Source organism: Candoia aspera, chromosome 3, assembly GCF_035149785.1.
Source record: "Candoia aspera isolate rCanAsp1 chromosome 3, rCanAsp1.hap2, whole genome shotgun sequence".
Lineage (NCBI taxonomy): Eukaryota > Metazoa > Chordata > Lepidosauria > Squamata > Boidae > Candoia > Candoia aspera.
The window spans coordinates 541,764-609,510 of NC_086155.1; the positions used below are offsets into that span (position 1 = coordinate 541,764).

General features: G+C 57.1%; 3 protein-coding genes across 4 annotated transcripts in view; 1 reads left to right on the plus strand and 2 right to left on the minus strand.

Annotated features, from left to right (window-relative positions):
* Positions 1-13,384: 13,384 nt before the first annotated feature.
* Positions 13,385-19,359, minus strand: CD40 (CD40 molecule). Its single transcript, XM_063296788.1, has 9 exons — positions 19,272-19,359; positions 18,323-18,404; positions 17,781-17,906; positions 17,553-17,699; positions 17,342-17,435; positions 16,605-16,666; positions 16,337-16,447; positions 14,940-14,965; positions 13,385-14,766 (listed from the first exon to the last, which is right to left on the minus strand). Exons 1-9 carry the CDS (start codon positions 19,320-19,322, stop codon positions 14,629-14,631), a joined length of 837 nt encoding a protein of 278 aa, XP_063152858.1. The 5' UTR covers positions 19,323-19,359; the 3' UTR covers positions 13,385-14,628.
* Positions 19,360-23,375: 4,016 nt separating this feature from the next.
* NCOA5 (nuclear receptor coactivator 5) lies at positions 23,376-35,549 on the plus strand. Of its 2 annotated transcripts, XM_063296780.1 has the most exons (8): positions 23,376-23,481; positions 29,971-30,037; positions 31,836-32,075; positions 32,146-32,261; positions 32,344-32,470; positions 32,633-32,832; positions 33,887-34,210; positions 34,307-35,549. In XM_063296780.1, the coding sequence occupies exons 2-8, from the start codon at positions 30,000-30,002 to the stop codon at positions 34,921-34,923; spliced, it is 1,662 nt and encodes a 553-aa protein (XP_063152850.1). In that variant the 5' UTR covers positions 23,376-23,481; positions 29,971-29,999; the 3' UTR covers positions 34,924-35,549. The 2 variants fall into 2 exon arrangements, with proteins under 2 accessions (XP_063152850.1, XP_063152851.1); XM_063296781.1 differs by lacking the exon at positions 29,971-30,037 and having other exon boundaries at positions 23,409-23,481.
* Positions 35,550-42,437: 6,888 nt separating this feature from the next.
* SLC12A5 (solute carrier family 12 member 5) overlaps positions 42,438-67,747 on the minus strand; it is a 27,510-nt gene continuing 2,200 nt past the window's right edge. The window contains exons 4-25 of the mRNA XM_063296782.1: positions 67,680-67,734; positions 66,786-66,916; positions 64,420-64,661; positions 60,169-60,380; positions 59,703-59,870; positions 59,144-59,242; positions 58,488-58,545; positions 57,904-58,078; positions 50,813-50,931; positions 50,522-50,620; positions 50,263-50,382; positions 49,923-50,027; positions 48,930-49,098; positions 48,570-48,765; positions 47,974-48,143; positions 47,642-47,773; positions 47,109-47,216; positions 46,535-46,657; positions 45,017-45,207; positions 44,821-44,835; positions 44,533-44,666; positions 42,438-43,027 (exon numbers count right to left, since the gene is read on the minus strand). Coding sequence (XP_063152852.1) covers positions 42,936-43,027; positions 44,533-44,666; positions 44,821-44,835; positions 45,017-45,207; positions 46,535-46,657; positions 47,109-47,216; positions 47,642-47,773; positions 47,974-48,143; positions 48,570-48,765; positions 48,930-49,098; positions 49,923-50,027; positions 50,263-50,382; positions 50,522-50,620; positions 50,813-50,931; positions 57,904-58,078; positions 58,488-58,545; positions 59,144-59,242; positions 59,703-59,870; positions 60,169-60,380; positions 64,420-64,661; positions 66,786-66,916; positions 67,680-67,734 — 2,913 coding nt within the window. The 3' untranslated portion in view covers positions 42,438-42,935. The remainder of the gene's footprint in view (positions 43,028-44,532; positions 44,667-44,820; positions 44,836-45,016; positions 45,208-46,534; positions 46,658-47,108; positions 47,217-47,641; positions 47,774-47,973; positions 48,144-48,569; positions 48,766-48,929; positions 49,099-49,922; positions 50,028-50,262; positions 50,383-50,521; positions 50,621-50,812; positions 50,932-57,903; positions 58,079-58,487; positions 58,546-59,143; positions 59,243-59,702; positions 59,871-60,168; positions 60,381-64,419; positions 64,662-66,785; positions 66,917-67,679; positions 67,735-67,747) is intronic.

The following is a 67,747-nucleotide window of genomic DNA, read 5'->3' on the forward strand; positions in this document are numbered from 1 at the left end:
AGGAAGATCACAAAGCAGCCGCATGCCCCAAAACGACACCCAGAGAGAGCCCGAGGAGGGCACAAACAGCACCAACCCCAGCTCCAAGAAAGCGACCAGTGGCGAAGGGGGAGTACCGACGCAGACACGTCCCCTACAGTTCAGAGGAGGAGGAAAGCAACCCCGATGAGCCGACGGGAAATGACAACCACCTGGCCTAAGGGGCGCCGAAGGACAGGTGGAGGACACTGACAGGCGCTACGACAAAGGGGTGAGTGAGGAATGCCCCACCCTCTACGTCCGTGTCACCCTCACCCATCGAAATAAAACTGAAAAGGTCTGGGCACTCATTGATTCGGGTTGCTCCAAAAGCCTGATGCACCCTGACCTGGCAGCCGCACTCGACCTCCGCTGCTATCCACTTCAGCACCAACTGGTGTTCTCGCAGCTCGATGGATCTGCAGCGGGAGGGGGCCCGGTCACCCAATACACCGGAGAAACCGCGCTACGGCTCGGCAGCCACGAGGAAAAATTGGCTTTCATCGTGGCACCGGTGGGGCAACCCCGACTCATACTGGGGATCCCATGGCTCGTGCAGCAAAACCCGGTCATCAACTGGAGAACCAGAGAGATTAAGTTTGCTGATGGGCGTTATCAAGCACCTTCAGGGAACAGGGTTCCCCGAGCAGCCATGGGGGGGGGCGACGACGACTGCGGAACACAGAGAGACAGCACTACCAGAGGGACTGCCAACCAAATACGGGGATTTCGCCGACGTTTTCGGCGAGAAAGAGGCGGACAAACTCCCCCCCCACAGAAAGACGGACTGCACCATTGAACTGGTCCCGGGGGTACCCCTACCCAAACCAAAAATATATGCTATGACCCAGCAAGAGCTAGCAGCATTAAGGGACTTCATAGACAAAAACTTGGCGAGAGGTTTTATCGAGCCAGCAAACTCTCCAGTGGGAGCACCAGTCCTCTTTCGCGAGAAAAAGGACGGGTCATTGTGGCTCTGTACAGACTACCGCGGATTAAACGCAGCAAGCATTTCAAATAAATACCCCTTACCCCTAATAAAGGACATTTTGTCCCACCTGGTAAAGGGTAAGGTATTCTCCAAACTGGATATAAGGGAAGCCTACTACCGCATACGGATACGGGAGGGGGATGAGTGGAAGACTGCTTTCAACTGCCCATTGGGGGCGTTTCAATATAAAGTACTCCCATTCGGACTGGCAGGAGCACCGGGGGTATTCATGCAGTTAATTAATGAGGTCCTGCGTGACCACCTTTTTAAGGGGGGTTTGGTTTACCTCGACGATGTATTGATCTACACAGAAACAGAATGTGAGCATGAACGCTTGGTAAAAGAAGTGCTCAAGAAACTTCGCAAGGCAGAGCTGTTCGTTAAGCTCTCCAAGTGCGAGTTTCATAAAAAACAAATTGACTAGGGTATAGGATTTCAGCTAAAGGGATAGAAATGGACCCCAGCAAGGTCCAAGCCATCCTGGCGTGGGAGCGCCCACGCACGAGGAGACAACTGCAAAGCCTCCTTGGATTCACTAATTTCTACAGGGGGTTCACGCCCAGGCTGGCAGAGACTATTTTGCCCCTAACTAACCTGCTAAAGACTAAGGGCTTGGGGGACACGTGCAAATCGAGAAACCCGGGGGCGCTACTGAATTGGACAGCTGACTGTCAAACGGCATTCGAGAGACTGAAAACCCTCTTCACAGCTGAGCCAGTGCTACAACACCCCGACCCCACCAAGCCTTTTGTAGTGCAGGCAGATGCCTCCGACTTTTCCATCGGAGCCATCCTGCTTCAAAAGGACTCCGACAACCACCTAAAGCCCTGCGCCTACCTTTCCCGCAAATTCTCCGAAACAGAGCGGAGATGGCACGTATGGGAAAAGGAGGCGTTTGCAGTAAAGACAGCCTTGGAAACATGGCGGCACCTGCTGGAGGGGGCCACCTGCCCCTTCGAGGTCTGGACGGACCACAAGAACCTGGAGGCACTCAGCACGCCAAAACGGCTCAGCCCGAAGCAGGTGCAATGGGCTCAGTTTTTCAGCCGGTTCAATTTCACGCTGAAATTCATACCGGGCAAGAAAAACTTCTTGGCAGACGCCCTTTCCCGACAGCCACAGGACGACACGCAAGCCTCCGACATCGTGGGGACAGTATGGACCAAGAAACAGCTCGGCTGCCCAGCTGTCACGCGTAGCCAGACAAGGAATCAGCGCACGCCAGCACAAACGGCGGGGAGCGATCGGAGCCGGCGCTCAATTTCACCGAACTGGCAACAAAGACTCACACAAGCACTACAGCAAGATACATGGTTGCAAAACAACTGACAACATGTATCTTTTAAAGACAACATCGCCTGGAAAGAGAAAGCCTTGTACATGCCCGAATCACTGCGGGGGGAGATCTTACAGAGATCGCACGATGACAAATCTGCAGGGCATTTTGGGTTTGTAAAAACCCTCCACCTAACGAGGAGGCAATTTTGGTGGCCAAACCTCAGAAAGGATGTAAAAGATTACGTGGCCAACTGCCCCATATGTGCCACCACCAAACAGAAAGGAGGGAAACCCCACAGGCTGCTACAGCCGGTAGCCAGCCCCTCCCACCCATGGGAAGAAATTTCCATGGATTTCATTGTGGACCTCCCACCCAGCCAAAGAAAAACTGTGATATGGGTGGTAAAAGACTATTTCTCGAAACAGGCACACTTCATCCCGTGCGCAACTATCCCCTCCGCACAACAGCTGGCACATTTGTTCCTAACACACATATACAGGATCCACGGCGCCCCCTACAGGTTGGTGACCGACAGAGGCACACAATTCACGTCAAAGTTTTGGCGGGAATTTTTAAAACTAATCGGAACCAAGCAAGCACTGTCCACTGCATGGCATCCACACACGGACGGATCCACAGAGATCCTAAACTCAACACTTGAACAGTTCCTGAGGGCATTCATAAATTATCAACAGGACAACTGGGTAGACCTACTACCTTTTGCAGAGGTGGCCTATAATAACGCGGTACACCAGAGCACTGGCCACACCCCATTTAAGGTGATCTACGGAAGGGACTTTGTACCGATACCAGAATTGCTGCAACCTGAAACCCGGCCCTGCTCACCAGACGATTGGGCGGCACAGCTGGCAACACCTGGCCAATCATCCAAACGGCCCTAGCAGACGCACAAACCACGTACAGGAAATATGCGGACAACCACAGGGCGGAGGCACCGAACTACAAAGTGGGAGATAGGGTCTACCTCTCCACTAAGTTCATAAAGACCTCACAACCCTCGAAGAAATTGGCACCGAAATTCATCGGACCTTTCAAAATCACACAGGTAATCAACCCAGTTACTTTCAAACTGGAACTGCCCTACAACTTGAGACGGGTCCACCCAGTGTTTCACTGTGCACTACTGAAGCCAACAAGCACATCCAAATGGCATACGGAAGAACCTCTGCCCCCACCCATAATGATAGACGACCAACAACATTTTGAAGTAAAAGAAATACTGGACTCAAGAAAGTAAAGAGGTACGCTACAATACCTCGTGAAATGGAAACATTTCTCACACCCAGAGTGGGTCCAGGCATGACACGTCATGGCAAGACAACTAGCAAGACAGTTCCATGAGGCATACCCAGAAACCAGCACCATAAGAACATCTTTGGGGGGCAGCATGTCATGACCTCGTTGCAAGGCACAAAGAGCCTCACAACGTAGATCATGATCATTAGGAAATAGAGGAAGGAGATAATCAAACTAGGGATTAACACAAGCACCCAAAGGCACCCACACCCATGGACCCATAAGCAGCTGAAAAGAAAGACGTCAGAGGAACGGAGATAAGCCGCACCTGGTGCCCCGGAGGACACAACCGACGCTGGGAGACAAAGGAAGACACCGGGAAAACGCCCAGGCAGCCATCAAGGGTCCCATCAAGAGGGATCGGGACAATGCAGGGTGGGGAAGCCCGGGGCAATACAAGAGGGTATAAAAGGGGCACCTCCGCACCACCAACCCCGTTCCCGTTTTTCGTTCTGTCAGCTATCATTCCAATAAACCAGAAATCCTTAATACCCATTAAGTGAGTCTGTGTCTTATTGCGAAGCGAGGCTGGCCCTGACAGGGGTGGCAGGCTGGCAGTGCAGCCTTTTGGCAGCACATGACTCTCCTCCCTGGTGCAAGGGTGCCCTCCGCTGTCCAAAACACCTGCTTTGCAGGTAGGGCTGGCAACAGCTGGAGCTGGCCTCCTCCTCCAAGCAGGGAACCTCAGCTCCGGCCTTGTTGGGGGGGGCGGCCAGCCGTAGGGGTCCTGTGGGCATAAAGCACCACGCGGTACCCTCAGCTGAGCTCTCTGGTCCTGGGGCTTGGAGGGATGGCTTCGTTATTTATTTAGGCATTCTGTTTGTATTGTCCCCTTTCTCCAGGAATGAACCACCTCCTTCCTCCCCTTTTTTTCAAAAACAACAACTCTGTGAGGTAGGCAAGGCTGAGAGAGGAAACTTCCAGGGCTGAGGGTGTCTCAAAATGGGGTCTCCCTGGTTCTATTCCGCTGCCACCCCATCGTGGCTGAAGTGGCAACGCTTTGCCCACCTGGGCTGATCTGGAACAGCCAAGCAAGGCCGGCCTTGGGGTGGGAGGCACCAGGCTGCAGGACAGAGGGAGAGCTTTGGGGGGGGGGGCGGCACGGCAGCCACTTGAATGTTGCCCCGAGGGAAGTCCAGGGGCATGGAGCTTGGTGCCCGAGGGGCCCAGCACTTGGGGGCCTGGCATCAAGGCTCGTCACTGCTCAACAGGCAGCTGACCTTCCACGCCCATCTGGACTTCAACCGGTGCCAGCTTGGGGAGCAGCAGCACAGCCCAGCCCCTGCTGGAAGGCCAATGTTTGCCCAGCACCCGGACTGGCGGAGGAGCAGCAGGAGGGTGACCTCTTGCTCCTTGGGTCTTGGGGAAGTCACCCCAAGCCAGCAGTTGTCCTGGCCCTTTTCCTCCTGCAACGTGGCCCTTCTGACAAAGTCCATCTCCCCCCTCACTTGTCCCTTGCCCATGGGGGACCAGTCTTCTCTGCAGGCAAAGGGCACCTGGGGGAGGCAACGTCAGGGCAAGGCCTAGGTGGGATTCTGCAAGCACAGGAGCCGTGAAGTCAGAGCAGGATGCCACCCACACGGCCTGAGGAGAGCCCGGCTGCGGATTCCAGACCCGCTGCTTCTGGACATTCTGCTGCTTTGGCCACCCCCTCGCTGCCCAGGGAGGAACCTGCCTGCCTCCCCGTCCCCGGAAGAGCCCGGGAGGGCCAGGCCTGCAACAGGGGTCATCCCAGCCCCCTCTTCTCCATCCAGATCTGCTCTCCCTCCCTCTCTCGTAAAGGAAAGCTCGGACTCCGGGCTGCTGTAGTTGGCTGATGGCATGTGTGCCCAGCAGTAAATATTGCCGCCCCCCCACCTTCCCCCAGGCAGATAAGGGGGCAGCAGTTGGTAACTCCCAGCAATCCTAGAAGCCTCTTTGTCCCAGCGGTTATTTCCAGGTAAACAGAAGAAAGCCCGTAAGCCAAGAGCGAGGTGGCCCGGCTGGCAGTGCAACCGATGAGGGGGCTATGCCATTGCAGTTTGAGCGTCTGGAGTGGCCGCAACAATGGAGCCCTTGCGCTGCAACTGGGCTGCAAGGCCAGCAGCCTGGCCGCTGTACCACCACGCCCAGCAGGGCTGCGGGAAGGGGCGGGGCCTTGGGAGGACGCCCAGGGTCAGGTCCTCTTGCGGAACCCTAACTGGATGCAGAGGGGGTTGCCAGGCTGGTCTCTCTGGTCCGGCCAGCTCACCAAGGCCCCTTGCAACAGGATCTCCTTGCCGCCCGAGAGCCACAGGCCTGCCAGTGACCCGAGGAGGAGCCCTGCCTGGCGGCCAGCAATTCCTCCCCCCCCCCAAGTGGCCAGCCCCAAATCCCCAGGAGGCCCTGAGAGGCCCCAGGCTGATTTAGTTCCCTCCCCACCTCCCCAGACCCAGCTGCCACTCTGCAGGGTGTACCCGCCATGGGGCCCAGGGCAGCCCCAGAGGGCTTCCGCCCAGTCTGGCCAATTCAGGAGCTTCTGGGGATAAAGGAAGAGCCCCCCAGCTGTGCTCTGGTCCTCAGGCGCTCCTTTCAGGATGCCTGGAGCGGCTGGGAGGTCGTGGGCCTTCCTGCAATGCCCTGACAGCCCTCCTGTTTCCCCATGATGGTGGGCTCAGACTTGGCAAACCCCTGCCCTCCTCCTGGGTTGGAGAGCACCTGGAGACCATCAAACAACCCTGCTGGGCTCTCCTGGATGAGCTGCAGTCCCATTTTCCCAAAGCAAAGGATCCTCTTTCCACCATGGGCTGTGGTGTCCTTGTTGATCAGAACTCACCTTGAGCCAACAGTGCTGTGCAGCTGCTAGGAAGGCCAATATGATCTCGGGGTGCATTAATGAGCAAAGAGAATCCCTCTTGTTCCTTCTTTGAAGGGAGGGGCACCATTTGCCCTCCCCCAGTCTTCCAGGGCCGCTCCAATCTCCCAGGATGAGCACGTGATCAACTCCCCCAGTTCCTTCAGCGCCTGGGGGGCAAAGCATCTGGGCCTACAGATGTGACTTCCTTCCTGAGGTCAGGCTATCTCTGGCTGCTGATTCAACGGTTATCCCTTTCCTGAGTCCACATGACCCCCAGCATTGGGGGGGGATGTTCCTGTGTCCAATGTCGCCCTCCTTACGTCTGCTCATTCCTGGGCAAGCCAGCCAATTTTTCCCTGCTGGGAAGGCCTCTGGCTTTGGAGACCAAGCACTACTGCAGGCCCTTTCCCAGGCAGGCCAGGGCTGGGGCCCTTCTGGGTATGCCAGTGGTGACTTTACCTGGCAGGTGTGGAGATGCTCCTGCCAGAATGCCCGTCTCAAAAGGGTTCCTGGGCAGCCTTGTCCTCACTGCCCTTGATTGGGAGGAGGAGGAGGGTCGCTGCAGAACAGCAGGAGCAGCAGCAGCTGTACAAGGCATCTGAAGGCCCCCCCGGGTCAGGAACCTTCCTGGGGCTCTCCCATAATGGCAAGCCCATCCCTCTCTCCGGCCCTGGAGGAGCAGCAAGCGCTGGAGTTTCAGAAGGCGGAGGGCTGCATCGGGGCAGAGGTGGAAGTTGGGCTGGGTGTCCCCACCTGGCCTGTGCTGCAGGAGCAGGCATATGCTTGGGGGGGGGGGGATTTCCGAGGGAAGCAGCAGCGTAATTTGCTTTGTTAGCCCTTGAGTGGAGCAGGAGGGCACCATACCTGTCCTAAAGCTATAAGCATCTACTTTAGGAAAGCGAAGTTCTCCCAGGGGCTCTTGTGATCAACTCCAGATGTGAGGCCAGGTGCAAACCATGATCTGCTTGGGACAGTGTTGCTACAAAGCCAAGCAGCAGGTCCATGCCAAGGGTGCCATGTTTTTTGCAAGGAAATCCACTGTTGCCTGTCAGCCCAGAAGCAGACCCCTGTTTGACACTGCAGTCTCCCTGCCCCCACCCCATCCCTCTCGAGCCATTCCCTGAAACCTGCATGGAGCAGTTTTGCGCACCTCTCTTTTATTTACATCAGAGTCCAGAAACTACAAAACGCGCCAAGGTCGTGGCACTGCTGAGCTCGCTTCCAGAACATTTTCATTCTCATGCTTGTGATAATGAAAGAAGCTGTTATTTACAGCCAAACATTTAATAATGCAGCACTTGCGAGGTCAGCGAAGGCTGATCAGGGCATAGAGAGCCTGCCCTGTGGGAGCCACAGGTCAGACCAAGGCTGGCAACTGTTGGCAGATGCTGGGAAAGCCTTTAGCCCAGGAGAGGTCAAAAAAGTCACACACCAAGCATTTCTATAAAAATAATTTATTTACAGAAAGCAAAAACAAAAGCAAAACATATTTTAAAGGACTTAGCTCCCTTTGGAGCAAGCCTTGCTTGGCTACATTGCCGGCAGAGAAAAAAGAGGAAGTAAGAACAAGTCCGGGCAGATTTCCTCCCCCCAGGCTATTTTGCATGAAGCACGTGAGAGGAGACAATCAATTGCAACCTTTTCACCCGGCCAAAATGACTAGGTACAACAGCAGCGTAATCTATTAGTAGGGAAACCTCAACAGCAACTGCTTCATCCTTCTGCCCCTTTTCCTCAAAATCACTGCACAACAGAGGTATTCAGGGACACTCATCTGCAGGGAGACCCACCGCTCTTTCCCTGCACAGGAAAAAACAGGCAGAGGGGACCCTGTGGAAAACTGTGCACCGGTGAGCCAATGCCAAAGATGCACACCACGCACTGGAAAGAGCAAAACGAAATGAGAAGCAAGAACCCAATACAGAGATGTGGCCATTCTTTGTTGGGGCCTTTCTTCCTAAACGGATTGCCACCACTGGGAGAAAGAACAAATAATAGGGAGGCCAAGCACGGGGCCGATGATTGAAGGGCTGTGATATTTGCTGAATGCTTGAGAGAACATGTACAGGTAGTCCTCGCTTAACGACCATTAATTTAGCAATGGTTCAGACTTATGATGGTGCTAAAACCCAACTTACAACCAGTCCTCACACTAAGAACTGTCACAGCATGCCCGCAGTCATGTGATCACAATTTGGGCACTTGGCAACCGGTTCGCATTTATGACTGTTGCAACATCCCACAGTCATGTGAATGTCATTTTCAACCTTCCCAGCTGTCTTCCGGCAAGCAAAATCAATGGGGAACTGTGTGATTCACTTAATGACCACAGTAATTTGCTTAATGATCGCCATAAAAATGGTCATAAAATCAGGTCAGATTTGCTTAACAACTGCTTTGCTGTTAAGGGAGGACTACCTGTACAGGAAAACATGCACATCAGAGCAGCCTAGGTCACCAGAAAACAGGGCTGCAACTAGGGTCTGTGTCCCCTGGGGCAAACATGGATTCCACACCCATTTTGGTGCCCCTCCCAGTGCAGTGCCCAGGGCACATGCCCTGCTTGCCCCCCTGCCCCCGGTTGCAGCCTTGCCAGAAAAGACCACTATCCTTTCTGAAGAAAGTGAAAGGTCCCCTGTGCAAGCACTGAGTCATGTCTGACCCTTTGGGGGGATGCCGCTTTTTCAACATTTTCTTGGTAGGCTATAGAGCGGGGTGGTTTGCCATTCGTCACCTTCCCCAGCAAGCCGGGTGCTCATTTTCCCGACCTCGGCAGGATGGGAGGCTGAATCAACCTGAGCCGGCTGCTCGAGAGAGAATCCAGATTCCGCTGGGATTGAACTTGGGTTGTGGGGAGAGTTTCGGTTGCAATACTGCTGCTTACCACTCTGCGCCACATGAGGCTTACTATCCTTTCTATGGATCCACAAATCATCTATTTTTCTCCTCTCTTCTTGGTAACATGTTCATTTTATTTCCCAGAATTTTCTAATGTTGCAGTCTGCAGAAACAAAGGTGTTACAGCACCTTAAAGACAAACATGTTTATTAATGTCCACTTCATCGCATGCAAGGAACACTCTTCCAAGATGCAGTGTGTGAGGCCCATAAATCATGACCAGAAGACAAGGTGGACTCTGGATTTATCTGATTATCATCAAGTTTGGCTGCTGGTGAAGGCCAAAATGCTGAGGAGAGCGGCCCAGGACCCAGCAGCCGAATCCACGCTCAGGTAAGGGAACCGGATCTCCTGCGAGGCCTTCCTCCGAGGTCCCCTCAGGCAACAGCTCTCCTCAGCATTTTGGCCACCTCCAGCATGCTGGTTTCACCAGCAGCCAAACTTGAAGATAATCAGAGTTAAATCCTTAAAGGTAGCAGAGCCTCCTGGGAAGCTGCGAGGGATGCCCACCCCTTCTGCACAAGGTTTCCTGAGGAGAGACGGGCCCCTGAAAGCCCTGGGTGGGCTGCTGATGCTGCCATTTGTCCTGGGTGGGGGTGGTCTCTGGGGAGGGGTGTGGAGCTGGCCCAGCTTCCCTGCCGTGTCTGCAATTGCATCCTTCCGATGTGGATATGGGTCAGCAAGGGCCAGCCCCAGCCCAAAGCGACTGTGTGGGGTGACACTGCCCTGGGCTCTGTGGCAAAAAGCCAGAATAAAACTGCCAGGGCTCTCCCGGGCATCACCCGGAAGCAGCAGCCATGCTGGCAGAAAAGGACACTGCCTGCTGATGGCACCTCTGAGCCACTTCACCTGCTGGGGCACATCTAGCCTGGCGCGAAGGCAAAGGGCCAAGTGGAGATGCCCAGGGATCCTGCCTGGAGCAAGCTCTGCCCTCTCTCCCTTCCCCTCTGTTGCTTCCCAGCGAGCCCTGAATGCCAGCTGGAAATTGGGGAGACACTGCCAGAGGAGGGCACGGCCATAGAGCCAGGTGGGCAGGAGCCGGGACAGAAATAATTTCTCACTGCTTGCTAATAACAGCCAGAGTACAGTAGGTGACTGTACAGTTCATTCATGCCGCAAATATTTATCCCATCCCTTTATCCAGTAATCAGTATTCTGGGGAGCTCTGGAACCACCACTGTTCTGCAATCCCCCTCTATTTGCTTTCTCCCTGCCTTTCCCCTTCTTGGAATGAGTAATTCTGTCCCTCACGATCCCATTTAAGCAGAGCATTTACTGGGCGAATAATTAGTTACATTCAATTAAGTCTTCCCCAACCCCTTCGGGGACTGACAGCCTGACGAGACACAGTGCCCACAGGAGCAGCGGTCCCAGCTGGGGAGGGGGCTCTGGCTCAGGGGAGCTTCTGAGGTCCGGCAGCGGCCCCACCCTCCCCTGGACTGGACCAGGCGGCCACCCAGAGGAGGCTGCGAGCCCCCCTCCATGATGGGGCAGCACTGCTCCCATCGGGCCCCTGTGGGTTGCAAAGGTAGCACCGCCTTCCAGGAAAGCAGGAGCCAAGCCCATCGGGTGAGGTGAATTCCCAGGTCTGCCTCCCCGCCAGCTGCAGCTGCTCTCCTGGCCAGAAGCTCAGGCCAATCCACTGAGGCTGCCCCCCTGCCCCCTCCCGCTTTACCTTCTCCAGGCATTCTGCTGGGGAGGCATACCCTTGCCCCAGATTACGGAGGAGACAGGGAGGCTTGGGTTGGGTGCCTTTGCTCACCCTCCTTCAGTTCATACAGTCCTTTCCCAGCAACAGGAGTGGGGCCTTCATGCTCAGTCTGCCCATGATTTCTCAGGGTACCCTTTTCTAATGTTGCAGTGGGGCAGTCCCCAAAGCCAGTTCCTGCCTCAGCTGGCTGGAGGGGACCCCTCAGCCTCAGCCAGTTTGCTTCCAGAGCTCAATCTCTCATCTGCTCTGGCTTTCTGGGCTGAGGGCTCAGGCCAGGTGCCCTTTGTTGGGGGAAGAAAGGAGAAAAAGTTTCCCCCCTATCCGATGCGTCTCTTTTCCTAGCAGTGGCAGGCACCTGCCCTTCCTTAGAAAGCCAGTGGGTGGCTCTGGGTCAAGTACCAAGGAGCCATTGGCTGTTTTCATTCCTGGGCACCCTCTGGGGGCTTAAAGGGCAGAAGTGCTGGCATTCTGGGGGTGGGAGTGAGGGAAAAGGGTTAGCCTGCCTCTCATGGATACGGCCATGTCACCTTCAAATCACCAACCTGCAGCCTCTGTTTTGGCTCTACACACACATTTTAACCTAGCCTCTAGAATTAGTTGTGCACACACCCATATATCTGAGTGTGAGAATTCAGAGTGTAAGATTTGTTAACTCTCCAGGCAGGCACACAGGCCACAGGCACATAGCAAGAAGGCCCTTAGAAGGGTAAGCAGGCATTTGGTTTAAACAAACAAACAAAGCAGTTAACAGCAGCAGAATCCACAATGCCCATCGCACAAAAGCTTAGCTCTGCAGGAAGAAAAAGAAGGCATTTTCCCACGGGAGCCCCCCCCCCAAGCAGCACTGCTCAGCCCCTGTTTTCTCCCCACTGTTGGACCCCTGGCTTCGTTGGCTTTTCTATGTCCCATGAGGCTTTTCTTGCAGCTTCTGACTCATTTTCCCCACCCCAAATTATCAAAACCTGCTTTCCAATGACTGGATTCACGCCAGGCATGATGCTATTCACCAGTTACTTCACCACCAGTGTTTGCAGAATAAGCCACATTTGCAGGGCTGCAATTCCAAATTGTTCCCAAACAGCCTGATTTGACCCTGGATTCAGGATTCAGCTGACTCGGATGCGGATGACACTTGGACAGCAGCTAATCTGCACAGGGCCTGGCCAGCCTGGCAACTGCCACCCAGGTCACCCAGCTGGCACAGTTGGGCAATTACCAGTCCTCAGCAAATGCTGGACAATTCACTCATCCTTGGAGAGGAACTTGGTACAGGGGGCCGGAGGGAGAGCCAGTCCAACCGATATGGATCACCCCACAAGGATAAAGTAGGGCTGGGGGGTGCAAGCTATCAAGAATTTGGCCACAGCCCCCACAGGCCACCCGAGCAAGTTTGCCAGAATGGAGCGGAGGTGCCAACTGGCCCCGCCCGAGCCTCAGGCAGATTCGAATGCCGAATGCCACCTAACCCAATAGGCCAACCCACACTCTGAATTCTGTGCATTCGGGGCACAGAAAAGGCCTATTTCAAGCTACACGTGCTCTGCAAATGTAGCCTTCCTAGACAGTAGCTGGGGGCGGCATGGGACCGTCCTTGGCTGGCAGAGGAAATGCACAAGAACAGCAGGGCAGATGTGCACCAGGGTGGGGTTTTCTGTCCCCCACCCTTGCTTGTTGCTGCCAGTTGCGTTTCCTCAAAACGTCCCGCTTGTTATTACAGGCACGCAGCTGACCCCATTTGCATCCTTGGCTGAGCTGTAAGGCTGGGCGTGCCCTGCCTCTAGTTCAGCCTCCTTTGCCTTTCTGTTTCTGCTAAATCACGCTGGGAATTTTTCTAGAGAAAGGCCAGCCCTCCTGCCAATGGAACGGGTGGCCTGGGGAGCCTTAAGAGCAGCCAAGCCAAATGAAATTGGGGGCGGGGGAGTGACAGAGAAAAGCCCTTGGAGCACCAAGGAAAGACCCGGCCGGCGCCTCAGCTGGCGCAGGAGGCATCCCAGCAGTCTAGAGCAGGCCTAGCTCAGCAACCAGGGGCCTCTCCCTCCATGGAGCTGCCCACAGATCGGTCTGGCTCAAGAAGAAGATGGAAAGGTCAGCATGCGAACAGCCTCATCTAGAAGCCCCCCTCCCCCACCACTTTCAAGTGGCGGCCGATTCATGCAGTGCACTCAACTGCTGTTTGCTTAGCGAGGGAAGAGGCCTCAATCTGCCGGGTCATAACCCTGGAGTCTGTGAGTCCATAAACAGGCAAGCCGCATTCTGGCGTTGCATTTTCAGCATACCTTCTCCCTCCTGCAACTTAACGTTAGTTTGAATGACCCCAAGAACAGAACTTGCTTAACCAAAGGAACAGATTTATGAAGACAGAAGGAACAGAGCTGCGTTCCAAGAAGTGCGCACATCAGAGAGTGAGCCTGAACGTCGACGCGTCGTCCCGGCAGTTCTAGGAGGCAGCCAGCAGGTGGGTGGGAGAACGGAGGGCCGCTCTGGGGCCCTCCCCGCCAGGAGGGGCAGGTTGTGACTGAAGATCCGGCTACGAATGTCCTGGGCCAAGCAGGGCTAGTCCCTGTTCTGGGATACCCATCAGGGACTGTCTGGGCTTGCCTTCCAAAAAACTTAGATGCTGATTTGCTCCCGTTTGAAGAGACGTAGCACTCCTGTTTGCCTCTTGTTGCAGTAAGAACCCTGCGGAGCCAAACGCCACCATCCCAACTTCTGCAGCAGATCCGGATCAGTCTACAGCAGTGGGAAAGGGCCAGGGGTCGCCCTCTCACGACCTAGGACAGGCCCCTTTGGCCGCCTCCCGGAAGAAGCGGGTGTGGCTTGACTCAGGCCCTGCTTCAAAACTCAGCCTGCTGAGATTCTGGCTCCCTTAATGGCCGCGATAAGCTGCTGGACGCGGCCTTTTGGCCTGGCAGAGAGGGCACGGGCTGGGCTGCCCCCGCCTCTGGCCAAATGCTCCAGAGGTCTCCTCACAAACCTCCTTCACCCAAAACCGGTTCAGGCGGCCCCGTCATGCAGATCGATCTCTCTGGCTGGGAAGAGGAAGCAGCAGGTAGGCAGCTCCGGCAAACCCAGGTGCATTTGTGGACGCATCCGAGGAGAGAAGGGCCCCATCGAACTGTCCCACAGCCTTTCCCCAGACCCGGGACTCCACAACCCCAAAGCCATTTGGAATAGCCGTGAGCCCAAGTGAGCCAGGGACGCATCCTCTGCTCTGCGTGATTCCAGTAACTCTGATGGTTAGAAATACTGTTGGGCTGCCAGGAAGGGCAGTGGCGCTCCCTTGCTGTGCTGTTCTGTCCAGGATACCTGCTAGGATGGTGCCCAGAATCTGCCCAGGAAGAGAGCTTGATACAACCTGTGCCAGGATCCAGGAAAGGAGAATGCTTGGGATCCCTCGACGGACGCCCTGCTCCTTCTGCCCTCTTGGCTCCGCCAGCCTTCCCTTTAGGGAGTCCCTCTCCAGCACATGGCTCTGGAGGAGAGGCGCCAAGGGGGCCACTGGCAGAAAACAGCACCCCCAAGGCTACTGGGGGGTGCAGGGAGGAGGGAGGGAGGCGCCTGGGTGTGCAGCTGGCCTCGCATCCACACAGCTCCTCTTGTCAGACCTGCTCCTGCTGTGCGAGATGGCAGTCCTTGCCATTCTCCTGGATACCCATCTGCTCCCCCAGTGGGGTCTCTTGGGTGGGGAAAGCGGGGCAGTCCTCTTCGTTCTCCGTCGGTTCAGGGGGCTCCCGTGGCTGCAAGAGAGGCCAGGGCATGGGGGCTGGCTGGCTGGCAGGCAGGCAGGGCTCCCAAGGCACCTTCCTCCCCCTGTTGCACTTTTCACGGCAGGGCTTGGCCCATGGTCTGGACCCGGCTCTCCTGACACCCTCCCACCTCCACCCGGGCAGGCCACAGAGGGAGCACCTACCAGATTTTGATGCCTCTTCCGAGTACCTGGGCAGGAGGAAAGGGAGACATCAACTCTGGATCCACCAGGCCTGCTCTACCTGCTGGGCTGCCAGACTTTGACCCAACAGGGAGGGAGGGAGGGAGGGGGCCCTCTCTCCTGGATCCAACCATGGAGCTCCCACACTGGAGCAACATTTGGCATGCCAGGGCTGGAAGACAACTCTTCACCCCAGACAGGGCACTGCCTGCAGCTGAGCTCGGCTGCTACACAGCCAAGCCTTTCTCCATTCTCCCCGCAAGGAAAGTCCCAAGGACTCTCCCGGCTCAGGGGTCAGGCTGGGCCGGGAGGCACGGGGTCCCTGAAGACTAACATTCTCAGGGACGTCGCATTCTTCCCAGAGCCCTTCCTTAACCTGCCTCCTCCCTCCTTTGGGACCCTCCTCTTCCTGCTGTGGTTTCCCTCTGGGGACTGTAAGAAGCCTGCAGCTGGGGGGCCTGAGCCCATGCACCAGGGACGGTCTAAAGAATGCAGACTGAGCCGCAGAGGTGGGCGGGAACCCCGAACCCCCGAAGCCCAGGATGAGCAGGCAAAGGCAGGTGGTCAGGTGAGACCCCGGTCCCCCGGGCCATGTCAAGGGCAAGACAGGTTCTGCCCAGGGGCGGCCACTTCCTGAGATCGGCACCACAGTCACTGGCCCCGGTTGTCCCCCTCGCCCCCGTCTCCCCGCGTGCCCCTCCCAAGGAGAAATAGGCCTGAGGCCTTCTGGGCCTGCATTCTGGGGTTGCCTGGCCACTTGAAGCAGGATCAGGCTGGAGATGGGCTGCGGTGGGGGACCTCTGGGAGAAGGCTTTACCCCACGCCCCTCCCACGCCAGCTGGCCACAGTCCCAAGCAAGGGGGCATGTCTGGGGGGGGCATGAACAGGAGCACGGCATCTAGATCATAAGAAGGGACCAGCTCCTTCTACCCTGTCCTGCTCTGGACCAGTTAAAGGACCTTGGTGCATTCAGCCCAGAGGAGAGAGAACGGGGGAGGGGGAGACACCTGACAGCAGGCTCCAGCCATCTAAAGGGCTGCCCACCAAAGATCAGGCGGGCTTGTTCCTTCTCGCCCTTGAGGGCAGGACCAGAACAGGTGGGTGGCAGTTGCAGGGAATGAGGTCTGGGCTAGACCCCGGAAGCAACCTCTGGACTACGCAAGCCATGGACCAGCAGAACAGGCGGCTATGCAAAGCGGCGAGCTCTCCCTTGCTAGAGGTCCGAGGGCCATCCACAGAGATGCTTTGGCTCCAAGCGGGGGTCACACCCCCAGGGCCCCCCCGACTCTAAGGTTTGGAGGCAAAGGCTCCGCAACCACGTCCCCATGCTGTCCGGGAGCCTGTCCGTTCTCTGCCCCAGGCATTCCCCCAGAACTTACATTTGCTGTGCTGATGCCACAAGACAAGGAGTGCCCCCAGCAGTAGGGCAGCCAGAGGGAGAAGCACCAGCAGGTGAGTCTGCCTAGGCTCCTGGGTCTCCGAAAGGATGTCTGCAGGAAGGAGACACATGTGCTGGGATCCCAAAAGGTCAACAGGCCAGGCCAACTCTTTCCCCTCCAGGGCACCAGGGTGGTCAGGGGGCAAATTGCTAGCTGGTTTTCTGCAGCACCCCCCATTCAGTTCCTCCAGGGGCCTCGGCTGGCTTACCACAAACGACGTCCGCTGTCCGTGTGCCGTTTACCTTCCAGACGAGCCCCTTTTCCTCGCAGCTGCAAAGACAGAGTGGCCTGAGGACACAGCCACCGCTTCTTTTGCCCACGAGCATGCAAATAGCATCCCCCAGGGCCCCACCATGAGGCAGCCGCTGCTGGGAAGAGACACTTGGCCTCCTTGGGGGATTGTGGCCATGCCAGTTCATGAAAAGGCCTCCCTCTGGGCTGCTCTGAGCAAAATGGCAGCAGAGCACAACTGCATGCTTTGCAAGGTCTATGGGTGGCGGGGGGTTCATCCATGTGGGACCCCCAGAATTGCCTGACGCAGCACAGCCTCCGCGAACCACAGGCTCCAACAAGGCAGCAAATGACAAAACATGCATTGTAACCTGTTGATGCAAACTCCACTCCTTTTGCACCTACATCACATCACATGTGCGCGGGTAAGGGCAGAACAGAAATCATTCTGGTGAAACTGTGGCTTACTCAGGCACCTCTGAGAGGAGAGGGGGGTGCATGAGGTTGCCACTCCCGGCTTGTGGCAGACAGATGAGGCAGACACCAATTTATCACCCGAAGAAGTGGCGACCCCGAACTCTTGGCCTGAACGGTGGAACACTATCGCCTTCCTGCTCTCCGTATGCTCTTCCCACGGCACGTAGCACAGGCCCTTGGTGGGATGGCGGTTTGAGAGGCCAGTGGCCAATACGAGGGGCCCCCTGCATGGCATACCTGCTCCAGGGCTGGCATTGGGCTGTGGAGGATGAGACGTTGGAGAAAAAGCCCCAAGGACACTGGACGCAGAGAGTGTCATTCTCGTGACTGGCTGGAAATGCGCAAGACAGCATCACCGTTAGGCTGGTGGCACATCCAGTACGCAGGAAAGGCTGGGCCAATGCACCAACCCACTGAAACTGGCGGCCCTGCGGCTGCCGCCCCCTACCTTCCAGATGGACCCCTTCCCCCGGAACGCAGATCCTGTGGGGCCGGCAGGTCTGGCACTCATGGCTGGAGCAGTGGGTACCCTCCTGGCACCGGCAGATGACATCGCGCTCCTTGTTCCCACTCTGATAGACAGTCAGGCCAGCTTCTGAAAGAGGGAGAGGGACGCACGAGGGTGGGCTGGCCAGGACAGCCCCCGTCGTGCAAAGGAGCCCCCAGCCGCACTCACTCTCGTCACAAGTGCGGTGTGGGGTGCAATGGTGCTCCTTGGTCCAGCTGCCCTGGAAATGGTGCTCCTCGCACGGTCTGCATGTTGTATTTGACACGCCCGTACAGTCGGCTTCCACCTTCTGGCCTGCAAGAGGTGAGGGACAAGCAGGGCGGTTGCTGGCCAGCCTGGAGCTGGCAGGGCACAACTGAGGCAGGAGCAGGGGAGGGTCAGGTGTGGGGCTCCAAAGGGACATCTCTGTAGGGATGGGGGAACGTGAGAGGGGCCAGCAGGAAGCTCTGCTTTGCAAGGGTGGAAATGATCCCAGCGGAGCAGCACCAGAGACAAAAGCGGTCCCAGGGATCCGCTTCTGCCATCAGCAACGAAGGGCAGAGAAGAGGAGCTCCAGGGGCCTCAAGGTGCTGGACTTCAGGTGGGCCCAAGCGCTTCTGCCTCCTCCTCCCCACCTGCCCACGGGGTGCCAGGGTAGTGCAGAAGTGGGGTCAGGAACTGCATGTCTGAACAGCCTGGGAAGAGACAGCTGCCCCACATCGACACTGTACCTGGTCGGCATCGGCTGCAGCACCTGCCCTTCCATAGGTATTGAGTCCTGCTGCAGCTGAGCCCCTGCACAAGAGCCAGGCCCTGCGAGCACAAAACCACAGGCGATTAGCGACCCAAGACAGTTCACGGCATTTAGGCAACACCCACACCATGCAGAACGCATTCACCGAATCAACCCCTTTCTGGACTGGCAGAATGCCACTGAACCCTTATGCAACCCATGGACGCACTAGTGCACCCCAAACCAGACCATGAAAGTAACGTGTGAATGTAGCCACCGGGTGCTTACAGACCCATTAAGAACACATCTGGGAACCTTGGGGCAGGGGAGGAGCCGAAGAACTCGGCCAACCCCTCCATGCTTAATTTTTCCCGCAGCGGGGCTTACCCCGAAAGTCGGGCGGCACACAAATTTGAGACAGACAGACAAAAAGACAGACGCGATTCCGCCGGGGCAAAACACAGCAGCGGAGACCCTGTCCCTGCCCTTTCCAGCCCACCCCCGGGACTCCCCTTACGCCCGCCCGCCAGCCCGCCAGCCAGGACAAGGGGACTCCTAGCAAGAGGCAGCGGCTCCCGCCACCAAGAAGCCCGGGGCCAGCCCGGCCTCGGGCCAACAAACCCGCCGTGGAGATCCCGTCGCCGGGGGAAAGCCGAGGGCGGAGCGGGAGGAGAGAGGGCGGAGAGAGGGGGAGGCGGGAGGGCAGGAGAGACAAATGCACCACCCACCCACCCAAGATCAGGCGCCCCGGCCGGGACTCGGCTGGGCTCCAAGCGCTGCGGGGAGACCCGGGCGCCGAAAGGGGAACTCGGGGCGGGGAGGCGGCTGGGCATCGCGGCAGCCGCGCTCGCACTCCCGGACAGCGCCCAGCCGGGACGCTCAGGGACTCTCGAGCGCGTCCGACTGAGCGCTGGGAGGCCGTCCTGCCGGGCGAAGGCGAAACTCACCGCAAGCAGCGCCACCGCAAGCAGTGACGCCGACCACCTCCACCCTGCCATCCGCACCGCCGCTGCCCGCCACTCCCGGCCCGCTCCCTTTATAGGCGGGGGCGCCGGGTGGGTGGGGGCTCTCTTTCCGGCCGGAGCCGGCCAATCGGGTGGGGCGGAGAGCTTCCAGGGGCGGCCCCTGGCCGCCCCTCTCACCCGCCTGCCCGGAAACCCCCGCAGAGGGAAGTCCCAAGCTCGGCCGCGCGCGACAGGGATCTCCGCGGCCTTCGTCCAGGGAGACTCGAAGGGCTGCCCGGCCGGGGGTGGGTGGGCGGGTGCCGGCGACTTTTCGCGGTGGCTTTTGCCCTCCCCCGCCCCCAGTAGTTGGAGGGTGAAGAGGACGCGGAGCTCCGGGGGCACTTCCTTAAGCGGGCCGGGACACCCAGCGCTGCTTTTCCCACAGGGCGGCTCCTTGCGCTGGAACTCATCTACCTCGTGGGGTTGTTGTGAAGATGAAACGGCAGGGGACGGCCAGCAAAGGGGGAGCCTCTCGATACCAATTCCACAGCAGCAATAGCCACAGCAGCCTGGCAGCGGGCGGCGGCGGGGGTCGTTCCGGCTGCCTCACCCAAGGGCTGCGTGTCTGGGGGAGTGGTCTCTCCTCTTCCTCCTCCTGCCTCGTGGGAACCAGCCGCGGGGCCGAGGCGCTCTTGAGCGGACCCTGTGGCCTGAGGACGAGTAGCAGCCGGGAGGAGCTTCTCCAGGAGTCCAGCCTGCCGGTGCCGAAGGCGCAGGGCAGGGACGAGGTGGGGGAGCCGATGGGCGGGCGGCCGGGCCGAGAAGAGCTGGAAGCCGCTGGCGAGGAGCAGGGCCTGAAATTGCCCACCTGAGGTTCAGGAGCAGGGGGGGGACCATCTGGATGTCTCCACCTTCCACTCCGTGAGCCCCCAGAGCGGAGGGGTTCACGGCTAGTGCCTCGGTCTGTCGAGCCCCAGATAAGACCAACCCGGTCGCAGAGCCTGCCTGGCAGTCGAGGAAACTGAGAATCCCACCCTGCAGGATAGTCTGGAGATGGGGGAAGGGGTGCTAGGTCAAGATGGCTGCCTGCAGGAGTGCTTGGCCAATGCCAGCCACCCAGCTGCTGCAGAAGGAGGGCGACCTCTGGCCTCACACACACACACCCTAGGAAAAGGGGCCAGCCACCCACCAGATCCACCAGAGGCCTGGATCCTGCCCTGCCCTTGGATCCTGCTGCCTGACCCAAGGCCTGCCTCAACTGGCTTCAGAGGTCACCCCCATGGGATGGGGTGGGGGGGTTGGCTTGGCTAATAACTGCCCACTTGTTCTGCTTTGGGGCCACAGCACATTTCCATTCAGGGTGCCTGCAGCATCAGAACCCCCACCCCAGAACCTCAGGAATGGTCAATTCCCCCCAACCCCATTTGGTAGGCTGGTGGCTGACTTGCCCGGGAGGTCTCCAGCACCCCCCCACCCCCCGTGGCTCAGCCTTCTGCCCTTTGGGAAGCCAGAACGCAGCATGTCCCTACCACCACCAACACCAACACCGAGCTTTGGAGTGGACAGTGGAACACTGCTTGCACCCCAAATTCTATTTCTGCCTTTGAGGAAAGAAACCAGCAGGGGGGAGGGGGCGAGGCAGCACAGGGAACTCCCCCCAGGCCTGGGGTTTCCCATCTGACAGGGTAGAGGGGCCTCTCTGATGTAGCCCAAGGAATGTCCCCCTACCCCAGACTGCAAAATTCCAGGAGAGGCCACTTCCCCATTTGCTGTTACACTCAGCTGAAGGTCTTGCTGGGAAAAGGCCCTGCTGTGGCTCTGTGGGTGGACCCGTGGCCTCGGAAAGCCTGCCCCCGTTCCCCATCGCAACAGAAACAGCCCCCACAACCTCCTCCTTTCCCCAGAGTTCAGTTTGCCAGCATACCGGGTGGCTCCCTTCTGGTGCAAAAGCTCCCTTTAAAAGAATGGGAAGAAAATGCGGACATCCTGTGTAGCTGCCCCACAATTTGGCAGGCCTTTTCTGATGTGGCACCACCATTGTGGAACCTTCTCCCCAGAGATGAGGTTGGCCTTGTCGCTCCTGAGCTGTCAAAGGTCCCTTAAGACCTGGTTATGCCAGCAGGCCTGGGGACCCCTGGGGACGGATGAATTAGCAAGGTGGCTCCATTATTAGCATCCCTTCACCGATTCGTTTTAGTTTTGCTTTTATATTTTTTAATGTTTTTATGTATGGCTTTAGGTAATGATTATATGTTTATTGTTTTATCAGATTGTTGTATGCCGCGGAGTCACCTTCGTGAGATTGGTGGCCAAATAAATCTAATAAATAAATAAATAAACCCCCTAAACACTGAACACAGGTTAACAAAATGCAACTGATGTGTCCCTCTGCCCCGCTGAGCACTACACACACACGGAAACTGACTTGAGTTTCTCATGGTGAACCTAAATGATTCAGTTCCAGCTGGCTTGGTTCCTGTGGGTAAGACTGAGGACTAGCTGCTTGTGACAAAGCTTTCCAGGAAATAAGGCTGGAGGAGGAACAACGGTGCCCTGGAGAAGAGTCTGGGAGAGGTTTTGTTCACAAGGGCGGCAAGAGAAAGCAGAACAATCTGCATCCACTACACTAACTATGACAGAAGTTCTACAATTCTGCCCCAAACGGTACTGCAATGTCAGAAAAAAATAAAATGCAGACCCTACAGGCAATCATAAACATTTTATTTGTAGTGGATGCTCAGAATAGTTGCTGATTGCAGAGTGGCTGTCTTGAAGTGAGCCAATTCTGATACAATAGTCTGTGAGTATTTATTTATTTATATTCACATTCTAGGCTGCTCAACTGCAACTAATCTGGTGGCTAACACAGAAAAACAGTAAAAATCAGAATAAAAGCCCAAAAGGCAGGGGAACATGGAAATAAAAACAGACAAAAGGCCCCTTCCCCGCCATAATTCCAGAAAGCCAAGGGCTGGGGAAGCGGCCAGGTTTTAATGCTCCAGGCCACAAGGCAGGGGCTGTGGGGAGCTCTGGGGGAAGGCTATTCCAGAGGGCAGAGGCTGCAGCAGGGGAAGCCCCCCTCTGGGTCCTGCTAGGTGGCCCTGCTTAATGGAGAGGACCAGGAGAAAGCCAACTCTGCTGGACGCTGAGGGGCCTGGAGGGGTTGGGGTCCCTCAGGCCTGCTGGGGACCCTCCCTCCTTTCCAGCTGCTGGGCTCAGGGGTGCGAGAGAGCATGGGTGCTTGGCTTGTGCACCCCAATTTGTGGGGGGGTAATATCACCCTGTGGAGTCCTTGGTGCTGAGCCGTGTTGCTTTCTTGCAGTCGTTTCATTGCCAGACAGCATCTTCAGTGCAAAGAGGGAGTGGGCCTTGCTCTCAGTTTATATACCGTGGCTTGCCCTGCTTGAGTTGGTGGGGGTGTTCTCTCCTTGGGAGTTCCTTGATTGGGCTGTTGTTTGCTGCTGGGTTGATTGCCTGAGTTAATTTTGCTTCGATTAATATTTGCTTCGATTAATATCACCCTGTCCGAGGAAGGCAGGCGGGCGACCGGGGTGGGGGGGCCGGCTGACGCCTAGCGAGCCCAGCAGGGCCGGCGTGGCAGTGCCCCGCAGCCCCAGGAACGCGCAAGGGGCCCGAGTCAGAGGTCGCCCACCCAGCAGGGGAAGGCACAGAGGCTCGAAGGCCGGACGGGGCCTTTTCGGGGGGTCCCAGTCTCCCAGAGGACGCCAGAGGGAAAGCGCGCAAGGGACCCCTAGAGCGAAAGGAGGCGCCAGCCTTAAAGGCCGCGCGCCCTGGAGAACTCGCCCCCCCCCGCGCGCAGGAAGCCCCAGCTGCCAGTTCGTCCGGTGGCTCTCTGCCCCTGCAGGTTTGCGGAGAAGCGCCGGCTGACCTGCCGGGCGCCCCTCCCGGCCTGTCTACAGAGAGTCGGGCCGCGCTTCCCGGCTTCTTCGGCCGCGGCCCACCAGCCTCCCGGGGGGTTGTGGGAGTTGAAGTCCCAGGGGCCACGAGACCGGAGCCACGCGCAGGCGCTTCACGGCTCCCGCGGCGGATTGGTCAGAGCGGGAGGAAGGGGTGGGTCCCGCGCGCTCTCGAGAAGGGCGGGCGGCCCGGAAGCGGAAAGGTCGGCCCCGCCTCCGCTCGGCGACGCATCGTGAGGCGAGAGGAGGCCGTTGCCGCGGAGCAGCAGGAGCCGGACGAGTCCCCGGCGATCCCGGTGAGTGCGGCGTCCCCCGCCCGGGGTCGCGCTCGGGGCTGCGGGGCGGGGGTGGCGCGCGCGCGCTCCTGCTCCTCCGGGAGACCGGCAATAAACGCTCCATCCCGCCAGTGGCTTGTTGTGTTCTTTGGCGCTCGTGTCCGCGTCCGCCCGCCCGCCCGCCGCGCGACGACGGCCCATCGCGTCCTCGGGCCCCCCGAATGGTCCCCGCCCTGGCTCGTCGGAGGCCGAAGCGCGGCTTTTCCCCTTCCGTCAGGCTCGGGAGGGAGGGAGGGAGAGAGGGAGGGCGAGCTATTTGGAAGAGGACTCCAATTCCCAGAATCCCCAGCCGGCGCGGTCGCGGAATTCCCACCCGAGCCGCCCGGGGAATTCTGGGAGTTGGAGTCCGCCCGTCACGGCGGCTGAGCTGGAGAAATGCTGCTCCCGCGGCGGCGGCGGCGGCGCCTCGGGGATCGAGCCCCTGGCCGAAGCGGTGGCTGCGCCGCGCGGGGAGGGAAGGGCCGCAGGTCCGAGCGGGGGCGGGTTCCCGGGCGGGCCCAACTGCCCGGCCTGCTCGTCGGGGTCGGGCGGTTTCTTCGCTGCTTTCGGCCTGGGTTTCCTCGTGCTTAGGAACGCCAGTTACGACCTCCTCTCTGCAAAGAAGAGGCGCCTTTACCGTTTGCCCCCCGGGGGCCGGGCTGAGCCGGCCTCCGATCTGCTGAGCTAAGCCCCGGTCGAAGGCACCTCTTCTATCCGACGTTTAGCCCGGGTCTGCTCGGTTTCCGTCCGTTCCTCCGACTAGCGAGGGGTGCGCCCGCTCCTTCACACAAGAGCGTTAGGGTTAGGGTTAGCACATAGGGTACCCGCGATGTGCTCTCTGGCACCCGTCTGCCTTTGCCCTGTGCTGAGGGTGGCAGTGCTGAAGGGCCCTGCTGTCGAGGTGCGGAAGGGGTGGCGTGGCCTTCACTGTGTCCGGTGGGTAGTTTCCCCAGGGCTTTGGAAGGTAGCACCCCTCCCTGGGTGTGTCCCCCCACCCCCCCATATTCTCTTCAATAAAGAAATGTTCTGGACCTTGAGATCTGTATTTTTTCCTCTTTCTAGAGAATTTTGTGCTTAAATATTTTTAGTTTTGAATTTTGTTTCAACATACTAATAGCTGCAGCTGTGTTTAGTTTAAACTATTGTCCAGAAGTTTGGTGTTGTGGTTAAGGCACCCGGCTGGGGGGCCTTGAGTTCTCATCCCACCTTAGGCACCAAGCCAGTGGGGGGACCCTGGGCCAGTCACTTTCTCTCAGCCCTAGGGAGGTGGCAAGGGCAAACCGCTTCTGAAAAACCTTGCCAAAGAACCTGCAGTCCAGGCAGTCTCCAAGAATTGGACATGATTGAATGGATTTTTAAAAATTGTCCTGTAATGGGTTTGTTTTAAGTTCTCCATATGCACAGCTTATTCTTTACTGAGAAGCCACGTTTCAGATCATCGGTGTCACCAGAGGATTATCCAGTGCTAAATTCAGTTAAAAATGCCAAGGCCTTCCTAAGGACCAGCACAGTATAACAGAGACGCTCACGGTATCCATTTTAAGAAGAGTTAAATTGACTCCCTTGGTTCCAAATGAATTCTGTTGCCTGTGTCCGTGTCATTTTCTTGACAGCGGTACAGAAGAGATGTGCCTGCCCTGTTTTCTGGGAGGCTTGTGTCCTTTATTCTACTCACTCCCTGCCTAGTGTACAACCCTGGGATTTTCTGGTGGCCTCCTGTTCAAGTACTAACCAGATCCAACCCTGGTTGGCCACAGTCAGCTGGATGCATCTTTGGGTGATCTAAAAAAATGTTCCCAGGTGGCTTTTCATAGAGGCTCCGAAGAAGTTGCTGACCCGTCAAGTCCGTAGAATTTAATGATGGCGGGTGGAGAATATTGCTGGAACTTGAATGTGAGAGCTGCGGCCATGTGAAAGCTGCAAAATGAAGACTGGATTTCCTCCTAAATCATCTCCATGGAGAGGTAGAGCAGAGCTAAAGGCCAGGGAAGTGGGCATGTGCTCCAGCAGAGCCATGCATGTGGCAGAATGCAACTTCTAACAAGGAAAAGTTTACAACACAAACACTGAGATTTTACAGGAATTGGAGAAGAATGCAGCTAAAGTTAGTAGACTGGATACTGTATTTCGCATTTCTATAGATTTTGGCAAAGCACTTTATAAATAGATCTGCAGCCAAGAAGTTGAAATGGAAGAAGAATCGAGAAATGCTTAGAAGAGGCCTAAACCACTGTTCAAGCTACATGCATTAGAACTGGTGTTGCTCAACACAGTCCACAAGCAAAATGTGTGAACTGTCATGTCAGCAAGCTGCAGAAATTCAGGAAACTTTGAAGGGAGACTCAGCATGTGGGGAGAATCAAGTTGTTCCATCTTCTGTTGAATAGGAAATCCTCCCCCCCCCTCCTCCTCCACCACTGGAGGATATGGGCTCTGATCTGCCACACGGCTGCAGTGCAGGTTGGTGGATGTCCATTTAGTCTATATATCTCTATGCACACATAGACTTAACTCTGCCTCCTGAGCACTGGGGCCCAGTTGCTACCTATCATGCTCCTTTCTTTCTTTCTTTCTTTCTTTCCTTCCTTCCTTCCTTCCTTCCTTCCTTCCTTCCTTCCTTCCTTCCTTTCTTTCTTTCTTTCTTTCTTTCTTTCTTTCTTTCTTTCTTTCTTTCTTTCTTTCTTTCTTTCTTTCTTTCTTCTAGTCCAGTTTTGCTTAGATGCCCGAGCTCAGGGGGATGTACCTTTTGTATTTCCTGCATGCATATCCTGCCCCTGGGGCTAGGAGCAGGGCAAGGCACCCAAGGCCCGCCCTTCCTTTGATCCTCAAGAGTCACATGATTGGTCTGAGACATCATGATTCTCTAAAAGCCTCCAGCGAGTTCATGTCACTTGGGTCTCCTTTGGATCAATGCAGTACCACAAGTACTATGCTGGTTCTCATGGCCATCAGGAGGAGCTCCACAGCTACATGAGAAATGCTTTTTCCCCTCTAGTGCTTCCTGGCAGGTTCCCACAGAGTTACACATGGCTGGGTCCTGCAGGGCCAGAATGTAGCTGGAAGGTGGCAGGAACAGCGGAGGCACTGGAGGGAAAATGTCTGTGGCAAGCAGATTTGGAAGTCCGCTGCTAGTTCCAGGGGACGTCGAGGCTGGATGGATTGGATGATTGGCAGCTTCCACTGACCTTTGTGTGTTTAGTATTGGGTAGTAATAGGGGGTAGACTGGATGACACCAATCAAAGAGAATCTCTGTAGCTCAGGGTTGAACTGTGGAGTCCTTGGTGCTCTCTGAACCTGGTGGTTTTCTTGCAGACATTTCATTGCCAGGCTAGGCAATGACTTCAGTGCAACTAGATGATCTCCGAGGTCTCTTTCAACTCTTACCTTCTAACTCTCTGGGAACGAGATAGATACATTAGGCACCAGGGGTGCCCAACTGAGTAGGCTCCTTGTGGAAGTTGCCAGCGTAGTCAGCTCCCGAGCAGTCCGAGTGGGATCTAATTGTGACAAGGGGCGGATTCCCAACTCTCCTCCCACTCCCACTTTTGCTTTGTGAAACAAAACCCAGATGTGGCATGCAGCCTTCCACGTGAGTGGGAAAAACTTCAGTTTGGGTAGACCCTGTGGTGGTCATGTATCCATGAACTTCTGGGCTGCTTAGACACCCCCCTCCCCCAAGGATGGCAAGTCAAAGTCCCAGCAGTATAAGTATGAGAGGCTCTGCTGGCAGCCCAGGGATGGGGTCAAGCAGCCTTGGGGGAGGGGCAATACAGCTGCAGTCTCAGCTTGTCCCTGGAGCCGAACATCTAGAACCAGTCCTCACATCTGAGAAAAAATGGTCTCTGGTTGCATGCAGAATTTCCTGGATGAAATGCCCACCCCTCTTCCCCCCTCCTTGGGCTCTCAGCTGATGCCAAGCCCCAAAGCAGGATGGGTGCACATTTGCAAAGGGGGTGCACACCCTCCTCAGCCATCCATGTTTGGCTAATACAAGCCAGGTCCACCTTTCATCCACAGTAAGACCATGGATGAGGGAAGATGTGCTATGGACAGATCTGGCATTGCACAACAGCAGCCGGAGGTCTCTGAGGACCTGGTAGCCTGTTACCTGGTTGGGGAAACTGGTCTTGGGTGCCCACCCCCTTTCCTTGGGAGCGGCCTATCTGCTGCCTCCCACCATTTTCCTTTGCCCATCACTGCCTTCACCCTCCCTCTGTGCCCACTTCTGTTCCCAGAGCCCCAACCCTAAAGGAATCTCACCAGCAATCATCCCACCTCCCTCTCCCTCCCAAAGGGAGGCATTGGCCAGGGAGCCCTTCACTGAGCACGATTGACTGATTGGATTTGTATGGCCGCCCACCTCACCTGAATGACTCTTTAGCTCTTGGCTTCCTGCTTGGGCAGTTTGTGTGCCCCCTTCCTCCTCTGGGCTTCTGAGGCAGATAGCCAGACAAGGGACAAAGGTTCGGCCCAGGGAATTCACAGTGCAGCTCTGGAACGTGGAGGGCTTTTTTCCGCCCAGCCCAATTGCAAAGCAGTTATTCCCGTGACTGCTAAAGGCCTGTAATCCATGCTCTACTTGGCGCCCAGGCCCTGGCCATATCCTTCCAGCATTCAGAGGCACAAGTGCTGTAATATTGGTACTTTTAACTACATTGTTTTCAATATTTTCTACTTTTCTAGAGATGAAAGGCTGTACAGGTAGTCCTTTTTTAGTGACTGACTCATTTAGCAACCATTCACAGTTACAACGGTGATGAAAAAGTAACTTTGTGATCATTCCTTGCATTTATGACCTTCATAGGTCTGTAAAGCAAAGGAAAGCTGAAGTAAAATCATGATGTTTCACTGAATGACCGCTTTGATTAATATCCTAGTTGCCAGACCCAATTGTGGTTGCTAAACGAGGACTACCTGTAATAGGTAGAAACACTGGCTAAAGTTGATGACTACTTTTATTTAGTCAGGGAAATGATTTACAGCCATACATCTTGTCACTTCACTCTGGAGTGCCAAACATTTCTGTAGAAAAGTCACATCTAGTTTGAACATTTTTAAGCAGGACTGTGCAGACCCTTTGAAGAGGTGCTTGGGAGCACCCACAAAGGCCCTGTTTCTGAATCACGAACGCTGCCGCCTTTTTTCCCCCCAGGCCTGCACGGCTCCGTTGGAAGCTGCCCCCAGCTGCTCCCAGTGGTGCGCACATTCTAGCTGATTCCCCAGCAGAGCCATGATCTGCACATGTGCACAGGGAGAGAAGCGGGAACCCTTCCAGGCAGCGGTGCAGACCTGGAAAGGCCCTGGCAATCTAGTATGTGGCAGAGAGGCTTCGTGTGGCCTTGAGGAGAGTCTGCAGGGCCCTGTTGGACATTCCAGGCACTTTCGCCACATACAGGCCCACAGGGGAGCGGGCAGGAGGCAGGGAGGCATACGAAAGAAACAGCAGGGATCTCCCTCACGGCCTGGAACAAAGCTGTGCCGTACTTCAGTCGTTCCTTTCTGTGCCAGCTCCCTTCTGGGTCTCTCCCTTCTTCCCTCCTGCCCCACTCCCCTGAAAACAAAGGGGAGCCGTTTTGAGAAGCGCTCCTAATGCATGACGAACTGGCAGGCATTCTGCCCAGTGACTGCTGTGGGGCCTGAGAAACGAGCCAAGGAGGGGCCCTCCAGAGAAGAGAACCTTTCCCCCAAGCATTTCTGCATTATACTTCCTGCTGGGGGAGGCACTCTTGGCCATTTAGTTGAGCTGGGTTGATGAGGAATAAAGTTCCCCCAATAATGAACTTCGGGGGGTGAGTGGTAAGTATTTCCAGAGGCAGGTACCACCTGAGATGCCAAGGGCGGAAGTGCCCCTTTTCCTTCCTCTCCCTCACTTCAGAGGCAGCCCTTGTTGCAATCCTTGTTTGCATCCTCTGGAAACGACCATTTTTAAAAGGAAATGCTCCTGATGCCATTGCTTACTTATGTCGAAATATATTCAGGTTTAATTGTTCACATTCGTATAATTAATCAACGGAGGCTTGACAGCTCTGATTCCATGGGGATGGGGAACCACTTTTCAGGGGCCCTCCTTTTCGTCCGGCTTGCGGGACCGCGTCGGGTTCACCACAGTGCAGCTGCGCGCATCCCTCTGGATCCTTCTTGTGGCAGTTGCGTGCCGAGGGAGGGGGTCTCCAGCAGTCTGAGAAGCCCCCGTGTCACTGTGACAAGGTGAGGGGCCGAGCTGCGGGGCCAGGAGAGCCCCAGGCCCCTGGGCTGTCTCAAAGCGGATGCCTTGGCGGAAACCTTCACCCGGTGATCCATGTGTGCCGAACCTTGATGTAATAAAAGTTGTCTGATGGCCGTTGGCTCCCTGAGTGGATTTCCTTGCTCCAGCCGGTGGACTTTGAACTTGTCTTGCTTTCTTTTCAATATACTGATGATCTTTTCTTTGTTTCATAGCATTGAACAGATGGGTTGATTATTCTTTTCAGATATTAATAAAGCAGCGGAAAGAAGAAATATGAATAAGCCTCCCTCCAGGTCCAGCCCAGCGCGAAGGTAAAGTACTCTGACGCAACCAGTTCCCTACTCAGCGGTGCTGCGTCCTCTGCCCTCGGTGGGGCTTCCTCTAAGGGGAATCCGGCGGGATCCCCATCCCTTGCGAACCTCCTGGGCGCCTCCTGCGCTCAGCACAGGCGGGGGAAGAGAGTCTGGCTGTCGACTGGACTCCGGGGCATCCCTGGGGAGCGCCTCGGGGCAGGCTCCACCACAGAGAAGTGGGCAGCAACGGGGGTTGCGCTGAGGACAGAGGCCTCGGGGGAGCAGCTCCCCTTATGGCGGCATGCCTTTTTTGCAACCGATTGCCCCGAAGATGTTCGCGAGATCTCCTTTGATAAAGGATTCCTCTTGGCACTCCATCAGTGTTGTGCCCATCGTGCGTGGGTGCTTTTGTTGGCATTAGCACAGAACTGTGCACACGCCTCTTGCCTGATGACCATTTCTGCCAGGGCAGGAGCTGGGACCTACCGGGGGACCCTTGGTCAAAGCGCAAGCAAGTGCCCAAGCATCACTCTCGATGCCGGTGGCTGGTGCGCAAGCGGACACCTGAGCATTGCCTTGTCTGGATGCTGTGGGCGGCGCGCATGCGGGTGCCTGGGCATTGCATTGCCCTGGTGCCATTGGCTAGAGTGCAAGTGGGAAGGCAGCGACAGCGGTTGCTGGGGCATTTGGTTGGAGCTCTTCCAGAGCCCCGTTGCATGCCTAGGTCTGCTGAGTGCAGCAGGGGGCATCTGCCCAACTTCTCTTCAAAATCCTAGCTGCTGTCCTGTCCCAAATTTGCCTGGCTCTTCTTTAAGCAGACTTTGGGCATCCTTTTCGATTCTCTGACTGTTCTTGTATCCCCCCTGAAATAGACTGTTCACTGGGGTTTTGTGAAATCAATTTAATGCCCTGCTTACACAAAGTCAAAGAATCTCCAAATACATTGTTCTAATCGATGCTAAACCTTTGATGAGGGAGACCTACATATTAAAGTTCAGTTATTCCACATCTCCTAAATTCTCCACGGCGCTGTGCACAGCAGAGCAGAGAACGCTTCCAGTTATTCTTGATGCTGATGGTGGAGAGGTAGCTGCAGCCAGGAGCCCAGTGGGGCTGATACTTTGGGGTGTGCTTCTGGGGGGGTGGTAGGGTAGGGGTCAGCTTCCTTAACTTTTCTGGCTGTTCTGGAAGATTGGGTCTCCCTGCCCATCTCTCTGGGAGTTTGGCCCACTCCTGTCCAAAGTAGGGCCGCGTGGTGGTCCTGGGAGGTACAATGGTGGCCTGTTCTAAGGTGGAGAGTTCCTCCAGGCTGGCTGTGGATGGACCCCCCGGGATTCTCAACTTCCACAGGCCATCAGCTGCTGTGGCACGATGCCAACTTCCTTTAGGGCCAAGACTGATCTTGCTGAACTCTGGGACCTCTAAGCAAATCCAGAGGGTGAGCCATCCCCCTGAACTGTACACGGCAGGATCTAATTCACTCCAGGCTCCTTTTGGACACTTTTAATGTTTGGTGTCTAGCGGGGGCATCTGACCAAGGCCTCATTGCCACAGAAGGTGGGAACTCATAGGACTGAATGCGCCTCCCCAGAGTCCTCTCTTGCGTTAGAAATCTTCCCTCCTTTTGCCTTGTAGTACTTGCTTTCTGTGCTGGTGAGCACTAGGCCACACCCCAGAATGAGGCCGAGGTTACATGGCTTCCCAAAATGTGGATGTCCTTCTAGATTTTTGTTTGAGTAGAGGTCTACGGACAACAGTTCTGGCTAATTCCCCTGACCGCTTCCCTCTTAAGGGCTTTTCCCGGTCCTTCTTGTAGAGAGCCCATCCCCTATGGCGAGAGGGACGCGCGGCGTGACCGCTCTCCTAACCGGGGTAGTCCGCGCAGGGACGGCAGGAATGGCCGAGACTCCAGGGACGGACGGGACCTTCGGGTGCGAGATATGCGTGGGGCCAGGGATCACCGAGACCCCAGAGACCTGAGGGATCCCCGTGACCTGCGAGATCCCCGAGACCCTGTCTATGACCGCTACAGGGAGCCAAGAGAGCCTCCGTACAGGTAGGTGCGGAGGGGGAGACCAAGGGGGGGGCTGGGTCAGGCACGAGGTCACGTGCGGATTTCCCTGCAGGCGAGAGGAAGGCTACGACCGCTACACGCGCCCTGATGATTATTATCGAAGGCGGGAGGAGCCGTGTTATGACCGCTACCGAGACCACTTGGAGAGGCCCCCCTTGAGCACTGAAGGTCAGGGACTGTCCAGCTGTGGACAAGGGGGTGGGCGGAGAAGGCAAACCTTTGCCCTCATGCCAGTGGTCCTTCCCCGCAGAGCGCATGAAGCGGGAGGAGCGACGCCGGGAAGAGCTTTATCGACAGTTCTTTGAGGACATCAAGAAGCGCATCGATGCTGAGCGGCCGGTGGATTGTTCTGTGATTGTGGTCAACAAGCAGACCAAGTAGGAACCTGGGCGGCTGGTGGGCGGGTCTGTCAGCCGGGCAGGGCTGGATTGGGCTCCTGTTCGGAAACGCTGGCAGTGCCCTTTGAGGGTGCTGCCACTGCTCCCGTGGTCCAATGCCCTGGGCAGACTCTGTTCTCTCTTGGCTTCTGCCTGATGCAGGGATTATGCCGAGTCGGTGGGACGTAAGGTGCGTGACCTTGGCATGATGGTGGATCTGATCTTTCTCAACTCAGAGATGTCTTTGCAGCAAGCCCTGGATGATGTGAGCCAAGGGGGCTCTGCCTTTGCCATCGTCATCACCCCGCAGCACCAGGTTCATCACTCCTGCACAGTCAATATCATGTTTGGCACCCCCCAAGGTAGGGCTGCTCCTTGGGCTATGCTCTGTGCAGAAAGGGTAGGGCCAGGCAAGCCACAGTGGAGTTTTGCCTAAGGCTTGGTGCGAAGCATGTTCAGTAGCTCGCGGTGTGCAGGATTGTGTTGGTAGGCTGGCATTCTTTGGAAAACTCTTTCTGGCCTCAATCAGGCCTGAAAAAACAAAAGGGCCCCAAGCTGCTTCAGGAGATGCGCTCCTCTGCTCGTACCCTTTGCATTTGGAACCCCAGCAGGTCTTTGTTTCCACCCTTCCTAATCCCCAGAATTCCAGCCCAAATTGGGTTATTCAGCTGCTGAATTTCGATTTTTTGGTTGGAAAAGTTGGTGGGTGGAGGGATTGACTCAGGCATCTTGGGTAGAAGAATTACTGCAATTATCGATAAGGCATTTACAGAGATTAGGAATGCAAAAGCACACAACGTAAGGGGGAGGGGGGCACAAAAGCCATTTCACTCAGTCAAGGCTTTTAAATAGCATTCCGTCAGGGCTCCCTAATCCAGTTCGTACAAGAGACAGACTCCTGGCATTAAGTCTGGACGCCGTGGGGCTTGCTGTCCACCTCCCGGCTCCACTCATCTCTCCCTTACTGCCACTGGCTCGCCACCCCTGCCCTCCTCCCTCCCTGTGAGTATTATGGGCTATGGCAACCTGCTCAAGAGGACCCCGGAGCCTTTCTCTGTGCCAGGAAAGGAAATGGGCCTTTTTCCAGGTGGACTTAATCTCCCCCCACCCCACTTTTGCTCCTTTGAGATGAGCAGCGTGCTGCTGTCTGCGTCCCTCGCAGGTCTGGGTGGCTCCCACCCGGAGGAGACCTCAGAATGCTTTGGAAACTTGGCTGTTGTCCTGGGCCTGGGGCAGGGTGGCTCCGTCAGCGTCCCCTTTTGCTTGATACGGAAGGGTTTCCTGCTGGACGTGCAGGAGCGGTTCTTCTGTGATGTTATTTCTAGCTTTTTAAAAAAACTGTAAGCTACCCAGAGCGGCCTCTGAGTCGGATGCACAAACGAACGAACAAATGAATGCTCGCCTCTCCTGCCGCAGAGCATCGGAACATGCCCCAGGCGGACGCCATGGTGCTGGTGGCCAAGAACTACGAGCGCTACAAGTCCGAGGTCCGGGAGAAGGAGCGGGAGGAGATCGCCAGGCGGGCGGCCAAGATGGCCGATGAGACCATCCTGCAGGAGCGGGAGCGCCCCCCTCCCGCCGAGGAGGGTCTCCGGGGCAGCCACCCCCCAGCCATCCAGGCCCTCCTGAACCTGCTGGCTGACAACCGCTACCTGACTGCAGAGGAGACGGACAAGATCATCAACTACCTCCGGGAGCGCAAGGAACGGCAGCTGCGCGCCAGCGCCGACTCCCTTCCCGGTAAGTCCCGGCCCGTGGGGGGCCGATCCCCGCTTTCTGGGGGTCCGGTCCGAGGCAGAGGGCGGGGACTTACCTTGCTGGCTTCCCTCCGTGCAGCCTCGCTTCCCAGGCAGACCATGGGAGCCCCTTCAGGGTCCTCGGTGCCGAGCTCCCAGGGACACCAGAGCGGCCAGCCGCTGCCCGCCTCTGCCACGGCCACAGGCGCTTCCAGTTCGCAGCAGGAGCTGCAGGCCAAGATCCTCAGCCTCTTCAATAGCGGGGTGGCCGCCGTTGCAGCGACCGTGGCAACTGGGAGCACTTCGGGGGTTGGGGCATCTCAGAACCCGGGTTTTGCTTCCGGGCCGAGCACACCTGGCCGGGCCCCGCAGCTGGGCATGGCTGGGGCCTCCCAGGCCCAGCAGCGAGCCCCGTCCCAAGCCACCCAGTTCCCAGGCCACCCGGGCTCCGCCAGGGTCGCTGGTCCCCAGGCTTCAGCTCCGCAGCCGTCCCAGCCCCTTTACCAGAGCCGGCCCCCTGCGCCCAGTAACACAGCTGCCTCACGGCCAGCGCCATCTCTGGGGATCAACTTCGACAACCCCAGTGTGCAGAAGGCCCTCGACACCCTGATCCAGAGCGGCCCCGCCCTCTCGCACCTGGTGAGCCAGACGGTGGGCCAGGCCCGGGCGGTGCCCCCGGCCCAGCAGGCCTTGGGCTCCTACCAGCGGCATTACTGATGCCAAGTGGGCTCGCCTGCCCCACAGCTGAATGTTTTGGGCGGTGCGTGTCTCTCCCCCTTCCCGCCTCCCCCCTCCCCCTCCGGCAGGCTTCTAGTTGCCTTGGGCCAGAGAAGGCTGCAAGGGCATGCCTTGCCTCAGGCAGCCTCTGCCGCTGGCGCCCCTTCGTCCCCTGCCTCTTGCCTTGTCAGTTGGGAAGGGGGACCAAGAGGGGACACGCGCTCCCAAGCAACAAAGGGCGGTCCACAGCTGGCAAGGGTAGGTGGGCTTAGGGGCAAGTCCAGATGTGTCGCTGCCATGGGAATAACTGGTTGGTGGCTGGTGTTCAGCCCTGCCAGGCGGGAACGTGGTCCTTCTCCAAGATGGTAGGAGGGTTTTGCCGGCTTTCCTTTGGCCCGAGACACCGCCTTTGATTTAATGTTGTAAAGTTTGAAAGTTAACTTTGGGGGACCTCAGAGGTCAGTTTCTTTCCCAACAGAGGAGCCTCTGCTCAGAGGCTCTTAGCGGCGACTGATGCCTGGGGCTGTCGCTGTTCTGTTCTTTAATGGTTCTGTTATGTAGAGACCTCTGTACTGCTAGCGAGAGGACATAACTTTTTAATAAAATATACATATGTATATATATATTAAAAAAAGTGTCCGTTTCAAATATTTCAGGCTGCTGCTGCTGCTGCTTGAAAGTCTAAAGGGAGTCGTGTCCCCCCCAGAGGTAGTGGCAGCAAAGGCACGCAGTGCCACAAACTACCCACCACAAACCCTGCCCGCACCATTAAGTCACCATTTGGAGTGCCAGGAAGCAGTTGATGCTTCTTAGCACTTGTTTCCCCAACTCAGTTCAAGAAGTGGTTTCTGCCTGCAGTGATCAAAACGCTTCGGTCACCCTCTCTTAGGGGCTCTTGCCCGACTTGGAGATGCCAGCCTGCAAGAGCAACAGGGAGGGGCATTACCTTCCAGGCTGGCATGTCTTTCATTGGGAGCTGAACTGCTGTGGTTCTCTAGCCCCTCACTGAGCCTGGTTGTAGTAAGGCCTTAATTTTAGGGTGGCTCAGCTTTTCTAAAACTAATGCAGCCTGTTAGTATTGCCCTTCTAGTAAGCTCCCTTTGGCGTTGTTAGCTGCCCTGTGTGCCAGTTCTCTTGGAGGGAAGGCGGGTATAAATCCAGTCCACAAGTGTCCCAGGATTGCTGTGGTGAGGAACGGACAAACGCAGCTTTGTTTTCCTCGCCGCTTTGGAACAAAACTCCCTGGTTTTTGAAAGAATGAGTGAAGCAAGAGCAAAAGCCAGGCTCTTCTGAGCCCTGTGTGATACTTCATGCACTTACACCACATTCAAGCTCTGTTGTTGCCGGCATAATTTGACCTGGAAACGCCCAAACAAATTTTCTTCCTTTAGGTTTTTTTTCCCTTTCCCACGGGCCTCAGCTTCTCTTTTAACGACCATTTTAGAATATTGTCTCTGTTGAATCTGCTGCATTTATACATTGCCTTTTCTTCGGATGGCCACTCAAGGCGGTTTTCAGTCCAGAATAATAACGTGCAACCTGATAGGTGTAATGCCAAAAAGAGAAGAAGGTGGGAACAGGAAGAAGGAAAAGGAAGCGCAGTTACCAAAGGGCCCGACCCTGGCAATGTTGAAACAGTCTCTGCGGGAGCTGCTCTGTTGCAAAACAGCTCCTTTTGGGTGGGCAGGGCTTGGGAACCTTGGCTGGGCACGGAACGAACCGGGCTGTTCCACTCTGGGCAGAAGTCTCAGGAGGGAGGCCAGCCAGGTTGCTGAGCAGGTGGCCAAGCGGATAAGCTGATGCCTGGACCTCAGCAGGGGTGGCGGCTGCAGGAGTGGAAGCAAGGGGCTGGGAGGATGGGGGACATCCATGGCAGCAGGGAGAGACAATGGGAGCAATCAGTGGGGCATGCTGCTTCCTGGGGAGATGGGCATCAGCTTCATCTTGCCCATACTGTCTCATCCAAATCCCAGAACTGCTAAAGTGGTCCAGGTTCCGCTTCTGCCAAACGTGGCCTGCCCTAAACAGTTCAGTAGAACCTTTGGAATGTGCTGGTTTGTTCCCGGGCTCAGAAGAAACATTTCGCCTGTTGTGGACTTAGCCCGTGGAACAACCTTTTGGTTCCAAGGAGCATTCAAGGCAGTGTGTGCACATAGGTACAGTGCACAGGAGCCTCACAACCTTGGTGGATTTAATACACCACCCCGATTGATGCTCATGTTCCCTTGCATGCACAGATGCTCCCCTAAGGTTCCCATCTCTCCCTGCTTTCATTTTCCCTTTTGTGGGGCAGGTGCTGCTTCCAGCATTTTCATTCTCTAAGTAATTGGGGTGGGGGGTGGGGGGGCCAAGCAGGGCAGGAAGCCCAGGCCAGTCTGCTGGCACGTTGGCATCTCTGGGGACCGTGTTGGGGAGGGCAGGCAAATCCCCGAGGACTCCCTCCCCACTAGGCATCCAGAGGCCCTGAACGCCTGTGCACCTGTGGTAGCCTTCCGAGAGCCCCTGCTGCTTTCTGGCCCGGGATCCTTGAGGAAACCCTCACGACCGACCGACCAAGACAGTAGCGGCTAAAGGCAGGGGGCTCTCCTGCAGGCTGAGTAGAAGGGAAAGCGACAACTGAGTTTTCTTCTCCGTGTGTCCATTATGCACCTGCCCGACTCAGCTAGCTTCTGCCCGGATGTCAAGGGCATGTGGAACAGCAGAGCACCAGCACCATCTTGTGGATGCTGCCTGGAAGAGGAGAGCTTTGGAGCCCCCAGTTATCTTGAGATGCTGAGTCAAATCAGCCATTGTAATAAAGGTAACTGAACAGCACCAGAAGGGAAAATGTAGCTGGTCTGTGCACACCTTTGGACTGAAAAGGGCACTGGAAACAGGTATCAGTCCCTGGTGCATCTGCCTGATTACAGAGTGTTTCCTGTTCGTTATGCAAGAGTGTGAGGGTCACCCGTTAGATAAGATGAAGGCTCATGGGAGCATTTTGCTTCTCCCCCTGGCCCGCCAGATGCCTGAGGGGTGCTTGCAGGCAGGGGACAGAGGCCCCTCCCTCCCCTGAGCTGGAATTGGAGGGAGGCTGCCCCCGGCCCAGAGGTGAGGGAGCCTCCCAGAGAAATAGTTCCCCGTGAGTCTATCCAGACCACTTGAAGCCATCTGGGCGAGCGGCCAGCGCCACCCCTTGTTGCAAGAAATCCAGGTTCGTGATGCGCTGGGTGGAAAAGCCCTTTCTCTGGCCTGTTCAGGCACTCGGGGAGAGGGGAAAACTGCCTCCGTCTCCAGGCCGCGCATGGATTTATGCCCCTGACTCGCGTCCCTCCTCCAGCCGCCTCCTTTCCTAGCTGAAGAGCCCCAGATGTTCTCGCCTGGCCTGGGGGGAGGTGTTGAAGCCCCCAGCCTCTTCCGCACTTGGCCTGGCACTGCTGGCAGATTCAGGCCAGGCCCTTTTCAGCACAGAATTGACCTTTTTCACACTGCCACACACCGTGACCTCTTTCTCAAGTTTTCCGCTATTTGTTTTTCACCACCCAGAATAGACCTTCAACTCGTCTGCAAACTGGGCCACCTCATTGCTTACCCCTAAGTCAGGAAGTAAAACGTTTAGGAAGCCATCATACAGCCCCTGTTCCAGTGCAGTCCCTTGTGGGACTTGCCTTCTCACTTCTCCCCCTAGAGAAGGTTGCCCATTTATTTCCACTCTGCTGTTTTTTTCTTTCAATTAGCAGTCCATAATAGGGAAGATCCCCTTTTTCTAGGATGCAAGCTTACTCAAAAACTTCGGAAAGTCCAAGCATGCCATGTCAACAGGTTGGCCTCGTCCCCTGCCTGTTGTTACCCCTGAAGAAATCTTGGTGGGGTAAGCAGTGCCCATGCTGATTGTCCCTCAGCAAGGCTCATTCCTCTACTAGCTGTTTTCCTTTTGATTACGGTTTCTACCCATTTGCCTGAAACAGATGTTGAACTGACCACCTCACAGTTTCACCGCTTGCTTCTGCTCCCCTTTCTAAAAATTGGTATTGGTTACACTCCAGTCCTCTGGCACCAAGCTACATTTTGGGGGCAAACCACATTTTTCTGAGAAGGCGAGCAATTACACAAGCACGTTCATGGCATTCCCTCAGGCCCTCTGGACCTGGCTGGTCACTGGGCAGCCCCTCGGGGCGTCCTGGAATTGCTGCTCGCTGCCCCATGCTGCCTTAACTGTTCCAGGTCCCTCTCTGCGGAAGCCGGGGCCGGCTCCGGTATCTGCCTCACAACTTCTGCACCGAGGCAAGCGACCTGCCCTGCTTTGTACCATCGCCTTCCTTTGCCGTTTCCCTCGCTGGTTTCCTCCTCCAGACAAACGTCTGGTTCTCCTGGTCCCCTTCGTGTCTTGGCTGTGCGCTCCTCTACCTTATTTTTGCCTCCTTCATTAATATCTTACACGCCTTCTGCCCAAGCTTGGCCCACCTGTTGTTCTTCATATTACGGTAGGCATTCCACTTCCTGAAGGACCCTTTTCTAACTTCACAATGTTCTGAATTGTGCCAGAGAGTCGCGCTAGTCCCTCGGCTCATCTCATCGCTCTCTCTCCCACCAGTCCTGTCCTCTGGCAAAAGCACCCCCTTTTAAAGTCCGTATGGCTGTATCGGGCCCCACTGGCACGTTTCCAGTGCCTGCCATGGGGACTATGTAATACTGTGCAAGAGCCCTGTGGTCCCTGTGACATTTGCATCGTGCACCAGATTATGTTCCTCTTGCAAAAAGTGCAGGACAGCCATCTCAGCAGCAGGCTCAAAACGCCTTAGGATTCTGTTCCAGATGGTCTCGGCCCCAATTCTGATTTTGCAAGGGAGATGTTGCTTCTGACCTTTCTGGATGCTCAACGTTGCTGCAAAAAGCCAGTGGGGGGCTGGGGGGCTTCTCATGGAACACTATGCACCCCCACAATAGTCCGCTTGGCAGTGTTGTGCAACCAGGCAAGGACTGAGTCATCCCCCTCTCCTCCAGTCTGTCAGGGGAAAGGTCTGACTGAAATGCAAAGCCTCTTTTTGTAGGTGCCAATCTGGCATGTGGGGTCCTAAGGTGCATCATGGCAGAGCCAAGAAGCCCCAGAGTTGACCTGAGCATCCTCATTACAGATCAGCAGTATAGTGTCAAGGACAACAGTTGCCACAACCAGCAAGGGAAGGGTGTAATAAAATCCTTTTATTGCATTTTGTGCAGACAGAAGTCTAAAAAACAAATATACGGTATAAGCATCAACACAAGCAAAGAAGGGCCATAAACCCCATGGATATCTAACAGCAGCGGCCACGCAAACACTTGCGGAAAGTAAATGCAAGCCTAATGCACGATCCTTTGGATTTACAACCGAGGTTATTTACAAAGAGTAAGTGGGTCGGCGTTGCGCTGCACATGTATTCCCTAGAACACAAGGCCTATGGAAAAGCTCACAACAGCTATTGCAAGATTGCACTTGAATCAAAGTCACTCGGATGGACATAAAACAGATTAGCTACAGTGACTGATTATAAAGGTACGTCATGAGCTGACTGGTGTCACATTCATAACAAAGATATTGCACGTGGAGCACAGAAAGGAGTGTGTGTCGACGCAGCCGTGGGCCTGCCTCCGCTCCTCCCCTTGCAGGATGCCAGACCTCTTTGGGGCTCCCCTCTGGAGCCTGGAGGGTGCAGAACGTGCCAGCCCTCCGCCTGCCTCCATGTTGAAAGGGGGACGTGGGGAGCTCGGAAGCCCCAGGATGCAGCAACAGCACAACGGGCTGTGGATCTGAGCAAGAAAGCGTCCCGGGCTGGTGCTCCTCCCCCTCCCTTGCTGCTTTTCAGCAGCACCAAGGAGGCCTTTGACTTCCCCGGAGAGTTGCAGTCCCTGCTCCTGCTTCTGCCAGGGGTGCCCGTTTTATTCCCAGGCCGGCCGGCCAAAGGATGTTCCGGAGGGCAACAAGACACGGCCCCAGGGACCAAACATGCAGGGCCAGAACTGGATGGGAGTGTAAACTAGCATGCAACGCTCCTGCCAGCTGTGGGCCTCTCCGGAATGGGAGGTTCAATGCCTGGAGTGGTGCTTAGGGGTAACAGAGAGGCAGCAACGGTCAAGGAGACGACACCCGGCCCCTTCCTGAGCCCTGGAACTGCCAGAGGTAGGCTGGGAATCTGCCAGCAAGCAAGAAGCCCGTCTTCCTTCCATGGGGTTTGCCAGCAGCCTGGTACATCACTGGGAAAGTGCTAACCAGGGGTCCTGAATGGGGGACCCTGCTCTTGGAGGGAAGTATGAGCTTTGTGTGTGTGTGTGTGTGAGACAGAGAGAGAGAGAGAGAACGTGAGCACGCCTTCCTGCAAACGTGAAGCACCAGCCTTAACTCTCCTCTGGTTCACCCTCAGCCCTGTGGTTGCTCATCGTATGGGGAGGAGGTAAGGCCCAGCTGCTGAGAGGGCTGGGGACAGGCAGCTCCAAAGTTGGCAGGCTGTACTCCGTGTGGAAGCTCAGCTCTGCAAAACAGGTTGGGGGCCACCTTTTCCCCTGAGAAGAAGCCAGCTCATCTGTGCGCCAGGGAGAGTCCCCTGCCCTTCGGCCACGGCACATTCTCCTGAGGACAGCTGTTGGAGGCATCCCGGGTGCTGGAGCAGCAAGTTTTGCTCTGGCCACAGGGCCATCTGAAAGGAAGCCCCCCCCCCCAGCCCAGCAAGATGCTGGAGAATCCTGGAGCCTCCCAAGCATTCCCCTAGCTGCCTCTTGGTCCTTCTCACCTAAATAGGACTACTTTAAAAATAAATGTCCTGTGCTATGTACAGAATATATATACACAGCCTCCCAGGAGGGGCGGCACCGTCCTGCTTTTGGAGAACTATTCACATTGGTTGAGAGCTCCACAGTTTTCCTGCGCTGGGGGTGGGGGGGAGGCTGTCCCAAGGGGCTCCAAAGCACATGTTTTGGTATAAGGTGAGGCACCAGAAATGGGGGGAGGACGGGCGGGGGGCAGGAGCCGAACCCACCAAACACCTCTGCTCTTTCCTACACTGGAGGAGAACTGGGCACCTGAGCGGGCAGCAATGCTCCCGTTAGTTATCCTGGAGGGGGGCCCTCGGGATAATGCAGAGCCTTTGGGGGAGTCTCTCAAAATGCCCCCCCCCCGGCCCTGCAGTTGTTCTCCAGGGCTCACTTTAATCCTGGCTTGAGGGGAGCCTCTGGCTGGAAGACCCTAAAGTGCAACAGGGTTGAGGAGCAGATGAGCGGCAGAAGGTTCCCCTTGCACACGCAGACACTTGCACGCGTGTGAGACGGGAGCTTGGGCAAAGAGACCATGTACAAACCAGAAGGATTGGAGTTGCAAAGCTAGGTGGAGCCCTTTTTCCCTCCCCAGCCTGCTTGGGGGGGGGGGTCTGGTCAAGGTGGGGGCCAGGCCAGCAGAGGGTCTGGAGGGCTGAGTGGTGCTGTCAGCTGGCCAAGGGCCTCCTGGCCCACTGGGGATACACCAAGCTGCCCCCCACCCCCCATTCCTAGACTGCACGGGGGGGGGAGGTGTATCTCAGCTGAGCTCACCCCCAGGATTTCCTTGCTCCAAAGAGCCCCCCTGCGTCAAGTCCCAAAAGCAAGGGAGGGCCCTGAGCACTGGCCTGGAGACTGGGCGCTTTCGCTGCAGAAAGAGCAGGCCTGGCACAGAAGGTGTGGGGTGGGGATAGTGGGGAGAGGCCAGCGTCGGCAAGGAAAGCATGCTGGTGGCCTTGGCTGGCACCCTCTCCCCATCAGAAGCTGGGCAGGTCCACAGGGGGAGAGTCCATCTGGCCCAAGGCAGCAGTAGAAAGCAGGCTGGCAGGGGGCAAGGGCCTCTGCCTCCCCGGGTGGATCTGGATGCCCCGCTGAGCTGCAGGTGGGGCTTCATCCTCCCATCCCAAGTGTCTGTCCAAGATGGAGGTCGACTTGGGGTTCGCTGCAGTTCAGGGGTGGTGGGTGCAAAGGGGTGGGCAAGACTCTCAGGGGCACAAACCTTTGGGCAAGGAAGGGCCTCTGCCAGCTGCTCAGGAATAGATGGTGATGACCTCCCGGCCACCCCCACGAACCAGCAGGACTCGGTCCAGATGCTCCGTCAGCACCTCCAGGAACTCCATATCTGAGTTGAGCAGTCAAGGCCTGGCAGAAGAGCCAGCACACACAAAGCCGCCCCAGCCTGCTTCCAGCCACCCTTCGGCAGGCGCCATGGCCCAGAAGCTCTAATCCACGGGGCGCCCCAGAGCAGCACAGCCTCTCCTCACGGTGGCTGAAGCTGCAGGAAGGGCATTCCTCTGAAAGGCCAAAGGATGCCAGGACGCCCAGCCCCACAAGGAGCACCTGCGGGACCCTGGTGGGGAATAATGGTTTTCAGTTGCACACAGATTCTGATGGAGCAACATGAAGAACAGTGGGAGCAAAGCCTTGAGGAAGCAGCGGGCCTCCCTGCTGAATGTGGCTGAGCCGGGGGTTGCAAAGAGACGCTCCAGTCTGGACTCCAGTGGCTGATGCCCCCTTCCAACTCCATGGCCCTTTTCTGCAGCAGGGTGTGTGTGGTAGGGGTGGGGGGCTAATATATTGCAGGAAGACAAACTAACTTGGGGTGGGTGGGTAGGTGGGATAAATCTGACTCCCAACCACCACAATTTTGTGTGGCTAGACCAACTTGGCTTGGCCAGCGAACTCTAAGGGCAAGCTGGACAGCAAGCAGGAGTGGCTGAGAAAGCAGCCCCCCCCCCCGACTGGATGCAACCACCAAGCCCCCATTGACGGGGAAGGGCTTTGCCAGCCATCTCTGAGGACAGGAGGCACTTTGGGGAGAAAGGCCAAGATCCGGGGGGGCAGGGGGGGCAGTGACCAATTGAGGGAAGCAGCTCTGGGAAAGAGGGCCTGCCCTCCGCTAGCTGCCTAACCCTTTTTCAGAGTCTGCACACTACAACAAACTGGATTGCCCTGAGATGCTGCACCGCAAAAACTAAGCTAGGCTGGCAGGCTGTGCAAATGCAGGCACTAGGTGTCAGTTGACCTGGTAAGTACACGGTTTGCACGAGCCCAATGCGGTGAGATAGGATATGGCACGGTGCGCTGCCCTGGTCAAGTCCTCCATGCCATTCACATTGCACTTGCCTAGTCCTGACTGGCTTTTCGGTCTGTGAGGTCATGTCCTGCAGGTGCCTGGACCAGGGACTCTTCGTTTCCTGCCCACTCCAGAGTTTGGCCATTTCTGTACCGAGTTTGGAAGTTGCTGGGAGTCTGAACCCAAGCAAGCAGGAGCAACTCTCATTCTTTGGGCCTCGGATGCCCAAACCTTCTGGCTCTGGCCCAGCTTAGCAAGATATCTCCAGGGATGTCCAGGACCGAGGGGCTTCCTGGCCGGCTCCTCCAGCCCACGCTGGGCCAGTGGCAAATCCTGGCTTTTGAGCGGGGCTCAGACCCGCCTTTCCTATAGGAGGCGGAGGGTAGAATCCCCGGGCGGGGCTCAGTGCAACTCTCCAAGAAAGCACGATGACGCTTCCTGAAAGGAGGGAAAGCTCTCGCCAGTCTCCTCGCCTGGCGGACCACCAGCCCTTCCGCAGCCCCCCTGAACCCTCCAGCCCTTGATGCAAGCTGGGTGGCCGGGAAGGATACAGTTCTCATCCCCCTTGCGGTTCCGGGGGGGCCCTGGCATGTTGAGCAGCACCAGTTTCGCCTCTTGCGACTTCCTCACAATCACGTCATTCAGCCGGACGGCCGTGTGCATCCGCCTCACGTTGGACTGATTCCTAGGGGAGACGGGCCGGGTGGGTGGCTGGGGTGGCCGGCCCTGCTTGCCCTCTGTCCTTCTCTGGGCACAGCATGCGAGGAGGGAGGAGCTGGCGGGGGCCCCGGGAGATCCCCCTCCCCAAGCAGAGTGAGCGGCATCAAGGGGACACTTACAGACTTTCCCATTCTCTGGTGGCAGCGGTGGTAGCAGTGGCAGAGGGAGGAAGAGAGACCATGTCATTGCCTGGGAGGCCACCTGACTCCCCACACCTCTGCCCAAGCCCCCCCCCCCCCCACAACTTGGCAGCATGGTTGTGGTGTCAGGAGGAGGGCCTTTCCCGAGCCAGGGTGTCAGAGAGGGAGGACTCACGGCTTCATGCTGAAGAAGTCCTTGATGCTCTCGGAGCTGACGGGGCTTTTGGCCTTGTTCTTCTCAGCCACCTTGTCCTTGGTCCAGGTCAGGTGCACCTTCTCAGGGGCAGCCTCCGCCTCAGGTTCGTCTCCTGGGGACTGGGAGCTGCCTGAGAAGGTGGTGGTGTTCTTGTCGTGGATCAGCTGCACCTGTGGAGCGGGCAGGAAGTGCCTTCACCCCTCCTGCCCTCCGCCACCTTTGGAGTGCTCGCAAACCTCCCAGGTAGCCTTTTTGGGGAAGGGGAGCCACGCTGCGGCTGAGGGCCAGGAGGGGAGGGAGCTGGGCTGCCCACAGGCCAGGAGAAACGAGGCGACGGCAGACATGGAAGACAGATGAAGAAAATGGCCTCCTAGGGCACCAGGAGGCTGTAAGAGTGCATGCTTGGGGGCCAGGTCCCAATACTGGGGAGCAGCACCAAAGAAGCCCCAGGACAGGCCAACTTTTGGGAGACTGCATTCACACGGCGCACCCACCCACACTTAACCAAATCATGGTTTACTCAGCAGACCTAATTTCTAGGTTTGCATGTCTCCTTGAACCGTGAACAAACTAGGTGGGCTGGGTGCCCATGACACGTGTTACTCAAATGTGACTGGCTGGTTTGTGGCTCAGCCTCTTGAGGTGTAGATCCCCGTCTCCACCCGTCTCTCTCTCTCTCAGTCTCTCTCCTTGGAACCGGTTTGGCCAGGGGAAGAGCATGACAGGAAGCTCCCTGAGGGATGCCGAGGAGAGGATCGGGCCGGGACCTGCGTCAGGGACAGGCCTGGCTTGAACCAGCCCCCCACCCAGCTCTTTGGAGCAGTAACCATCCTGGGCATGTAGCTGAAGCCCTGTTTGGTTTCCAGGACTGACTCTGCACCAAGAGAGGAGTGCTGCTGACAGGTGTGCCAAGACCCTCATGGGTCTCCCCGCGACGCTGCTGCTGCTGCTGCTGCTGAAGAGCGTGCCTTCTCAGTTCTGCGCTGGCCAGGCCATTTTAGGAAGGGCACTGAGAACCCGGAGCATGTCCAGAGGAGAGCAAACAAGAGGATCCCGAGCCTGGGGGAAGGATCTGGGAAGAGGAACTGCTGGAGGCTTTGGGTGCCTTCAACCGGCCCAAGCAGGGCCACGGGGAGACACGACAGCCATCCTGAAGGACCCAAAAGGCTGCCGCGTGGAAGACAAGGCAGAACACTTCAGCCGGGTTCAGGAGACGGAACAAGAAACACGGGGGTCCTTCACAAGGCCATGATGTCAGCTGGACATTGAGAATCCTTCAGGAGACAACGGGTGCTCCTGGTGGGAGCTGTTTGGACTGGGTGGATGCCGGAGCAGCGGCAGAGGGTGGGGTGGATGACCTTCCGGGCCCCTTCCAATCCTGCTGCCCCATGACTCCCTGAAACATGCTGTGGGCAGTCCTCCATTCCAAACCACACTGCCGCTCTGCCCTGATCCTGTTGTTGGCATCGATGCCCTCCCCGTGCCCTGCTGCCTCACCTCTTCCTCGGGCTTCTCCTCACTGTCGCCCACCTGCTCGTCTGGGACACTGAGGCGCAGGTGGGTGTTGGTGGGGTTTTTGCGCCGGATCGAGCCGCGTGATTCATCCGTGATGCTCTGGATCTGCAGCACAGATGCAGAAAGTAACAAGCGGGGGGTTCTTTGCTAAGATCCTAGCCAGGCGCAGGCTGAGCAGGTGAAAGAAATGCTGGAAACTGAAGCCAGAGAACCCAGGGTTCCTTTCTAACCCACAAGCACACCACCCCCACCCCGCCGGTAAATTTACCCTACCTGAAATTACTGCCCGCTTCTCTGCCCTTTGGAGGGCGGAAGAAGGGCTGACCCACTGACACCCCGGGCAGAGACGGCCCTGGGAGGCTGACCATGGCACGGGGGGGGGGGGGGGGCAGGATGCAAAGCCACTTTGGCCAGCAGTCTGGGCCCTGCCAGGCGAGAGATGACAGGGCTTTTCCCCACGGATGTCCTGCAGGTCGGGGTCCAGGTCCTGCCACTGGCCCAGCACCCAAGCCCTTTCTCAGCATGCCGGGAGGGGGGGGGCAGGGGCAGAGGCTACCTCGCGTTCCCGCTCAGTCTTGGTCAGGTGCATCTGCTTGAGGATCAGGGACCTCTGCTCCATCACCAGGGTCTTCTCGTATGTGTAGGCGGAGATGTCGCTCTCATGCTGCAGGCCAAAGAGGGAGCGATGTCTGTGTGCAGCGGGGGCTGGAACGGGGGCAGACAAGGACCAGGACCGGCACAGCGTCCCCTTGGTGGAGATCAGCTGGGAGCCAACCAGCAGCAGAGCTCCCAAACCGTTTGGCTCTCCACCGGTCCTTTCCTAACACACGCTTCTGTTGCAAAAGTGGAGAAGCCTGAACCCGTGACCGGAAGAGGAAATGGCCAGGCCGAGAGACCGCGGTTGCCCCCTGTCCCCCAGGGTGAAAATGGGGAGCCGGGGGCCAACTGGGCTGCCAGCTGCCTTCAGCAGGAAGATGACCAGCCCACGGAGAGGGGAGAGTACACCGAATGGTGCTAGTGGGGGGGGGAGTGGACAAGAGGAGTCCCAAGAGCAGGGCTGGGCAGCAGCCGCCCCCCGCCCCGCCTCACCATCTCCACCACTTCAACTTCCGCAGTGATGCGCAGGTGGTACAGGAACGTTGTCAGGTCCTTCTTCATCTGAATGCTGTTGTCGTCCATCTGGGCCACCGTGAAGATGCGCATCTTGCACTTGCGCCAGACCTGCGCGGGAGATACAGGCCAGGCAGGCTCAGCCACGGGGACCCCAGGGGTGACCCACAGCCTGCCCCCATCTCAGAAGCTGAATCCTCTCTGAGAAGGGCCCCCGCCTCAGCCCCTGGGGGCCCAGAAGGGGTCCCCTTTCCCAAGGGCTCTCAGCTGTCCCTGCAGAGACTTTGGGGCCCGATCCCTCCCACAGGCACCTTGTGCTGGCGCAGTAGGAAGGGGAGGAGCATCAGCATTCCCCCATCATGCACGATCCACCAGACATCAATGTGGCCTTCCGAGAAGCGCTCGGTGTTGGCCGGGAACATGGCCACATTCTTGGCCACCAGCAGTGCCATGTGGCCAGCTGTGGTCTCTCGCACCAACTCTGTGGGAAGCAAGCAAAGGGAAAGAGATGCCACTGCCTGGTCAAGGGCTCCCAGGAAGGGAGAGCAATCCTCAAGAAATGCAGGCCCCCCCGGGCAAGATCAGGTGGGAGCTCCACAGCACGCTGGCCTCCGAGAAGGCCCCAGAAGAACAACAGTTCCACAAGGAGAAACGAGGAAGGCACACACGCTCCACGCACACGGCGGCTTCATGAAGGGCTGAGCTTCAGGCTGAAGGGCGCCTGCAGCCAGGAAGCCTGGAGATCCGCCATGGGGACAGAACGGCCAGTGAGCCCCAAGGAAGATGCTCTCCTGACCAAAAAAGGCCACATGAAATGTTGGGCATGCTGGCACCCTCTGCCTCCGAAGGCCATGGGAGTGCCCACAGGGGCTTCCTCCACGCTGCCTGCGGGTTCCTCCTTTCTCACCGATGAAGTTCCTCCAGGTCTGGTGGTCCTCTTTGCGGCGCCAGTTGCGTGGCCAGCCGACCAGCACTGCGTTGTGCTGCAGGCCTCCGAGGCCGCTGGACTGGATGAGGTGCGACATGCCGTCCCGCACGTTGCAGGAGGTCACCACTTGGCAGAAGCCCTTCACCTTCTCTGCCTCCATCAGCCGCCGGATCGACTGAGGGCAGAAGGGAGCAGAGAGGTGGAGAAGTTGCACCTGCGCCCTGAACTTGCTCTCGGGGTTGCTCTCCTCCCAAGGGGCTCAGAGCCGCTTCTGCATGAACGGGTCCACGACCAGAGCAGGGAAAGCCTTCCCAGCCCAGCCAATTCCATTCTGCTCACCTCCTCGGCACGCTGGACCTGCAGGTGGTTGTCCAGGAAGGTGCCCTCCAGCACGGAGCCCACAATGGTCAGTCCCTTGCCTGCCTTGAGCTGGTTGGTGAATGACAGCAGCTGTGGGTGAACGACGTTCTGGTCCTGATCCACACGGACAAGCACTAGCAGCTGGGGCCTGGGAAGACGGGAAGCTGAAGTCATTTAGCCCAGTCCTGCTGCCAGCTGAGCCCTCCTGAGGCCACCTCCCGTCTTCCTTTAAACACTGTTACGTGGGCACTGCCCACTCCATCTATGCTCCTAAATTTGAGGATGGTTGCTTGCCTGTCCTCCTTCCCCTCCCCTCCACTCCCCCTGTCCTTCCCTGTCCCTTCCATCCCTGGATCAGCCAGCTGCGCCAGTTGCTGGAACGGCCTGGCCCCCTAGCTTTATCCAACCCGCCCCCTTCTCCATCCATCCTCTGCTGAGCCACCCCATCTCTTCTGCTGGTCATCGCCAGCCCTTCCTGGCCTCTACCCACAACATACTGACCCCCCTTCGCTCTGTGAGAGATTGAGGAGGGGAAGATCTGTTCTGTTTTATGCTCAGATCCCAGCAGGTCACTTCTGCATGATAATGCCATTTGGGCCTGAAGGTGGAAATACGGTGCAAATTGTAGATCTCGTTCTTAAATTTAAAAAAGGATTTCTTAACCCTCTGGGCCACAAAGACAGATCTGGAGCCCTGTGGGAATGGCTAGTGAAATCTCTAATTTAGCTCCTCCAAGTAACCTGTCAGTTTTAAAGGATGCACACAGCCCACTTTTTCTGGTTCCATATGCCACACCCTGGAAAGGGGGCAACTGCAGCTGGAGTGCAAAGGGCCTGGCACAGCAAAGGAAAGAGCAGGCTCCCTCCAGACATGTGCCCAGAGCAAGGCTGGCATGGGCTCCCCCCACCAGGAACAGCCTTTTCTGAAACAGCAGCGGCCCGCCCGCACACAGCATCCTCTGCAGCAACTCACCTCCAGTTCTTCGTGTGTGGGGGCCCCTCCTCCAACCGCAGGAGCGCATAACGGGCTGCGCTGAGAGAGAGGCCCCGGATCCCATCGCCCCATTCCTTCTCTGCCCTGGAAGAGGGCAGGGTGTGAGCTTCGCCCCACGCACCCCTCTGGCCTCCCCCCAGGATTCCCAAGACCCCCCAGGCCCCCACCTTACTGCCCAGAAGGGGCCAAGGTCCGGCCAGGCCGCTGCTCAGCCGCAGCGCACCCCCTCCCTCCCCCGCCCCCCCAAGCGGGGGGAGGAGCACCCTGCTCACCCTCACAGGCATGCCAGGGAGCCTGTGGCCCGGCGGGGGACACTCACCCTCGGTATTCGATGTACTTGTAGATGAGGCCTGCGATCAGCATGGCCACCAGGGCATAGTACCAGGAGCAGATGAACATCAGGGCCAGGCAGAGGCTCATCCCCAAGAAGGAAAGGGTCCTGGAAGACCCACAGACGATGCTGAGTCCAAGGCATAGCCCACGCCCAAGCCTGCCCACGCCACCCAGGACCAGGGCACTTAGATCCCTCAGGGCTTCAGGACCAGAAGCCCCCAACCAAGGAGAACAGGGGCACCCACCAGTGGTAGTAGCGGAAGCGCGGGCGCCAGTTGGGTGTCCTCAGCAGGGTCTGCACCGCACAAGCCAGGTTGACAAACATGTAGCACATCAGAAAGAACCTGAGGGGGAGGGGGGAGGGGTCCTCAGCATGGTGGGAGGGGATGGAGAGGCCAAGAGGCCCCAGCTCTGTGTGCCAGTGCCAAGCTCCTCCCCAGGCTTGCAGGGGGAAGCCAGGCCCTCTTTTGGCTACCCTGCCAGCCCACTAGGGCTCCGAAGGGACTGGTTTTTTTGGGGGGGGAGAGCAGGCGTACATGGAGAGGATGGGGGCCACCTCGTCCAGGGAGGCAATGAGGATCCCGATCTCACAGATGCAGGCCGTGAGCAGGAGGGCCCAGGTGGGCTCCCCGTTTGCCTTGCCGTGGCCGAAAACCTGCGGAGAAATGGGAGACAGGTGAGGCTGGGGGGCAGCCTCCAGAGGCATGGGTGGGGGGCTTGGCCCTGCCAACCCAAGCTGCCCCATGCCCTCTTGGGGTGGGCCAGGCCCCTCCAGCCGCTATTTTTCCTTTTCTCCTCCAAGACGAAGACACCTTCGCAAGAGGGAGGGGAGCTGCTGCGGCCCCACCGGCTCCCTGCCTGCCCCTGCCACTCCCTCACACAGTCCAGCCCCCTTGGGTGGGGCTTCGGTGCGGACTCCCCGGGAATCCCACTCAGGGCCAGGGGCTGCTGCCCAAAGGGGTGGAGGGCACTGTGGGCGTGAGGAGGAATTGGGAGCACAGACAGGAGGTGCAGAGCCTGGCAATCAGCAACATGCGGGGGGCGGCGGAAGGGGAAGCAGGACAGATGCAAGGGTGGGGGCAGGAGAGAGAGGCTGGGCGGGGGCTGCCATGTGGCCATTAGGGATGCAGCTGACCAGCTTCCTCCTTCAGGCTGTAGTTCAACCAGGTGGGTCAAGATGATGGCAAAGGTGCTCCTCCTTTGTGACCAGAGAGAGGAACAGTGACAACCCCGTTTCAGATTTAATTGGTTTAATCCTGGGTGAGCAGGGAGTTCACCTCTTCCCACTCTGGCTGCCAATGGTGGCACCAGGATGCAGCAGACCAAGATTGGGGGTGTGGAGCAGCTCTGTTTGCTTGAGGCCATCCAGCCTAACCCTCTGCTTGGTGCAGGAATCCTCTGCCTTGGCCCAAACACAGCCCACCATCTCCTGGATCATTGGTTCCACTGCGGCTCTGGTCTCCCCAAGGGACATCTTTCCTAATGTCCAGCCAGCATCCGTTGTCCTATACCTGTACTCTTGTGCTCTGGGATGAAGGCTGGAGCTAGCTGCTGGTCAGAATGCCACGGGGTGCTAAAACCAGGGGGCTGGGCATCTAGGGCATTCCTGCAGGCCAGGAAGGAAGTTGCCCAATTTGATCTGGAGAAATCCAGTCTGACTTCTGTTAATTGCTGACCGATCCCTGTAGGATGCACACTAGAACCTTCCTGGCTGGACTTGTAGAGCCATCGTTCCCCCCCTCCTTTGGAAGATGGGGGCTGGGGCTCTGTGCAGCCTTGTGGCACTTCCCCAGTTCTCCCTTATGTAAAGGCATGCGCACACCACCAGCAAAGCCCTTCAGCATCCCCCCCATGCAATTGGTCAGCTCCTGGAGATGTTCGAAGCAGGGACCCCCTCCACACCCTCTTTCTGTCCTCTCTTCCTCATTTCCTGGTGGGAGACCCACTTTCTTGTTGGAGAAGACAGGAAACAAGATGGGAGTTGGGAGCTTTTGTCTCTGCGGCTGCTTGCTCAAATGGACAGACGCTTTTTCCTTCTCCCTTTATTTTGAACATAGCTGAATAAGCCTTTTTGTCCAGCTTTGCATCCTTCTCTATCCTGGCTGTCTTTCTACCTCCTCCTTGAGTCCGTTTTGGGTTCCAGGTCCTCACTGTGGTTTTTGCAAAGCCACATTAGCCGTTCCTGCTCTTTCCTTTTTTCCCACCTCGCTGGAATTACTTTCACCATTTCCCCCTTTAGGAGCTCCCCCCTAAGCTCCTTTTCTCGTCCTCTTCTGCTGTCACAGGATCCCTCTTTCCAGAGCTCTAAGCTTATGAAAATCTGCTTTTCTGAGGCTCAAAATCTGTGTTTCATTTCATTTCTCCCAGGGTGAGCGTTACTGGGTCACCTTCCTCCTGGGTCTACCCCGGTGATCTGTAGCAAGCCAAGGGCAGCTGATCCTCCACCTTCTGAAGGGGAGAGTTGTCAGCCAAACAGTCAGGAATCCAAGGAGGACCAGGCTTGAGAGGGTTTCTCTCCCTGAGGGTGCCAAGGTAACCATAACCCCACCCGCTCGACCTCATGCCTCTTCAAATGACCTGCCCCTTGCCCTTGGAGGGATCAACTGCCTCTTCTCGGCTGGGCAACCAATCCATATGCTTGCTTTCATAGAATCACAGATTTGGAAGGGACTCTATAGGTCATCTAGGCCAACCTCTGGTTAGTGGAGGACCATCCCACTTCTGTGGGAAGGCCTCCTGCTGCTTCATGCATGGGGCAGCCTCTTCCTCCTTGCTCTGGATGATCAGGAGCCTGTTGCGCTATCCCGGGAAAAGGCGCTCTATGCTGGCAGCACCTCATCGTGAATCCTGATCAGATGAGGAAGCATCACCTTTGACTGATGCACAGCTTTCACTCCCTACTGAAAAGGGGAAAAGGCTGGGCTGGCCTGATGGGTGCTGGTGCCCCTCAGGGTAAGGACTGCTCACTCGGAGGTGGGGAGAGAAACTGCAGCCCCATTTTTGCAGACTTGGTGCTGAAAGCAGGAAGAGGGGGTTAGCAGAGCCACAAGGGGGAACAGTTCAGCCCTGTAACTCTTGGCTGCTTGGGGATCAAAAGAGCCCCCTCTCCCCTCGGTGCTGACAGGCTCTGGGCATCTGCATGATTCATGGATGTCCCCCCCCCCCCACCTGTGCTCTGCAAGCACAGCCCTGAGCCCTCCGCTGCTGCTCCTCACCAGCATCCCTGGGGGGCTCTGGGGTCCCTCATGAGCTGTCCTGGCCAGGGCACACCCTTGAGGTGCAGCTGGGACCCGTTGGCCAGGCTCGTCTCTGCCCAGGCAATGGGGCTCATCAGGGGCTTGGGAGGCAAAGCTCCACGCAGCCCTCCCGGGGCTCTGCACACCATTCCCCCCGCCCCCCCCGTCCCTCCCGGTGTTCTCTCCGGCCCTCTCCGACCCCAGAGAGAGAGGGAGGGGCGCCCTTCCTCCTGGGCTGCACAGAGTCCAGCTCTGCACAACGCCGTGGAGTCCTGCAGCAGCAGCAGCAGCTCCAAACGCCTCCCTTGGCTAAAGGGCAGCTTTCCTCGGGGCTTGAGAACGCCAAGAGGATGCCGGAAGACAGCGAGGCTGAAGTTGCAGATGGAGAGCCGCTTTACTTTTTTTTTTATTTCTTGAATGTGTCTCTCACCTTTCTTCTCAAGAGTTCGAGGGGGCATAGGTAGCTTTCCCCCCCAACACCCCCAGAGGGTTGGGGTTAAGGAAAGTCCCCCAGGGAGTTTCTGTGGCTGAGGGTGGCTGTTGAATGCGCTAAGAGAAGAACGTGATGGAAGCAAAGCATGTGTGAGAACAAACGCAATGCTCAAGGAACGGTTCTGCAGTGAGCACAGAGTAGCAGACAGAGGTGCGACGTCCCTGTCGAAGGTGTGGCTGGATACACCCTGCAGTGATGGTGAAGGTCCGTTGGCCAGGGACGTGAATGCAAGTGTTTCTTTACATGCAGATGATGCCACACTGTTGGCTAAGAATCCGAATGATTTGCCGCGAATATTCAATAGATCGTGGGGAGGATCTGAAGAGTAATGTGTCAAACGGAAGTAACTGTATTTGCCAAGGAAAATCAAATAAAAGGTGAAAATCTACAGCAGGTAGATGCATTTACGTACCTTGGTAGCATATTTACTGAAGATGGGGAAATGGGTGGAGAAATTTTAAGATGTGCAAACGTTGGTGGAAAAGTAATAAGTGGTCTGTTATGAGGAATGAGTGTTTGTCAGAAGAAGAGAAAATGAATGCGTGAAATGAGAGTTGGGTAGCTGCTGCTCAGGAGAAGCAAAAGGAAGTTGAGTGCGGTAGAAGGTGGGTGCTTGAGAAGTGCGCGTGGCGAAAGAAGGAGAAGAGATCGGGTCAAGAATGAGTGGATACTGAACGCGTGACCGCCAAGGTGGTGTGGTCATCCAGAGAGGAGGAATGAGGACCGGAGCGCAAAGCAAATCGCTGAAGAAGTGGAAATGGGTTGAGAAGAGGGGGAAGGCCGAAGCGGTTGTGGCTGGGTGGAGTCCTTAAACAGCAAGAGGTGATGCGCGAAGGGATGGCTGGAGGGACGGCGGAAGCCAGGCTCTCTCTCACTCCTTTCCTGCTCTCTGCTGGACCCGGCTTACCGTGGAGAATCAGGCGGGCGAGCAGCCTTCGGCTCCAGCAGTGGCACTGATGGAGCAGCGGCGCAGGAGGAGAACCTCGATTGTTAGGCTCAGCGACCTGTCCACAAGAGGAGCGCCGAACTTCGGCTGCACGACTCTGGCCGGCGGGGGGGGCGGGCGGTAGGCGGCGATTGGCCCTGGGGAGACCCCGGCTCAGGTGCCCCCGCAGCCCTGAGAACCCGCGGGGGGACCTTCGGCCCCTTCAGACCCTCAACCAACCTACCTCTCAGGGAGGCTCTTACGCGGGAGAACGGGGAGAAGCCCGAGGAAAGCTGCCCCGAGCTCTTCGAGGCAGGGCCGGATATAAATCTGACAGAGGAGTCATGATTTTAAAAATGCCCCCCTTTGGCATTTTGGCATCCAGAGGAGCGTAGGAGGGCAGGAGACGCGGCGGGCTTGCCTGCTCTTCAGAGACGCGAGGGAGCCCCCCAGGCGGGCTCCGCCGCGCGCCGCCGCAGGGCCACAGCGCTCCGAGGAAGGAAGGAAGGAGCGGCTCAAGGCGGGGAGGAGCCGCGGCCGGCCGGGGCTGGCGGAGACCGGCGGGGGAAGCCGCCCAAGAGAAGAGGCCGGTCTTCACACGTGCGGCCGAAGCCCGCTCTTGGTACCGGGCAAAAAAGGGGGCCGGCGCTGCGAAAGCCCCGGGCGAGGCCGGGCGGCTGCCTGGGCGGGAAACGGCCCTGCCCTGCCTTGCCCTGCTCGGGGCGAGCCCAGCCAGACTGGAGGGAAACTCGCGCCGCGGGACGCGACGGAAAGCCGGGCGGACGAGCGCAGGCGGGCAGCCACGGAGGGGCAGCGAGGAGCCGGGCTGCCGGCCGAGAAGGGCCCGGTCTCCAGCTGCTCCGCCTTGCTTCGCTTCGCTCAAATTAGTGAAGGCAGCGACGGGGCTGGGAGGACTTCCAAGGAGGGGAGAATTTACTTCAACAGCCCAGCAATGTTAGTCTGTTTGCTGCCTACAAATCCTGGGACTTCGCAACACCCGTTTCCCACAACGGCAGTGCCCGCAAAACGTGCCGGGCAGACCTGCACCCACCCCTTCGCTCAGGGCCCTCGTTGTTTAAAATGGACAAAAAGGCACGTGGTTATGAATGTCATCTGCGGGGGGGGGGTTGCTCTGGCTCCAGCCTATCTCACAGGGTTGATATTGATTGATTGGTTTGATTTAAATCAATATAAGCCACCCACTCGCAAGTGCAACTGTGGGCAGTTAAATACTTAATAAAATGACGGGAAGAAGGCAGCTCCTTGTAAGAAGTGTGGGATCCAAAAATAGCAAGTTGACACTGACTAATTTTTCTATTCAGATAACTAACGTAGGGGGCGGCACCTCTGTCCCTTGATGGAAGGATGGCTGCCTTAATGGCAGATTCCTGTATCGGCCAGGGGTTGGACTAGATGACCTCTGATGTACCTTTCTGCGATTCTGTGAAACAGGGCCTGGGTGGCCATCAGCCAGGGATGCTGCAATGGGGACTCCTCCCCTGGCAGGGGGCTGGACTAGGTGGTCTCTGAGGCACCTCCCAACTCCAACAGTAAGGAAAAGGAGAGCTGGAAAGAGCCCCGAAATGTCCTCCCCCCTCTCCCTCTGAGTAAGAAAAAGCAGCCACTGCTCTGCTCTACGTGCAAGACGGCCCCGGTCCTCTGCAACGGGGGAGCGCAGCGAGCCTTTTTTGGACGGGCAGGCCCGCCTGCAGGAGTGGCTCAGCGGGCGGCCAGAAACCCTCGCTCAAGGATGCCAGGCCACCCAGAAGGTGTGGTCGGGTGATCTGCGACGTCCAAGGGAGCTCCCGGTCTGGGCTGAGTCCATCCACTTCTTCCCATCTCCCCCCACCCCCGGCATTCCCCACAGACCCCACGCGGCTGGCGGCTACAAAGGGGGCCCGGGGCAGCCGCAGCTGAACAGCGGGTCCCACTTTGCAGCCAAAAACTCGGTCCCCGCCCTTCCAGAGAGGCCCGAGAAAGACCCCGGACCGACTCCTGCACGAACGGACCGGCTCAGCCATCCCGGGGTCCCGAAAGCCGGAGGCAACAGGGCGGAGCTTTGGGGGGCCGGCGCAGGTGAGGCGTTAGGAAGCGGTGCTGGCCGGCCGGCCGGCCGGCGGAACAGACTGCTGCCTGGAGGGGTTCCCTCCCCTTCCCTGGAGGTTTTCAAGCAGAGGCTGGGTGGGTGGTCGTCTCAGGAGCGCTGCGGCAACGCGTGCCACGGAAGCGAACGGCAACGATGTGCCGTTCCCGCGGGAAGACCTCTGGTGAGCAGCACGGCAGCCACAGCCGGGAAGCGGGGACAGGAAGGGCGAGGCTGCGCTGGCTGGCAGGACCGCCCCAAGGCCTCCGGAGGGAAGGGGGGTCCAAGTCGAGGGGCTGGGCTGCCTCCGGGACGGCAGCGTCTAGGATGCTTTCAGGAGCCCGTCGTTCCCAAAATGCTCATTTGGAGGAGCAGCATTTTAAGTCAGCTGCTCAGACTGGCTCACTTGGGGGGGCATCCTCCCCGCCCCCGCCTGAGTGTGCGTGTGTCTCTGTGGAAGGGCGAGAGGATGGACGTCTCCTCGCATTAACCAGCGGCTCTTTCTGTCTCCAGGAGAACATGGCAGGCGAGGCGCACGGCTAGGGACCGGAAGGGCGCTGCAGAGTCTCCGCGAGGGAGCTGTCAGTTTGGATTTGCGGAGTGCAGCTTCCCTGGAAAGCCTGCAGCGGCCCCGCGCCCTGCCTGGCCTGGCGTGGGGCCCAGTCAAGATCTTGCTGATGGCTGCCGGGGCAGATTCACAGCACAAGGTTAGCCCACCCTGCATGGCCTGTTGGAACTGGTGGCCTAGAGCCACATTCCAGGAAGCAAAGGTGATTGCACAGAGCACACCATGCGCCTTGTCCCGATGTCCCAGGAGCAGTCATGCCAAGGACTTGCCCCCAGGGAGTCTGACTTGCCAGCCCCACCTGCACCTGCTCTGCCCCACTTACCCGAAGGAAGGGCACAATGCCGTCCCGAGAGATGGCCTGCAGCAGGCGAGGTGCCCCCGTGAGGCTCTGCAGCCCCGCTCCGCAGGTGGAGAAGAAGGAGCCAAAGACAATCACCCAGGGGGACGGCCAGGCCAGGGTGCCCACGACCAGGTTCCCACTGACCGCCTCACCAAACCTGAAAGGGCAAGAGGCAGTGAACACTGGACTGGGCCCCAGCCCCCCACCTGGTTCCTGAGCCCCTCGGGCTGAAGCCCCCTTTCTCCAGCTCCCGAGCATCCAGAAGAGCTGGTCCTCGCCTTGTCCTGAGAACAGCTTTTCCCACATGCCTGCAGAAGGGCTGGTTGGTTGGTGCCAAGGAGGAAGCAGGGAAAAGGCAATCAGGAGGCGCCTCGGCTTGGCTCCCCCTGCAGTCCCTGTTCCCCAAAGCCCTGAAAGCTGGTTACACTTAAAAGTCCCCCCCCCCCCGCTTGAGCAAGACACAGGTTTCCTCCCCAAGAGGCAATGTGGATGGTATGCTAGCTGGGGGAGGGGGGTTGGCCCCCTGGCATAGGGGCCCCTTTTGTCTGTTGAGGCAAAGCACTCACTTGTCCCGAAGCACCACGCCCTCAATGCAAGCGCCGAAGAGGACCACTGAGCTGATGTCTGTGGGAACATTAAGGAAGGGAGGGAGGGAGGGAGGGAGGGGAGGACAGTGGGATCAGGCAGCTATGCCAAGGGTGGCCTTGGCATCCTCCAAGGCAGCCGGGACCACCTCTCCCAGGCCCAGGCTAGTGAACCAGGCCAAGTCATACCCAGAGAGGGCTGGCAAGGGGGCCAAGGGGCTGCCCCACAGGGCCGTTTTCCTTCCTGACTGCACCCAGGTCTCCTCCCACCCCCCCAGAAGTGGGCTCAGCTTTTGTAAGAGAAAACGCAGCAGGTGCCTGAAACCAGGCAGGAGGTGGCTTCTGAGGGGCTGGGAAACTCCGCACCTGATGCCCCGGGAGCCTCCAGCCCACAAAGCAGAGGGTCTGTCCACAGTGCCATGGCCTGGCCTAGAGGCCCAAGGCAAACACCCCTGCTGCACTTTGGGGGCTGTGTGTATGGACGACACCTGTCCCTCTGGGTGGCCACCTGAATGGCTCTCTAGGCAAACCTAAGAGAGGATATTCGGCACCTGGGGGGGACCACACACAAGCAGGTGCCTGGCCTCTCTTCCCCTGGCAGGCTGCCCCCCACAAGCCTCTCCACAAGCCAAGGATACAGACAGCTGAGGTGGTGGCAATGGCTAGGATGGTGCCCGTGGGGATCGACTTCTGAGCATCCCGGAGATCCCCAGACCGGTTGGAGCCAGCCATGATCCCTGGAGAAAGGAGCTGGAGGTTCAGGTCTGCCTGCTTCTGGCCTGGTCCTCCAGTTGGGGAGGAGCCTGTACCAGAAGCCCCCCGCCCCCCAAAACTAAGCAGTGGTGGCTGGAGGCGGAAGAGCCAGCTTATCTGGCTCGCCAGCCTCAGCCCATCTTCTCTTCCTGGGGTGGACGGCCAAGGCCTCACCCTGCCAGCCTCCTGACTAGAGCCTGGGACCAGAAAATGGTCTGTGGGGACGACTCGGAGACAGGAGGGAATGCCAAACAGGGAACCCCTGTGCAAAAGGTATCTCAGCCCACAAAAGCAAAAGGGACTTGGAAAGGGTCTCAGAAGGGACCCTCCTGGTTCTCTGGAAAGAATAGTAAAAGGGGGGAGAAGGGCTTTTGGACAAGATTACTTTAAGGTTACAGTGACAAGATTCCCAGCTCTTCCCAGGACAGCAGGACAGCCTCTCACCAGTAACTGAAGGGAAGTAGATGCCGACCAGCAGGGTGAAGTATGAGGTCATGTCACTGAAGACGTAGGGCTGGTCCATGTTCACGATCAGCTCGGAGGAGGGCATGGAGCTCATCCCAGCCCGCTCAATAATTACCCCCTTCGGCAAGTAGGAGCTCCAGAGATTTTCTGTGGAGAGAGGGCGCTGCAGCTCCAGGAACCATCCTCCCCTGCTGGTTGCCATCCTCCCTGCACCTTCCTCTCCCCACACAGCACAGGAGCAAGGGGGATTCCTCTCCTGCTCACCTGGAGCTGGTGGCCTTCTGCCATCATGTGTGTCTGCCTTGCAGGTGGGATGCACCACTGGATCCTGCCAGGCACCCCCACTCCCACTGCCCAGGTGGCATTCTTCCCCCACCATCATCAATGGACACCAGCCCACTGAGGCTCCCCAGTTACAAGCAGGCCAGCACTGGGCTCCTCATACCTTGGATGAGACCAGAAGCTGCTCCAGGAATGCCCTGGATCTCGGTTACATTATTCTGGGTGAAATACTCATCGCAGGAGGCATTAAGGAAGCGTGAGGAGCAGAAGAGAGCCCACAGCTGGGAGCCAATCGTCTCATTGCCCACTTGGACCACCTTGGCACACACATCAAAGCCATGGCGGGATAGAGTCCGGTTCCCCAAGAGGCAGATCCTGGCCAAAAGACACAAGCCAGAGGGAAAACAAGGGCTGCTTGCCAGCTGCTCGACTCAGCCTGGGAAGGATGGTGCAGTTCCCTCCCACCTCAGGAAGCGACAGCCTTTGCCACATGGCATTTCCAGAGAGCTAGCTGGGGCCAGTGGTCTCGGGGGCCCCAGAGGCTAAGGGGTGCATGGCACCTTGCCTCAGTTGTGGTTTCCTCCTGATCTCCCAGGAGGCCTCTCTGCCCACTGCCCCCCGCAGGAGTGCAGCAGAGAGATAGTCCAGAAGGCTGCCAAGATGCCCCTTGTGGCATCTTCCTTGAGCCATCAGGGCCCCCACCTCAACTCCTTTGGAAGCTATGTCCAAACCTCCAGGCCCCAAACTCCCATTCTGGCCCTGAGGCTCGTCTGTCATACCTACATCCATGCCCATTGCCCTATTCCCCTCTCAGGGTGGGGGGTGCTATGCACAAAGTAAACCAAGGTAAGTTAAAGGCAGGAGGAAGAGAAAAGGAAGGGAGGGAGAGATATATCCAGTCTAGAGCAACACCATTCTACGTCTTCCCACAACTTTCTATCCTTGCCAACATCCCACACGCCGCTGCCCCCCACCTTGGCTTTCCTTCTTGGGACGTCTCACCTGCCCTTTGGCAGGACCCCCTCAGCTTCCTCCCCTCGGCCCTCCCCTTCCCCCTCCCTTCATATATTGGCTTTACAGTTCGACTCTCCTCACCCATTCTGTCTGGATGACCAAGCGCCTCCACCTGCTTCTTTCTGACTGAGCACTCACTCTCACATTCGGTCCACCGTTCAGCACCGTTCGTTCTTGACCTGACCACATTTGCCACACGTGCTTCTCGAGTGACCAGTTCCCGCAGCACTCCATTTGCTTTTAGCTTCCTCTGACGTAATCTGCTGTCATTTCCATGCAACCAGGTGGGCAGAAGCACGCTGTTACGCACAACTGGTTTCTCTTTTCAACAAACCTTCCTTCCTCATAACAGACTATGAACATTTCCCTTCAACCAGCATTTGCACATCTTAAAATTTCTCCATCCATCTCCCGTCTTTAATAACCATTCCACCAAAATACACAAATTCATTTATTTGCTTTTTTCACGATTTCTGCCTAAGTTACAATTGTTTGCTCCATTTTCCCTGTCAAAGACAACAACCTTCGTCTTGAAAGGTGAAAGGTCCCCTGTGCAAGCACCAATTCATGTCTGACCCTTTGGGGGGGGTGCTGCTTGTGCGACATTTTCTTGGTAGGCTATAGAGCGGGGTGGTTTGCCATTGCCTCCCCCAGTCGTCACCTTCCCCAGCAAGCTCATTTTCCCGACCTCGGAAGGATGGGAGGCTGAGTCGACCTGAGCCGGCTGCCCGAGAGGGAGTCCAGCTTCTGCTGGGATCGAACTCGGGCCATGGGGAGAGTTTTGGCTGCAATACTGCCGCCTACCCCTCTGCGCCACGTGAGGCTTCAACCTTGGTCTTAATATATCAGTTTTCAAACTCATACTCCTCATTGCAACACCCAATCTGTCTAACATTTGCTGCAGATCATCTGGGTTCTTAAACAGCAACACAGAATTATCTGCACATATGCTCACAGCCCTGACCAACAGACCTTTAACGACACAAGCATTTCTTATCGTTCATTCATAAAAGATTAAATGGTATCACACATGCTTACCTATTTCTGACTCAGCGTTGAACCTTTAGCTAAGCATCCCATATTCTCATTCAGCCTTACTTCTATTGTGCTGATTGCATTCAGCAATCAACTTTTAACTCCATATTCATGTTTAACATTTTCTAAATCAAGCCTGTTGACTTAATTGTACCCTTTTTCTAAATTAATAAGCATGCAGTAAGAAGTGCACGTTGCTGCACTTCTTAATGATCTGCTAAAGGGCAAAGACCTGGCCTGCACGCCCTCTGCCCAAGGTGAAGCCACTCTTCACTTCCCCAAAGGTGCCGATTGTCACTTTTTGAACCCTTTTGGCGTGAACTCTGCCAAGCCCTTTCCCAGGCACATTGAACCAGCAAATTGCTCTGTTGTTCCTGAATTCACTCTTGCTCCATTTTCCTTTTGCACAGGGGAGCAATAATGGCATTCTTCCAATTCAGCCTTCATATATAAGCCAACCACATCCATAATTTAACATTTTTCCAGTTACACCACCTATACCTGTAACCTTACATTTTTTAGCATTCTGGCACCATTTATGACTTCCTTTTGGGGGGGGTCATTGTTTTCTTAGGCACTAACATTTAGAGCAGCCGTTTTGGTTCCAGTCTTCACTATCATTCCCTAGAAATCTCTAAATGTTTCCACATTGTCTCACTTCAGATTCCCCGTTGCTTTTATTTTTAATTCCATGCTCCTCAGTAGAGGTGCCTTTTCCTCTATTTTTATGCCATATTTTATTTCCATCAATATTGCTCTGCATTTTCTCTGCCTTTTTTAGTCTTAACCATTCCTTGATCTCTCTGACTATATTCTTTGGAACTATCCTTTTTTCTCTTTACACATTACAGGTAGTCCTCAATTTACAACCATTCATCTAGCGACTGTTTGAAGTTACGACAGCGCTGAAAAAAGTGACTTACGACCGGACCTCGAACTTACAACCATTGCAGTGTCCCTGCAGTCATGTGATCAAAATCCAGGCGCTTGGCAACCAGCATGTATATACAACGGTTGCAGCGTCCTGGGGTCATGTGATCACCATTTGTGAGCTTCCCAGGGGGCTTTTGACAAACAAAGTCAATGGAGGAAGCTGGATTTGCTTAACGACTGTGTGGTTCACTTAATGACCACGGTGATTCGCTTATTGAACATGGCAAAAGAGGTCATAAAATTGGGTGTGACTCAATTAATGAGTGCCTCGCTTAGTGACAGACGTTCCAGTCCCAATTGTTGTCATACATCGAGGACTACCTGTACATAATACTTTTAACTCATCCTCACCTCGTGCAGCAGTAATTCACTTACATGCAGTTCTCCCACATCTACAGCCCTGGTGAACATCATCACTTCACCAAGCATCTCTTTCCATACTTCCCATCAGCCTAATTCCACATACTTCTATAGCTGCAATAACAAAATTCTTTTCACTCTGTCCCAAGGAGCTCCCACATCCTCTTTCCGTATGTCCATTAGTGCATTTTATTGCACACCTGTGGCAACGTAAGAGGACACAGTCTGTGACTTTCCACATTTGGACACACGCCTGCCATTCTCACCTAGCCATGAAAAGGACTCCAAAGGCTGAGACAGCGCATGGCTCCTGACTCACCTTTCCCACCAGTTCCAGGTGTCCATGGGGATTGTGGAACGGTGTCCAGTGCTCTGGCAGGGCCTTGGATTGCAGCCTCCCAAGGCACCTCCTAGCCCATGACTATGATTGTGGGTGCCCCTGATTTCTACATTTTATTTTCCAGTGCGGGTATGCATGCAGCCCTTCCTCCCATTTGGTTATCAGCGAGCACTCTTCCTTTTGGTCCTAAAGCTGAACATGTGCAGAGGCCGATGTTCATCTAAAGGGCCAGCTGAATTCCAAAGTTCTGTAGAAGGCCCATTCTGGCCCTTCTCAAGCTCTTTCCTCTACACTCTGCTCCTCAGGTCAATGTTGTTGGGCGTCTGGGCACGGCTTCCCACATTCAGCACTATATTTTTTAAAAGGATGAAGGAATCTCATGGGAAGCTGCAGAAGGCTTTTTCAGACCTCTCAGGCATGCAGCAAGAGCTCCCACCCTCTGGCAACCTCTCCTTTTTCGGCTGGAGATGCCAGCCCCTGGGTTGGGAAGGCAACACTCAGCAGTGGAGCTCAGTCCTTCCCTTGGACACCTAAGATGCACCATGAAATTAGGCAATGGATGATGGTGATAAATGCAAGGAGGGTGGAAGAAGGCAGAGCCACGCTACTACCCAGGGCTGTTGTACAACAGCCAGGCAGATGGTCTGTCCATCCGGCTCCCTGGTCTTTGCAAGTCTGTCAGTCACCAAGGACTAACAGACTCCACCCCGCCCCAGCCAGCAAGGCACTTACGGAAAAGTGGGTGGATCGAAGGCAGACTTGATGACGCCAGCATAGATGGCCAGGATGGAGAGGATCACGCAGCCCAGAAAGACCAGGGCAAACTTGTTGACATACTTGACGCCCACGAAAACCACGGTGGCCATGAAGGTGAGGACGCATGTCCCGTAGACCCTCATATTGTTCAGCATGGCAGCTGCTTCCCCGCTGGCATCCTCTGCCTCGAAGATGGCCATTGGGGGGAAGATGTAAGCCTGAGCAGGAAAGAGGGAAGGGGGTCTCAGGGGAGCCTCCTGGGAAGTGGCTCGCGGCCGCCCCAGGGGCCTCTGTAGCCTCAGAGCCACCTCAAGAAGCCCCCGCAGGGGCAAAGAGCTGCTTCCTCTGGACAGGGGCCGAGATGGCCGTGGGGCAGCTCTTGCGAGTGCTGGGAAGAAAGCCCCCCCCCACCCGGTTTGCACAGGAAAGACCAGGGCAGCCACGCCAGAGCAAGGAGGCTTTTGCCAAGACCAGCCCAGCTGACCCCTCCCCTCCTCCAGCCAGGGCCCCAAATCATCCTGCTTGCAATCCCAGGACAAGCCTCCACATTTGCCGCTCCCTCTCTCATCAATGGGGAGCCCAGCAAGGCTTAGGGATGGCCTGCAAGTAAGGGAGGCAAAACCCTTACCAGTGCAAATATAGAAATAATGGGGAAGAGTTAGCTCTCTCGCGCTGGCAATTTAGGACTTATTGGAAAGCCACAACATTATATATAGCAGTCTTGCGGGAAAAGACCAACATAAAAATATCTATTGTAACAAGAAGTGGTGACCTGACATTTAACACTCCGCCCCCATACACAATAAGTATCCATACTGAGTAAAGGGAGATAAAATGTGCAGCCCCACTGTTACCAGTACTGAAAAAAGTGCCTTAAAAAGGGGGTGTCGTTTGAAGGGCTGCAGTGAGCCCCCCCGCCTCCACTGGAGGGTGACCCTAGGGGCCGGAGGCCAAAGGATGACTGGCTAAGCAGCTTCTGTGGCTGCTCGGGAATGACAGGGAAGCCCCAGAGTGTCGAAAGCGAAGGGCGCGGAGACCCCCAGGCCCCTCTGCCAGCTGGAGGACCAAGAAGTCACTCTGGCCCCTGAGAAGGCGGGCTTCCTGCAGAGGGGAGGGCCCAGGAGGGTGCTCCCATGTCAAACCGTGGCTCCACTGCTCTGCTGCAACGATTTGCAAGTGACGCTGGCCTGAAGGGAAATGTGAGCCCAGTCAGCGAATGGGAGAAGGGGAGCCATGGCAGTCTGGAGGCAAAGCAGGGCACAGCGGGGCGGGGGCGGTCCTGGTGGGAGAGGCCTTCAATCAGCGCTTTACTCAGCGGAAAGCCTCGGCAGGACATTGGGACGAGAGGAGCGGGGCCCGCAGGCAGCACCCCTCAAAGCCCACAGGATCTCTGCCCCCTCAGGGGCTGCAGCTGGCCCTTCCTCCAGGAAGCGGGTCCATCTATCTGGAGGTCTGCCTGCTCCCCTACCCTGAGGCTCTCGGGGAAGAGATGGCGTGCCCCCGAAGGAAGCTTTGCACACTGGTGGACACCGTGACCCAGGAGGCGGTGAGCAAAGGAGCCCTGGCCCCAGGCCTGGGGGCAGCAGCGGGGCTTTGCTGAAGCCCCCCCCCCCAGAAGCAGCTGAGCACCCACAAGTGGCTGTCTGGGCCCCAGTAACACCCAGAGCTTCCTCTGCATCGCACCCTGCTTTCTGGGTTTTTATAAGGAGGCCAGATGTGTTTCTTGTTGCTTGCCGGAGATTCATCCGTGACTCCACTCTTCTCTTATGCCCTCTTATTTCTAGACAGGGTGGTTATTCATGTCCTGGCAATCTGCAGCCCCTACAGTCTGGTGTACGCTGTGCTGCCTGAGGGATGGGGGAGCAGAGTTACAAGCAGGCAGGCTGCAGGCAGGGTTAACCGTGGTTTGTGCTAAGCTTGGTTTGGGCTCTGCTTGCATAACGTGCTCAGCCGGGGGGCAGAAGAGCAAACGGCTGCATCGCACCAGGCGCAAACCTCGGCTGGCTTTTTGTGCGGCTTAGTGCACGGGGCAAGCCCAGCTCTTGGCTACTTAAGGCACCCAGAAAATTGTCTGCTCAAGAATGGAGTTGACTGTATTGCGCAATCAGCCGCAGCCTTGAGGATGTGAATGCATGTTGCCCTCCCCCACTTTACGCAGCTGCTGCTGGTGCAAATGTTTACATGCCACCTTCCTGTCTGCTTCTCCTCTGGCTGCTCAAGGGGCACACAGGGCGCTCCTCCCCCCATGTCTTGCTTCTTGTGTCATGGCAAGAGTCAGGAGGCCACTGCCCCCTCTGGCAGAATCTCTGCCCGCCCTGCCCAGCCCCCTCTCCTGCACTCACCAGCAGAATTTCTATGGTGCCCAGGATGTACATGGCACCCGCAAAAGTGGTGCCCAGGTAAAAGCACAGTCCGACGGCCCCTCCAAACTCCGGGCCCAGCGAACGCGAGATCATGTAGTAGGAGCCCCCAGCTGGAGAGGGAGGAAGGGAGGGCACCATCAGCCAGGCGTGAACCCCTGCCCTGCCCTGCCTCAGAAGAAGGGCTGTTGCTGACCCTGCCCCTCGCAAACATCCAGCTCAATGGGCCCCTGTCATTGCTCTTCTGTGGAGGGGCACCAAAGGCTCTTGCTGGGGCCACTGGAGGCCCGTGGGGCAGCTCCCCCTCCCTCCCTGCCCAGAAAACTCCTTGGGAAGGATGAGCTTTTCAGAGGTGACCGAGAGCCAGCATTGCCCCTAGGGCTGGTGGGAGCACACCTCCGTTATAACTCCCCCATATGGGGAGGTCTCTGAGAGGCAAGACACCCCCCCCCCCCGGCTGCACCGCCATCCACAGGTGGTGAGGAAGCCATAGGAGGGGGAGCGAGGCAAGGCCACCCCAGAGATGGAAGGCTACACAGAGAGGGCCTCCCTCCAGCTGGGCCCAGACGGGGCCCTCCTTAGGCCCTTCAGGAGGCCCCTCGCTTTGGGGCCACAGAGGCAGCTCAAAGCCCCCGAGACCCTCCTAAGGTGCCGCCCAATTAACACTGCAGAAGAGGAACGTTACATGCACAGGGATGTTCCCAGAGCTTGAATCCAACGTAACAGTTCTGTCAAGAGCCCCAGGGGTTCTGTGCTGCCCGGCTCCTGTTTTGGCGAGTGGCGATCGGCAGCCCACCGAGGTTAGGGCTCCCCTGCCTTCGGGGCAGAGGAAGGGTCCTCCGGCCACTCCGCCCATTGCCCTTCCCTGCTACAAACCTGGCACCACTCCGTTGGTGGCGATGGCGCTCATGGAGATGGCCGTCAGCATAGTCTGAAGGGAGAGA

Bases quoted from the DNA above. Each gene is read 5' to 3' on its own strand.
- NCOA5 (XM_063296780.1), top strand. From the start codon at position 30,000: ATGAATAAGCCTCCCTCCAGGTCCAGCCCAGCGCGAAG. The intron at 30,038-31,835 runs GTAAAGTACTCT...TCCTTCTTGTAG, and splicing joins AGGTCCAGCCCAGCGCGAAG to AGAGCCCATCCCCTATGGCG. The intron at 34,211-34,306 runs GTAAGTCCCGGC...CCCTCCGTGCAG, and splicing joins CAGCGCCGACTCCCTTCCCG to CCTCGCTTCCCAGGCAGACC.
- CD40 (XM_063296788.1), bottom strand. From the start codon at position 19,322: ATGGCAGGGTGGAGGTGGTCGGCGTCACTGCTTGCGGTGGCGCTGCTT. The intron at 17,907-18,322 runs GTACAGTGTCGA...CACCTCTTGCAG, and splicing joins CTGCAGCCGATGCCGACCAG to GCCAGAAGGTGGAAGCCGAC. The intron at 14,767-14,939 runs GTAGGTGCTCCC...CCTCTCTTGCAG, and splicing joins GGAAGAGGCATCAAAATCTG to CCACGGGAGCCCCCTGAACC.